The following is a 69,828-nucleotide window of genomic DNA, read 5'->3' as shown; positions in this document are numbered from 1 at the left end:
ATCTCTCATGAACTCTTTTGCAACTCCTAGAGCTCACCTATAATATTTTGTTGAGGTTAACCTGCAATGCTCCATGATCCTGGGCAGATGCAAGTAGATAAACACACATATTTACACAAGAAAGAAAGAAGAAAGCATCTGCAAATTATTTGCTCAGGGCTGGAGAGGAACTTACAGTGGGAAGGGGAGGATGTAGGTACCAACAACATAGGCAGGGCAAGAAAGACGTTCTGCATAGTCAGTATGAAGAGCCAGGCACCAAATTAAGAAGCAGAACCTCAAAGGTAAAGCCACATGCAAATTGGCATACAGCAAATAAGATTAGGGAAATGAATGCATGGCTCAAAGACTGATGTGGGAGAAGTGGGTTCCAGTTCATGGGGCACTGACATCAGTACACGGGTTAGTGAGGGCTGTACCGTTGGGAAGGTCTACACCTGAACCATGCTGGGACCAATGTTCTAGTGAGCTGCACACCTAGGGAAATAGAGAGGGCTTGGGTAGATGTAGCAAATCAAGGGGTAGAGTCAAGGCAGGACAGCAAGATAGTAATATGGGAAATGAGGGTCAGAGAATGGCAGGGAGGGACAGAGAGAAAAAACCTTAGAATACACCAACAGTCAAGGCTAGATGTTACAAAAGATAACACAAAGACAAAACTAAAGGCTCCGTATTTGAATGCATGTAGCGTTCATAACAAAGTAAATGAATTGTTAGCATACATTGAAGTAAATAAATATGATCTGATAGCAATTATGGAAACGTAGCTGCAGGATTGGGTCCTGAATATTTAAGGGTATATGACATTCAAGAAGAATAGGGAGCTAGGTAAAGGTGGAGGGTTAGCACTATTAATCAAGGATGGCATTGGTGCAATAGTTACAGATGACCTTGGTTCAGGAGATTAGGATGTAGAATTGGTTTGGGAGATGAGGAATAGCGGGAGAAATAAGTCACTGGTAGGGGTGGTCTACAGGACCCCTAATAGTAACAACAATGTAGGACAAAGTATACAAGAATAATTAAAAACTCTGCAGAAGAGTCATACAGGCTCTAAATGTTAACTCTATTTCTCTCTCCACAGATGCTGTCAGACCTGGATGAGGAGTTCATAGACTGGTTTCAAAATAGTTTCTTAGAGCAGCACTTTCTGGAGCCAAACTGAGAGAAGGTTATATTAGACTTAGTATAATGTAATGTGACAGGATTAATTAATAATCTCAGAGTGAAGGCACCTCCAGGTAGCAGCGACCACAATATGATTGAATTTTACATCCAGTTGGAAAAGGAGAAGAGTAGGTCTAAGACTAGTATTTTAAACTTAAATAAGGGAGACTACGTGGGCATCAAAACTGAACTAGTGGAAGTGAACTGGAATACCAGACTAGAGGATAGATGAATAGAGAAGCGGTGGCAGACATTTAAGAGGATATTTCAGAATACTCAAAGTATATTCCTACTATTAAAAAAAATTCTAAGTGGAGGTCCCACCATCCATAGTTAACTAAAGAAGATAAGGAAATCATCAAACTTAAGGAAAAAGCATATAACTGCTCAAAGATGAGTAGCAAGTTAGATGATTGGTCAGAATGTAAAGAACAGCAGAGAATGACTAAAAAGTTAATCGGGAGAAAGAAATTAAGCATATGAGAGGAAGTTAGCTAGAAATATAAAAATGGATAGCAAGAGTTTCTACAGGTATTTGAAAAGGAAAAGAGTAAGTCAAGTTGGTCCTCTAGAGAGTGACAATGGGGAGTTAATTTTAGAAAATAAGGAAATGGCAGATTAAATGAACAAATATTTAGCTTCTGACTTCATCATAGAAGAAACTAAAAATATTCTAGTAATAGCTGTAAATCAGGAGGTGGAAGGGAGAGAGGAATTTGATGAAATTACAATCACTAGGGAAGCAGTACTGAGCAAACTTATGGAGCTGCAGGCTGACAAGTTTCTGGATCATGATGGACTTCATCTTAGGATCTTAATAGAGGTGGCTAATGAGGTAGTAGATGTGATGGTGTTAGTTTTCCAAAATTCCTTAGATTCTGGAAAGATTCCATCAGACTGGGAAGTGGCAAATATAACCTCTCTTTTCAAGAAAATAGGCAGAAAACAGGAAACCATAGGTCAGTTATCTTGACATCTGTCTTGGGGAAAGTGTTAGAATCAATCGTTAGAGAGGTTATAGCTGGGCACTCAGAAAAACTCAACGTAATCGGGTCAGCATGGTTTTGTGAAAGGGAAATCATGTTTAGCCAATACATTGGAGTTCTTTAAAGCAGTAATATGCACTGCGGATAAAGGGGAGCCTGTAGATGTACTGTACTTGGATTTACAGAAGGCATTTGAAAAAGTGTCACATCAAAGGTTTTGTGGAAAATGAAAGCTTATGCTATTGGGGCTAATGTACTACCGTGAATAGAAGATTGGCTGGCTGGCAGAAAACAGAGTATGCATAAATGAGTCTTTTTCTGATTGGCAGGATGTGATGAGTGAGTCACACGGTCTGTGCTGGGGTCTCAACTTTTCAGAACATATCTATGACTTAGATGAGAGAAGTGAAGGCATAGTAGCTAAATTTGCAGATGACACAAAGATAGGCAGGAAAGTATGGTGTGAAGAAGACATGAGTTTGCAGATGGATGTGGATAGGTTGTGAGTGGGCAAAAATTTGTATTACTTGGGAAAATCACTTTGGCAGGAAGAAAAAAAAATGCAGAGTATTACTTAAACAGAGAATGACTGCAGAATTCCGAGGTGCAGAGGGATTTAGGTGTTCTAGTGCATGAATCACCTAAAGTTAGTGAAAGTAATTAAGAAGGCTGATGGAATGCTATCCTTTATTACAAGAGGAATTGAATCTAGAAGTAAGGAAGTTATGCAGGGCAGTGGTGAGACCACATCTTGAACAGTGTGTGCAGTTTTCGTCTCCTTATTTAAGGAAGGATGTAAATGCGTTGGAGGCGGTTCAAAGGAGGTTTATTAGACTGATACTTGGAATGAGTGGGCTGTTGTATGAGAAAAGGTTGGACAGACTGGCCTTGTTTCTGTTGGAGTTCAGAAGAGTGAGGAATGACTTGATTGAAGTACATAGGATCCCGAACAGTCTCGACAAGGTGGACGAGGAAAGGATGAGTATTCTCTTGTGGGCGAGTCCAGAACTAGGGTGCTCTTTTAAAATTAGGGGTCACCCTTTTGAGGCAGAGATGAGGAGAAATTTTTTCTCTCACAGGGTTGTGTCGCTCTGGAATACATTGCCTCAGATGGAGGTAGACAACTTCTTGTTAGGCAAGGGAATCAAAGGTTAATCGGGGGTAGATGGGAACGTAGAATTCAAAACACAAACGTATCAGCCATGATCTCATTGAATGACAAAGCAGGCTCAAGGGGCCAAACAGCCCACTTATGCTTCTTTTTCGTATGTTTGTATTATTTGTAGATGTTATTTACATATTATGCAATTGAGTGAAAAATATGCTGAAGAAATTCTGTTGAACTTTATAAATAGGCTCCTGGTTCATTATGCGGTTGTGTGTGTCACATATGACTCAATGGAAATTCATTTGTATAACTGAAAGCACAATGCCTAAAATGGCAAAGGACATAGGCAAAAATATTGAAGTCAGTTTCACTATAATAAATCTTCCAACCATAAAATATTTCACTATAATAAATCTTCCAACCATAAAATAAACGGAAACAGCCTAAAATGGGTAAACACTCAAATAATATTGGTTGTGCAATTTTGCAGATAATTTACCAAAGTTTTTAGAACAGTAAAAACATTTGCCAACTGCATAATTATGATGTTAATCTATGAGTGCTAGAGATAACAGCACTTTCATAGCAAATATGGAATATGATCACTGTCCACGGTTTACAGGAGCCTTATAGACACCAATCACATTGTCAACGTGTCCAAATACTTCCTTATCTGAGGGCATTACACTGCAGCATGGCATGCAACTTCTGGTGGCAGTAGATTCAGAACAAGACTTTGAACCATTCTATGCATGTTCATGATCCACTAGACTTGTGCCTACACCTTTTGCAAAATCAAAGTGTTGCGAAAAAGCAAATGCTGGTTATGACAACTCCCCGTATACATTTGTTCCATTCCTTCTTTGCCTTAATTGTAATCATGCATGCAAAGGTGGCTCATTTACATTGTCAGTCTTTCTAATACCAGCAAACATCATCTCCAGTCACGTCCAGGTGCTACAGACCTCATTGGCAGCACTTTGGTTTTTTTGAACCTCAACCTACATTGGAATATAGCCTTCTGCTACTAAGTGGGTCACATTCCTTTGCCACGTTTGTTCAAGACTTTTTAAACATATAAACCTATTCAGTCTATTTACTTTGGAATGAGCTTACCCCATTAGAAAGTGAACATTCCTGATGTTGTTTATTTTAGTAATAGCATAGCTGGCTCGATCTATATCATACCGGTCTCAAGTTCATTAGGCCAATGTGAATTTGCTGAAGGAAGAAAGGTTACTTTCTCCCTGTATAGTAAGGTAATTTTCTTAAAAAGCTGTTTGCCATAATTCAAACCTAAACTGAAATTTAACTTCAAAACACATATCTGTTGGCAAAAAGGTTTGTGTGTGTGTGTGCATTTTGATTGCATCTTAAGAAAATCTGGACCATGTCTGATGCAAGGCCAAAGGCAAGGAATGTATGTCTGGAAAACTGAGAGGAATTTCCTGCTGGTGAAATAAAGAAGGTGTTCTCTGCAAATGTTTTGAAGGAATTGAAATGATTTGTTGAAGGATTGTTAAATATTTGACAGATTGGGTTTATTAGTTTTGGCTTATTCTGTGTAGCTTAGTTGTGTGCTTTTCAAAGGTTTCTCTTTATTGTCTAGGAGATCTTTTGAAATCTTTAGCTTTGGTAGTTATACTGACTGGTGTCATTGATGTGCTGCACGAGAGATACTTAAGACGGGCTACAGAGCAACAATCCACTGACGAATTCAGGCAAAGCCATAAATTTAGGATAGTCAATTCTGCTTACACATATTCCTGGAAGTTTCATGTCGTGACCTCTTCCCTTCAAATACCTTGCTCAGTCGACAGTCTTTAATCCTATCTCCAATATTTTTATAACTAATTATTAAAAAGATGGATGTTTTCTTTTTCACTTGAGTGACAACAAAGCAGGCAATGCCAAGAGGTTCATTACCTCTTCCTTCAGCGTGAAAAGCAATTTCCAAGTGAATTTAGCAGATAGAGTGCACTAAATGTAGGCATACGTTCTAATATTGCACAGAAAGCTACAGCTCATCATATCAATAAATCATGAATGAAAAGATTCTCCAGCTTTCTCTTTACCCATAGACATGTTGCGGATAACTCTCGCTAAGTATTATTCCTCCCTTGCCCTCCAGTGCCCTAATTCAAATTCTTTATCACTACCTTAATTGCAATCCCTCTGACGGGAAATACCAGTCTGTTTGACTCTATCCTGATTTAATTTGAAAGTCAGTTTTTCTATGGAGTATGGCCAGTGCCTTGGTGATTTTTTTTTTTAATTCTCTCTCTCTCGAGCCACATTAACCATTTAATCATGTAGTGATTGTTGATAACTGGACATGGCTGAGGGCAGTTCGTCAAATGCAAATTCACTCTGCCTTTCCACATGCCAGTTGCTTCACATTAACACTAATAAACAAAAGTGTTCAAAGGAAAAGGAGAAGAAATCCTTTTTCTTTTAAATGCCATGATTTTTCTCCTGGGCTCTTTGCAGCTGTGTCTAGAATATTAATCTTTAATCCTGGAGACTCTCGGACAATCCAGGAAGGTTTACATTATAAATTACTATGTTAGTATTTCCATTTAATGTTACTGTCCCACAGGGTCTGATCACTAGGTTGCTCTGTTAAGCAGGTTTCTGAAATCTCTCATGACTCCATCACTGTCTTCTATATACCATAGATCATGGCATATATGTCGACCCAACGTATAAGGCAACCTAACTTTTCCAGCACCAAAAATTCATGTTTTTGCATATACTCGTGTATAAGTCAAACCCACTTTTCAACCCAGACATGTTGTACTTGCATTAGTAGTCAAGTTGTAGGAGGGGTTTTTCAAGGCTTCAAAGATTGACTTATACCCCAACATCTACAGTAAACAAATACCTTTACTTCTTAACTATCCATGGTCAATGTCACAGGCAAGTTACCTGTGGTAAAACTGTGGGGTGAGGGGCATTTACAAGCATATTTTTGCATTGCCAAATTTTTTATATTATGTTCAAATTAATGATTTTGGTATTAACAGAATTTCTGCCAACGTATTATCAAGGAGATTTATAAGAAACTGGTCAAAGTTTAACCATAATAAATGGTCTATGTGAATCATGATAGTGGTTTTGTGGCTATAAAGAGCTGAGTTACAGTGTTTACTTTCCCACAGTTAACCCTCAGCAGATTGAAAATATACAGATAGTCAGATTTTTGTGTGTGGTTATTTTGAGAATGAGGGTGCTTATTCCTTCCTCTATTTTTTTTTAGGGGTTTTTTTCTTCTACATACTTCTGAGGTTTTCCTGGCTCATTCATCAACTGGTAACCAAGAGGGCTGGTGACCTGAACCTAGGGCACAGGAGAGCAACCCTTGATGACTCTGTCTCCTGCTTCCCCGTCCTATCCTGGAGGCATTGAGCAACTATTGTGTGTCTGTCTTCATAGCAGAGGACACAAGTTCCATACCAGAAATTGACAATAACCTAGGGGCTAAAAAGTGAGGAAATTAGGGAGATTAATATCAACAGAAATAAAGTATTGGAGAAACTTAATGGGCTAAAATCTGACAAATCCCCAGGACCTGATGCCCTACACCCTAGGGTTCTAAAAGAGGTAACTGCAGAGATAGTGGACGTGCTGGCTATGATTTTCCAAAGTTCTTTAGATTCAGGAATGGTCCCACTAGATTGGAAGTTGACAAATGCTACACCACTTTTCAGGAAAGGAGGGAAAGAAAAGCAATGAGCTACAGGCCAGTTAGCCTAACATAAGTAGTTGGAAAAATGCTGGAATCTATTATTAAGGAAGTCTTAATAATGTACTGAGAAAAGCATAGAATGATTGGAACAAGTCAACATGGTTTTACAGAAGGAAAATCCTGTTTGACAAACTTATTAGAGTTTTTTTGAGGATGTAACTAGTAGGGTAGATAAAGGGGAACCAGTGGATGTAGAATACCTGGATTTCCAAATGGCATTCAAAAAGGTGCCGCACAAAAAGCTACTCGGCAAAATAAGGGCTCATGGAGTTGGGGGTAAAATATTAGCATGGACAGAGGATTGGTTTGCAAATAAAAAACAGAGTGGGCATAAACTGGGCTTTCTCAAGTTAGCAGGCAGTAAATAGTGGAATGTCGTAAGGATCAGTGCTGAAGCCTGAGCTATTTACAATCTAAATTAATGTCTTGGATGAGGAGACAGAGTTATGTATCTAAGTTTTCTGATGATACCAATCTAGGTGGAAACATAAGATGTGGGGATGACACAGACGTTGCAAAGAGATATAGACAGGTTAAATGGGTGGGCAACAAGATGGCAGATGGAGTATAATATAGGGAAATGTGAAGTTATTCAGAACAAAATCAAAAATACTTGGAAAAACTCAGCAGGTCTGACAGCATCTGCGGAGAGGGACACACTTGACGTTTCGAGTCCGAATGACCCTTCATCAGAACTAAGAAGTATAGAAATGAGTTGAAAAATAAGCTAGTTGAGGAGGGTGGGACAGGTCGAGCTCAGTAGGGGGCCAGTGATAGGTGGAGGCCAAGAAGAGACTGCCAAAGATGTCATAGTCAAAAGGACAAAGGGGTGGTTGACAGTGGTGATATTATCTAAAGGAATGTGCTAATGGGTACATTAAGGGTAGTGAGCAGGACAAGCTAGTGGCAGATAGCCCGAGTGCGGGTGGGGTGGGGGGAGGGGATCGAAATGGGCTAAAAGGTGGAGATGAAACAATAGATCAAAATAAATTTAAATATAGGTGGGAAAAGAAAAATATATTTTTAAAAAATTATAAATTATTGGAAAAAGGGGGATCGGAAAGGGGGTGGGGATGGAGGAGAGAGTTCATGATCTGAAATTGTTGAACTCAATATTAAGTCTGGAAGACTGTGAAGTGCCTAGTCAGAAGATGAGGTGCTGTTCCTCCAGTTTGCGTTGAGCTTCACTGGAACATTGCAGCAGGGCAAGGATGGACATGTGGTCATGAGAGCAGGGTGGAGTGTTGAAATGGCAAGCGACAGGGAGGTCACCCGGTCTGCGTTTGGTCTCTCCAATGTAGAGGAGACAACATTGGGAGCAGCGAATGTAGTAGACTAAATTGAGGGAAGTGTAAGCGAAGCGCTGCTTCACTTGAAAGGAGTGTTTGGGCCCTTGGACGGTGAGGACGGGGAAGTAAAGGGGCATGTGTTGCACCTTCTGCGGTTGCATGGGAAGGTGCCGTGGGAGGGGGTTGAGGTGTAGGGGGTGATGGAAGAGTGGACCAGGGTGTCCTGGAGGGAATGATCCCTGTAGAAAGCCGCTGGGGGGTGAAGGGAAGATGTGTTTGGTGGTGGCATCATGCTGGAGTTGGCGGCAATGGCAGAGGATGATCCTTTGAATGTGGAGGCTGGTGGGGTGATAAGTGAGGACAAGGGGGACCCTATTGTGGTTCTGGAAGGGAGAGGAAGGTGTGAGAGTGGATGCGCGGGAGATGGACCGGACACGGTTGAGGGCCCTGTCAACCACCGTGGGTGGGAAACTTCGGTTAAGGAAGAAGGACGACACCTGAGAAGCACTGTTTTGGAAAGTGGCATCAACAGAACAGATGCGATGGAGGCGAAGGAACTGAGAGAATGGGATGGAGTCCTTACAGGAAGCGGGGTGTGAGGAGCTGTAGTCGAGGTAGCTGTGGGAGTCGGTAGGCTTGTAATGGATATTGGTGGATGGTCTGTCACCAGAAATTGAGACTGAGAGGTCAAGGAAGGGAAGGGAAGTGTCAGTAATGGACCATGTGGAAATGATGGAGGGGTGGAAATTGGAAGCAAAATTAATAAATTTTTCCAGATCCAGACGAGAGCATGAAGCAGCAACGTAACAATCATTGATGTACCAGAGAAAGAGTTGTGGGAGGGGGCCTGAGTAGGACTGGAACAAGGAATATTCCACATACCCCATAAAAGACAGGCATAGCTGGGGCCCATGCGGGTACCCAAAGCCACACCTTTTACTTGGAGGAAGTGAGACGAGTTTAAGAAGAAATTGTTCAGTGAGAGAACAAGTTCAGCCAGACAGAGGAGAGTACTGGTAGATGGGGATTATTTGGGCTTCTGTTCGAGGAAGAAGCGGAGAGCCATCAGACCATCCCGGTGGGGGATGGAGGTGTAGAGGGATTGGACGTCCATGGTGAAGAAGTGGTGGTTGAGGCCAGAGAACTGGAAATTATTGATATGATGTAGGGCGTGAGAGGAATTGCGGATGTAGGTGGGAAGAGGCTGGACAAGGGAAGAGAGAATGGAGTCAAGATAGCAAGAAATGAGTTCCGTGGGGCAGCAACAGGCTGACATGATCGGTCTGCTAGGACAGTCCTGTTTGTGGATTTTGGGCAGGAGGTAGAAGCGGGCCATCCGAGGTTGGGAGATTATGAGGTTGGAAGATCTCCAGAGGAGATGAGGTCAGTGACAATCCTGGAAACTATGGCTTAATGTTCAGTGGTGGGGTCATGGTCCAGGGAGAGTGTCTGTGAGTTGAAGCTCAGCCTCTGCGAGGTAGAGGTCAGTGCGCCAGATAACAACAGCACCACCCTTGTCAGCGGTTTTGATGACAAAGTCAGGGTTGGACCTGAGAGAATGGAGTGTGGCAAGTTCAGAAAAAGACAGGTTAGAGTGGGTGAGAGGAGCAGAGAAAGAGACGACTGGTGTCACGCCGACAGTTCTCAATGAAAAGATCAAGAGGAGGTAAGAGTCCACAGGGAGGGGTCCAGTGGAGGGAGAACATTGGAGGTGGGTAAAAGGATCCGTTGAATGGGGAGAGGACTCCTGGCCAAAGAAGTGAGCACAGAGACGAAGGTGGCGGATGAAGAGTTCAGCATTGTGCTGAGCCCGAAATTCATTAAGGTGAGGGCATAAGGGTATGAAACTGAGTCCTTTGCTGAGCACAGAACGTTCCACATCAGAGAGGGGAAGGTCAGAGGGTATGGTGAATACACAGCTGGGATTGGAAGACAGGATAGGGACAGAGAGATGGGCAGTGGTGGAGGGTCCTGGATGGGCGTTGGTGTCGATGACTTGTTGGAGCTTGCGTTCCACTGCATCTGAAAGAAAGAGACAAAGTTTCTTGTTGAGGCGTTAGATGAGACGAAGAATAAAATGAAACTATGAAGTTATTCACTTTGGTCATAAGAATAAAATAGTGGAATATTTTTTAAAAGGTGTGAAACTTTTAAGTGTTGATGTTCAAAGAGTCTTTGGTGTGCTGGTTCAAGGACCGCAGATAGTATGCAGGTGCAGAAAGCAATTAGGAAGACAAATGCCATGTTGGCATTCACTGCAAGGGGATTGGAATACAAGAATAAAGAAGTCTGGCTACAGTTGTATAGGGCTTTGGTGAGACTGTATCTGGAGTAGTGTGCAGTTTTGGTCTCCACATTTAAGAAAGGATATACTTGCATTGGAAGTGGCTTAGCGAAGGTTCAATAGATTGGTCCCTGGGAGGAGGGGGTTGTCCGATGATGAGAGGTTGAGTAAATTGGGCTTATATTCTCTGGAGTTTAGAAGAATGAGGCAATCTCACTGAAACCTACAAAATTCTGAAGGGGCTTGATAGGGTGGACTCAGAGATTGCTTCCACGGGTTGGGGAATCTAAATTTGGGGCACAGTCTCAGGATAAGGGGTCGATCATTTAGAACCGAGATTAAGAGAATTTTTTTTAAACTCAGGATGTTATGAAACTTTGGAATTCTCTACCCCAGAGGGTTGCAAATGCTCCATCGTTGAATATATTCAAGGCTGGGATAGATAGATTTTAGGTTTCTCAGGAAATTAAGGTATCTAGGAAGCGGGTGGGAAAATAGAATTGAAACCAAAGATCAGCCATGATCGTATTGAATGGCAGGGCAGGCTTGATGGACCGTGTGGTCTACTCCTGCCCCCATTTCTTATGGAGGACAGTACTTGACCTTAGTTTGGTGCCTCCCCACAAGAGTGAACAGTGGTGCAAACTCTCCATATTACTCGAGGAAAACTCAGTAACCAGGAACCAAAAGCTACATGGATCTCTTCCATTAAAGAAACTGGTAACAGCACTCTCAGAGCTGGCTTCGTTCACAAGGGCCTAAGAAACAGATCCCAAAGTAAATGACTTACTAGCAACATCTCGCTGAAATTCAACTATTTGATCTGGGGCTCTTATCTGTTGAAAAGGATAAACAGAGAGAGTCTTCAAAATTATGAAGGGGCTTGATGGGGTAGGCATAGATGTTTCCACTTAGAGGAGATTTCAAAACAAAACAATAAGATAATCGCTAATAAATCCAATAAAGAATTCAGGAGAAGCTTCTTTAACTAAGACAGCACTAAATATGTGGTATTCACTACCCCACAGGAGTGACCGAGGCAAGTAGCATAGATGCATTTAAAAGGGAAGCTGGATAAATACATGAGGAAAATATAAAATAACGGGGAAAGGCAAGTTTGGGCCAGATTTCAGAGGCTTCCCCATACAAGAGCGATTTAACGGCTATGTGGGTGCTGTGATGGGGCAAGGCAAATCATGGGTCAGTTCTGGATGAAATGGGCTGAATGGTCTTCTTCAACTCTTTCTATCATGCAAACCCAAAAATAATTTAAAACATAAACACTCAATAAAATAAAACTTTAACAGCTCTCCACTTCCGGGGTTTCCTTCCTTCATAGCTGCATGTGTTTCATTAAGTATCTTATCAGAAATCATTATCAATACTTAAAATAACTATCATCAGTTTGCATATTAAATGTGAGTCTTTACTGTCCTCAAAACTAGATTAAATGGCCTTAGATGTTAAAACTCACCACCAGATGGAGCTAGAGCCATCCAGAGAAACTGCTTCACAACCGTCTGACTTTTACTCATTAAAGTTGCAACATTCTGGAGCCATTTTAATCAAAGTTAGCACTGCATTGCCAAACCGTTCCATTTTTATCATAGAATATCCTCGTAAAAAAACATCCTGGCGGGTAGCAGTGTTATTGAAATGGCCCTCTTGGGAGTGTATTGCAAAAAAAAAAAAACACCCCCACACATTATAAAACTCAATTGGGGTGAAATTCCTCTCTTCACTAATTTTAGTGAAAACAATGTTTTGTCCTCACACCAACCTTTCTGCCATTAAAAGCCCAGGAATTTCACTCCCACTTTTCAACTGAAAAAGATGCTTAAATAATTGCAGAGGCATCGCAAACTTACGAGAATATTAATCAGGTACGCAAAATGGGGAACGTCCGTCCAACGGCACAGTTGGTTTCTTGTTTAAAACATGTTTGCAGTGCTGTAGAGTGCAGCTGACAACACTGTGCCTGGTCAAAGGCTTTGCCTCACTGATAGCAATTGTGTTCTGGATGACAGTCCAATATAACGCAGGTAGATTTCTGGAGGGCTCGGGGAGGGTGGTGGTGCTGGGGGGCTTGTTAGCATAGGGCCGTTGAGCTACAAGCAGCAAATGTGTACCCCAAGAATGCCCAGAGGCTCTGTATCATCACAAGGATGGACAAAGCGAAATTGGTCCATGGGAAGGATGGGCGATGGTGTAGCAGGAGGTTGTTTTGTGGGTTCTGAAAGAGCACGTCTGCTCCTCCCCACATCACAAAAATAAATGAAATGTTACATTCTTAGTTTATCTTTAGCTGGACTGCCATCTAAAACTACAGAAAAAGCAGGGCATGCACTCCGCCTGGAACTGTCCTTAAAATGGCAATTGGCATGCTGTGTACATTGCAGAATCTCGATTTACACATCAAAAGTATGTACCACAAGCCCTGGCAAAGATATGGATGGGATTACTGCTGTTTCTACTGGCCAGGTGGTCTCAAAATCTTGCACTTTTTTTAACTAAGCAAAATTAAAAATTTCCGTCACATCATATACTTTGGGCTCCATTCACCTTGTTTCCATATATTGCTTGATTCACCTCAGGTGTTGGATATTTCTCTTTAAGTGGTGTTCTGTAAATAACATGCAAGATGGAACATATGTTTATATTTATAAAGGAGCAAAAAGTTTATGCACATATAAGCAAACTCATTGGATGAAGTGTTTCTTTCTCAGGACATTGTCATGACGGAGATCTCCACTCATCGCTCCCTTACAGATCTGCTGTGGAAGTGTTGCTGCAATAGGTTATACATGAGACGAGGGAGGCCCTTTTTGAAATAGGGGCACATAGGGCTCCAGAGATCTGCCAAGACTCAGTAAAAAAAAAAAAGCAGCCAGGAGGGAAATATTGTCACAGTAATTTGTTTGGTGCAGCAACAGTGTCCAAATCGAATGAGGTTTCAATCAGGCATTTCAGACACCTGGAGCCCACCCACATTAATAAAATCAGCCTGCCCTAATAATTACAGTTAGTTTTCCTTATGCAAGGCGGGCATTAGACACTCTTTGACCAACTTTGAGTGGGCACTGCACCTAATTGGAAAATAAGGCTAACATGTGTCTTTCAGAAGGTATGACATTCTGTTAGAGGATAGTCTTATCTTGCAAGAGATATCCAATTATATCCTTTCAAATAAGATTAGCAGCAGATAGATTGCTGTAAACAAACATTTTGGCAGGTGCCAGGTAAATAAATATTCGTTTGTATGATGCAGAGCTCCTGGTTGCAATTGAGGTGTACACGAGAAGTGTGCAATCCGTTCCTGTTGATATAGGTGGTGACATTGAAACACATTTGGTTATATAGATGCAAGCTTTGACTAATTTTACCTTCAGGAATCCTGCCTGTCAGGTTGCTGAGTTGTTCAATTCTCCAGAAAGGGCCCAATTGTGCAGAATACAGCAGGTCAAGTAAGAAACTGAAAATCCAGGGTTCCTACACCACTGCTAGAAGAGTCATGGATCAGACTTTCAGTGACCTGAAGCTAGACACGGACCTTGTTCGAACTGGGGAGACGCAAACGTGCCTTAAAAAGCCCAGATCTGACTCTCTTTCCGCCAGTATAAAGATAATTGCCAGTACAGCTCCCGCCGTGGCTTAAGTGGTAAGTGCATTGCCTAATGTGGAATTTTCCACATCAAATTCAAGATGAGCTGAATATCCTTTGGACAGAAACAAAATAATGCAGTATATGAAGATGTTTTGATCAATACATCATATAAATATCTATTTCCATATTATAACTGAATCACAACAAGTTGGAAAGGCTCACCTTGCTTAATCCCTGATGTGTGCTAAGTGAACCAATCTCACTTAGGATGGATGAGAGAGCTTGGTGGGGGGGTGGGGGGGGATTGAAATAGGTGCTTATGATCAATCATTCCAAAAGCTAGGGAGAACAATATTAAAATCGACACAAATCAAATGCCCAGCACCCATGAAGGCATGTTAAAATTTTATTTTATTTTTTAAATAAAAGGTACACATTATCTGTAAGGTTATTTAGGAACTGATTTAACAATGTAATAACAATAAATGTTTGTTGCTGAAAACCTCTTGATATTTTGAGGCTATTTTCTCCCCCCCCAACTAAAATTGAATGAATTAGGTAAAAGTCACCTAAATTTCAACACAAAGGGCCATTCAGCCTATTGTGCCCATGTCAGTTCAATGCCAAAGCTATGCACTCTGATCTCATGTCTGTCTGTACCCTTTAATATTTACTTTTTGAATGCCTCCCTTTTAAATGTCACAGTTTAACTTCAATTGGCATTGCATTCCAGTCTAACAATCCATAAAAAAAGTCCTTTAACCTTCCTTTTATTTCTAATATTAATGCCAAATTTATGTTCTCAATGATGCCGATTCACCATTGAAATTGATATTTTCCCCCTTGAATCTTTTAGTAAATTTGAACACTTCTTTAATGCCCCTATTAACTTTCTCTTATTTTTTTCCCTGATGAAGCTACCAAGTGAATCTGCATTGCACTCTTTCCACAGCCCCAAAATCCTTTCTCTAATCAGATACCCAAAATGGCACATTCTAGCTGCAACCTGACTTAAGGTTTGAACAGATTCATCACCATATCCTTGGATTTGTATTCAGTGTGCCCCATTCACAAAACACAATCGCTCTCACTCATTTTAACTAATGTTTTTTAGTGTTTCTAAATGTGCACCAATCTCCTGCAATTAAGGCTTTATTCACCTGCACTCTGACTTGTCCATTCAATTGAGCATTGCTCCACTGAAGGTATATTTCCAATTTTGTTCTTTTTCCCAACTCCATATTTATTCGCCATGACTTAATTTTCCAAATGCTCCCTTAATCTGTTTCCTATATTACAACATTGACAACATTTCTAAAGCACTGGCTGCAAAGCGCTTCGGGGTGTCCTGAGGTTATGAAAAGCATTATATAATCATTAGTTTTTCTTTATGCCCTCTTGCAGCCGCTTACATTTTCTTTTGCAGCTTTTTATGCTCCTAATTCAGAAGTATTCGCAATTCAGAAGTATTCACAAATTTTGATACGCCCATGGTCAAATCTTTTATGTATATGGAGGAGGTCCTAACAAAAATCACGGAGGCATGCTGCCAATCCATTTAGGCTTTACTTTCTGCTTTCTAACTTTCAGCCATCTCTATGTACGCTGCAACTTTACTCTTATCATCAGAGTTCTTAAACTTTGTAACAAGGTTCTAATGTGGCACTTTATTGAAAGTTTCTTGAAGTTAAAACTTACAACCTCATCTGCATTCTCTTCATCTATATGTTTGGTAATTTCCTGGAAGAATTTGATTAAGTTAATCAGACATGATGCTCCATTTACATCCATGTTGACCGTTTCAAATTAGTCCATAGCTTTTGTTATGATCACTGGCGGTTTTTCTCCTATTGACAGGAGGGCAATTGGTCTTAGCCTATCCCTGTCTCCCTTTCCAAATGGGTCCTTTGGCAAAACACCTTGTTCCAAAGAATTGTTTAAAAAATAAATGTTCAGTGCAAATGCTATTTCATTGCTGACACTCCTGAACGATAGTCATTGGGGATCCATCTCCTCCCTGCGTGAATATATAAAATAAGTTTAAAAATGAGTTGCATTTTTGTTGTAAAATTCATTTATGGTGACAGATCTATAGATAGGTCTGAAAACACTGCATGTCAAATGGTGTTAGCTTGCATTCATTTGGACTACTATAATTTCTTTGCTTAATTAACATTTCACAATTCTATGAACAAAATGGATACAACCTAATCAGAAGTTTAGCACAAAATAAATACGCTTCTAGTGATTTAATACATACAGGTAACATCCAAGGAAAACTCTGTGCCATTCTGAAAGCTTCTGTGTCAGCAGAAGATAGCAGCAAAAGGTTTAAACTGGCAAAACATTATAGAGTGTAACGTACGTTCAGCTGCCTCAATAACTCAACAGGTAGAAATACGGTCAGACAGGTTTCTGCAAAAGCAATATTTCTAAATGTATAATGTGCAGATATAGGAGGAAACTATTCATCTAATTATGAAGCAAATGAAATGGGATGCAGAGTTATGAAGTTATTTGTCAGAAAGTAGAATTTTCCTGAATGCCAATCTTCTTTTACAATGTTCTGATTCTTACTGTTAATTGCCATAGGCATCAATTCTTACATTTTTTTTTCTCGGAATACTTAAAATTAGATTATTAGTTTATTTCTTTCACAACAGCAGATTACTTCAAAACCACTTCTGCTTGGACCTCGACAAGTCAAGACCACCCAATCCAAATTTAAATTTCATCAATGGAAAACAGAAAACGTGCATCATCTCTCCAAACAACACAAACCTGAATCAAAGATCAATAGCCAGTATGAAAAAATAAAGGCTCAACATGATGCCAGCTGAACATTAAGTCATGAACATTGTGAACAACTTTTCTGCAAGTGACTGGAATGCTGGTTCATGAAAATGGAATAGTTATATGCTTGTCAGCTAGCATCAACTTCCAAATACAATGCAGCTCTTAATCTGGAACTATTGTAAATCCAGTTCATGTCACTAAAAATATTTCAGGATTTAACCGTTGAAAATTGTAGGTACAAAACTAGATGGCTGCTATTATTTGGCACTGGGATCCATTGTCTAAGATATGTCACATTAACTCAATTCTGTACTCATCTATTAAATACTTTTATAATAATTCTCAGGAGTACTAGCACAGGCACAAGTTGTCACTATCAATTGCACTTTGTTTGATTAGTCCGTGGTTTACAAGTGTTGGATTCAACAGTAGTCATCAAAACTTCAGGGAAACAAATAAGTAGTAACTTGGCTACTCAAGACAATTTGGTTGCAAACTCTACCAGTGAGTTCATTTTACTACATTATCATGAGTAGATAAGTGCCCTGCAGGGGTACCACAAAGAGTTACTGAAAATCAGGAGATGATATGGAAATTCAAACTTCAGTTTAGGGCTTACACTGGGCCTGTACAAGCAATTCCAGTGTCACAGTAAAGGTCTAAAGTGGAATACACATCCCTTCACTGGTACAGGCATGCTATCTGTACCGATCCAAAACCAATGACTTTGAACATCCCAGCCAGTTACTGTGTACTGTTATCATGGATGAAAAAAACATGAAGTTGTAACTTTTTAGTCCATCCCATTCACCCATTTGAAAGTGTTGCAATTTTGGATTGTACTGTAGTTGAGATAGTGCCATTTGGTCTTATTGTTGTGCCAGTCATCAGCGGAGCTGTTGGGTCCACAGCACTATCAGTCTCTTGAATTTTGAAGTACACCACGTAAAATATTGGGACAATAATGCCCACTAAAAGCATGATTACCACAGCATTCCACCACCGAATACCCCAGTCGGCTCCATGATGAACATCCTTTGGAGATAACGGGGCTGAATTAACTCCATTGGGTGTTTGACAATAAACTACTTCTTCTAAGTGATCTTTACATTGATCTGTGGACTGGATGATTTTCTCGATATCCTTGTCAATTTCCTCAAAATATTCGCTTAACTTATTTTCGCCTGTTCCTTGGTCCGCTGCAGCACAGCCCTCTGCAAACGTAGAGGTTCTGTTATTTGCAGAGATAACCTGTCGCCGTTTTGCCTCTTCGTGTGCTTCTGTCAATAAACTGTGCTTTTTCACAGGAATTTTTATTGTTTTTAAGGCAAAGAAGTCTTGCTCTCTGATGAGGTGGTTCACTCTTTTGAGATCTGCAACCTAATGCAAGCAAACAAAAGTTCATTTTAATCCATTGAAGTATTTTCGGAAACCTAGTTACAATTTCTGAACATAAGGTTCAGAATTCACTGAAAGTTTTTAGGACAGTTGTTTTTCCAGCTTGGAAGCTTTGCTCAGAAATGTTAAAAAAAAAATCCTATTTGCTGGATGATTAAGCCTTTAAAATGGGAGAATTTTGTTTTTGCCTTGGAACTTTAATATAAAATGGAAGAATAAAGTTAGCTAGAACAAGAACCATCTAGCACAGGCAGGATATCCCACTATAAGAACAGATTTAAACATGCAAATATGCAATTTCAATGAAGCATTGGTGGACTCGGAGCCCAGGTTACAGAGTTATGGATATGCTGGTTTACAGAGGGTGGAGATTGGGATGCTGGCCAGGAAAGCAGCGGAAAAGTCAAGTCTAGAAATTTCAAATGCACAGAAGAGGGTTTCACCGAATATTTGGATAGTCAATAAAAAAGTTTGAAATTCCACCCATAAGACTCACCAAGGATGTTCCAAAGCTAAATCTTTCACCAGTCGTCATGTTTGACAGCCAGTGATGAACCTGTATTTTAACGACGGAGTCTTAACAAAAAGCATTCAAATCTTGAAGGCTGTCTAGCAATGATCCTGCTAACCTGGAAGGTACAACGTAGGCCTTGTTCAGGGACAAATACCACATGTGCACTGCAAGGATTGCACACTTGAAAGGTTAAAGAGGAACATTGCTGTCTAGATCCTACCTGTAAATAAAATCCATGCCTGAATTTAAAATTAAGAGTCTCAGGATCCAAGTCTCATTTTGGCAGAATCTACAAGGATTCAAGGCACAATATCTAGGTTTTCATTAAAACACTAGGGACACTATCATTTTCAAATTGATGAGTTAAGACAATGTTGCACAATCTAAAAGGACCCTCCCCAAGAGGCTCATATTATAAAAGTTGCAGCTTCACTCTTTCTGAGCTAATTGTAAGTCCAGCACAAAATAAAATTTTCAGTAAGACACTATTTAACTCTATAATTACCATCACAAGTATCAGCTCCTATCCAGCGAACTAAGTGCAAATGTCTGAAATACAATATGTCGCCTCAGCAGGGATGAAAAAAATCCTGACAGGGCTTCCTGATTACTCCACAAGTGCATCAGCACACTTCTTGCACCAGTAGCAGCAAGAGTGGGAAAGCACACAGCAGGACCTCCCTCCCTCACTGAAGATGGCTTGTACAGTACAATCTGTGTCTGTGAGGAGATTATAAACTAAACATGTTTAAAAGTATTAATTGGAGGAAACAGCTTGCACTTATACAGCACTTTACACTACCTCAGGATGTCCAAAGTGTTTTGCAACCAAATAAGCACTTTACAGTCACTGCTGCAATGAAGTCAATGAATGTTTCCAGGGGAGACCTATTATACAGATATCATCTGAGTTTAAAGTAAACTGATAAGAACAATAGAAAAGAAATATTTTGGGGTGGATTTTCCTCAAAATTGCTAACAGGGCTTCTGTTTATCCCTATGAGACCCCCAGAACTTGACCCATTTTCCTGGATCAAGGTTTATTACTCTTGCATTGTGGTCTCTTGGATGATTCCTGCTGTCAAGAGATCCCGCTAGTTACATCAAGGAAACTGTGGTGTTACGGTGAAGGAGCTTAACAGGGACAGAGGGAACTGTAATGTACACAGGTAAATGAGCAAAGGCCTGGCGTTAGCTAGCAAAGGTTATTTGACCCAAGAATAAAACACGTATTATCGTGACTGTGATCTATGAAAAGGAAATTAACTTGGTTGCATGTAGTAAGATTTAACAAGCTTGGCTAACTTACTTACCGAACAGCCATATTGCAAAGCAAAAATATTGAGGTTGTCGCCGTCAACAACCTCTCGAACCAGAAACACTGTACTGTTGGACTTTTCCTCAGTAACACTGGACCACTGACACTCTCGACCTCTGGGCCGCAGTTCAATGCTATCCTTGTCTTCGTCTGACGACTCACCAGATGTTGCTGCGTCACTCCCAAATAGATAAATTTGACCATCTTGTGAAGTGTGAACGTCTACAGGTGCCTGGAAGGATCTTGTCTGCCCATCTTTCAGTCTCATCATACTACTGATTCCTATAAGAGAAAGAATTAAATCTTGGGTTTATTCAAGCAAGTAAATCTTCTTGTAATCCTGAGGTGCAAGGGAGTTTAGTTGTGTGTAATGAAATGAACATATGCAGTTGACTTTGACAACAGTACTGTACATATTACAGAACTTAACAGAGGCATTCTTTGGCTTTTTCTTTTAAACTAGTATAAACAACAGAATCCTAGAGTCAAGGGGTTATCAGGGGCTGGCAAAATGTTTTCAAATTTAACTCATTGCAGTACAGTACAAGCAAGGCAAACACAGACCTCTGAGAATATACAGTCACTGTGGGGGTAATCAAAGTTGCTTTTGAACTTCTGAAACTTTGTTTATATTGTATTTTTGAACTAAATTTATTCCAGCAGTAACATGCAAAATCTGATTCAGTTGTACAATCTACAGGTCGCAGCCTGATCTTTTGGTGGGGCTTTTGTATAAACAATGTGAAGTGTTTAGTCATTCCTTAATAATTAAGGACGCACACATACCCACACACACACGCTTCTGAACCCCCAGCTTCCTGTGTAAAAAACAGAAGGTTCCTTTATTCCTAATTCTACGCCAGAGAGCAACACATCCGGGACTTAGCACACCTTACTGTCAGGTTTTTTATATAACACTTTTTAACTAAAATGTCCTTTCACAAAAAAAGCATAAACATTAAACAAACATCACATGATGTATACGTATTTATTATGAATTATTGTGCTATGTTAACTAAAATTAAACTTCTGTAACAACTGAACTGCATGGGAAGGGTTAAAAGGCCTTGCCAATTAAAATGTATATCCTTGCAAAACAAGGATATGGGTTGTGCTTATCCTAGCTTGGATAAGGATATTGCTGACAGGAAAATGAATGTTTAAGCTTTGACATGAAGCTGTGTATATGATGTGCATGGAAAGGCCAAGCTGGTGTGGCAAACAATGGAAAAATAATGGAGGATATTGGAGAGAAGTGAAGAGGACTGCAAGAAAATGGATGTCTGCACTCAGTGTGCAATTAACTTTTGAAAATAATGGACTGAACAGGAATGAACAAAAGAATCTTGGGGATAACTAAAATAGGGAAAAAGACTACAAAAACAGAGAAGGATGGGTGAAAGCGAAGGGTGATCCTCAAAAGAAAGAAATTTCAATATTGAAACATTAGTACTGTAAGCATGCCAGAATTTATATTGCAGTTGGGCTATGTATCAATATAATAAAAATATAATTAATATATCTCAAAGATTAATAAGTAACTAGTGTCCAAGTTAGTTCAATAATGAGAATTAGTCAAACCAAGTACCCCGTTCTTGGTTCCAAACTGAAATCTGAACTACTCAGTTTGATTCTCTCTTGGCTAACTAATTAGACTACACTAATGAGCTCCTAATACAGGACAGGAGAAAGTATTTATGTTTTGAGGTCGAAACTGAAATAGAGTTATTAGTAGTGGAAATTTAGTAGAATAGTATCACATCACCATTTGTAGTAAAAAGTGTTACTTGTAAACATTTTTTTTGTTTTCACAACAATGTAGTTTCCATGTCACAGAAGAGTATAAGGCACTGATTTTGACAGAAAAGTATTTGTCACTAACGTCACAATCTCACAGGCTTAAAATAACTCATGTTTTGTTATACATGAACTAATGAACAGCTTATATTTTCTAACTGTGAAATGACACCACCTGTACCAGTATAGTTGCTTTTTACTGATATTTTACTTTCAGGTTTACTGGTTACCTAACGTCACCCTCTTGTGTTCTACCTATGACCTGATTCCTTCTACATCGGGAGCAAAATCATCTGCAAATATATGCATCAATTAAAAGCAGGTGGAAGCAATACAATAAATACCAGTGGGATCACGTCAAAATTAAGAATTTATTTCGTGCAAAGGTAATGACATTCAAATAAAAGATAAAACGCTTTGCGCATAAAACATTTCTGAGAGATGACAGTGAATTATTTTGAAGTGCAATGACTGTAGGCAAATGTGGCATCAATCTTGCACACAACAAAGAGGTGAATCACCCAGCTATTTTTGATAGTATTTCTTGAGGGAAAAATGCTGGTTTTTTTTTTTTAAAATGGAATCTTTTAACATCTACTTGAAACACTGGATCATAAGACCATAAGACATAGGAAAAGTAGGCCATTGGCCCATCGAGTTTGCTCCACCATTCAACAAGATCATGGCTGCTCTGATAATCCACAACATCCATTTTCCTGTTTTTTCCCCCATAACCCTTGATTCCCTTATTGATTAAAAATCTGTCTATCTCAGCCTTGACTATACTTAATGACCCAGCCTCTACAGCCCTCTGGATAAAGAATTTCACAGATTGACTACCCTCAGAGAAGAAATTCCTTATCTCTGTTTTAAATGTGCTTCCCCTTACTCTGAGATTATGCCCTCTGGTCCTAGACTCTCCCACAAGGGGAAACAACCTGTCAGCATCTATCTTGTCAAGCCCCCTAAGAATCTTATATGTTTCAATAAGGTCACCTCTCATTCTTCTAAACTCCAATGAGTATAAGCCCACTCTACTCAACCTCTCCTCACAAGAAAATCTCCCATATCTGGGATCAACCTAGTGAACATTCTGTGGACTGCCTCCAAAGCCAGTATATCTTTCCTTAGAAAAGGGGACCAAAATTGTTCACAGTATTCTAGGTGTGGTCTAACTAGTGTGTTGTACAGTTTTAGCAAGACTTCCCTATTTTTATACGCCATTCCCTTTGAAATAAAGGCCAACATTCAATTTGTCTTCCCTATTACCTGTTGAATTTGTATGTTAGCTTTTTGGGATTCACGCACAAAAGCTCGCAAATTCATCTGTGCCGCAGCTTTCTGCAGTCTTTCTCCATTTAAATAATATTCAGCTCCGCTATTCTTTCTGCCAAAGTGTATACCCTTACATTTTCCCCACATTATATTCCATCTGCCAAGTTTTTGCCCACTCACTTAAACTGTCTATATTGCTCTGCAGGCTCCTTGTGTCATCCTCACCATTTGCCTTCACACCTATTTTTTTTTGTGTCATCCACAAACCTTGCGATAGTACATTCACTTCCCTCATCCAAGTCATTAATATATTTTGCAAATAATAGATGCCCTAGCACTGATCCCTGTGGCACTCCACTACTTACAGGTCTCCAACCCGAAAATACCACCCTGATCCCAACTCTGTGTGTTCTATTAGTTAGCCAATCCTATATCCATACTTGCTCCAACACCATGGGCTCTTAACTTATTAAGTAGCCTTATGTGCAGTACTTTATCAAACGCCTCGTGGCAATCCAAATATATTACATCCACAGGTTCCACTTTATTTATCCTGCTTGTTATCTCCTCAAAAGAATTCTAATAAATTTGTCAGGCATGGTTTCCCCTTCATGAAACCATGCTGACTCTGCTTGATTAGATTATGTATTTCTAAATGCTCTATTACATCCTTTATAATAAGTACATTTTCCTAATGACAGATGTTAAGCTAAATGGCCTATAGTTATCTGTCTTTTGTCTCCCGCCCTTTTGAATGAAGGTGTTACATTGGCCGTGCTCCAATCCTCTGGGGCTTTTTCCAGAATCTAAGGATTCTTGGAAGATTACCACCAGTGCATCCACTATCTCTGCACTACTTCCCTTAATACCCTAGGATACAACCCATCAGGTCCAGGGGACTTATTGGCCTTTAGCCCTATTAGTTTCCCTAGTACTTTTTCTCTAGTGATAGTTATTGTATTTATTTCCTCCCCCATCTCTTTTGCCCCTTGATTATTTAGTATTTTTGGAATGCTATTAGTATCTTCTACCATGAAAACTGAAGCAAAGTATTTATTCAACTCTTCTGCCATTTCCTGGTTCCTCATTATTATTTCCCCAGCCTCATTCTCAATTTGGCCTCTCTCTTCCTTTTCATAAAGAAGCTCTTACTGTCTGTTTTCATATTACTTGCTAGTTTACCCTCAACGTTTAAGCTCTCCCTCTCTTATTTTTTGGTCATCTTTTGTTGGTTTTAAAAATTTTCCCAATCCTCTGGCTTACCATTAATCTTTGCCACATTGTATGTTTTTTCTTTCAATTTGATACTGTCCTTAATTTCCTTGGTTGGTTTATCCCCTTCCTTGAATACTTCTTCCTCACTGATATATATCTTTATTGAGAGTCATGAACTATTTTCTTAAACGGCTGCCATTGTTCAACAACCGGCTTTTCTGCTTAACTGCTTCCCCAGTCCACTCCAGCCAACTCTGCCCTCATTCCATTGTAATTACTCTTATTTAAGTTGAGCACATTGTTTGCGACCCAGGTTTCTCACTCTCAAACTGAATGCTAAATTCTACCATATTTTATGGTCATTTTTCCTAGGGGGTCCTTTACTCAGATCATTTATTAAACCTGCCTCATCCCACATTGCCAGATCCAAAATAGCCTGATCCTGGTTGGATTCACAACATATTGTTCTAAGAAACTTATAATTCTTGCTTGTGTTTACCTCTGCCAAATTGATTTTCCCAATCTACATGAAGGTTAAAGTCACCCATGATTAATGTACTGCATTTTTTACATGCCCTCATTATCTCCTGATTTATTCTCTGTCCTACAGTATAGCTACTGTCAGGGGGCCTATAGATTACTCCCAACAGTGTCTTCTTCCCCTTGTTATTTCTTACCTCCACCCATTTGGATTTTACATCTTCCGATCCAAGACCTTTTCTTGCTATTGTACTTATTTCATCTTGTACTAAAGCTATCCCACCACCCTTTCCTTCCTGCCTGTCCTTTCGAAAAGTCACATACCCCTAAATACTTAGTCCCCGGCTTTGATCTCCTTGTAACTAAATCTCCGTAATGGCTATAAGATCATGCTCATTAACCTCTATTTGTGTCGTTAATTTATTTATTTTCTTCTGAATACTACATGCATTTAAGAGCCATTAATTTTGCCTTTTTACCACGTTTTCCCTTTTGACCCTACTTGCTGCTTTTTTTAAATGTTTGTGTGCTCTGTCCCTTCCTCTCACACTTGGGTATTATACTTAAATAGCTGCCCTGCAAGGCTGCCATGTCCTTTTGCTTTGTAAGCCTATGTATCCCCTTTCCAGAACCGCCCGCACCCTATTTAATTTAAAGCCCTCTCGACAGCCCTAGTTATTCGGTTTGTCAGGACACTGGTCTCAGCTCAACTGAAGCCCATCCCACCAGAGCAACTCCCTTCTACCCCAGTACTGGTGCTAGTGCCCCGTGAATGGAAACCCATTCCTCCCACACCAATCTCTGAGCTATGCACTTAACTCCTTGACTTTAGTTACCCTATGGCAATTTGCCCGTGGCACAGGTAGCAATCCCGAGATTACCACCTTGGATGTTCTGCTTTTTAATTTAGCTCCTAGCTGTAAGAATTATTTCAGCAGAACCTCCTTTCTAGTCTATTGGTAGTTGTCGTTGGTGCCAACATGGACGACAGCAACTGGATCCCTACCCTCCCATTCCAAGTTTCTCTCCAGCCCTGAGACGATGTCCTTAACCCTGGGACTGGGCAGGCAACACAACCTTTGGGGCTCATGCATATGGCTGCAGAGAACAGTATCTATCCCCCTAATTATACTATCCCCAACCACTACTACGTTCCCATTTCCTCCCCCACTTGAATGGCTCCCTGCACCATGATGCCATGGTTAGCTCGCTCATCCTCCCTGCAGTCCCCGCTCTGATCCACACTGCTTGCAAGAACCTTGTAACTGTTGGACAGTTGCAGGGGCCGAGGCTCCTCGAATACTACCCCCTGGGTCCCCAAACCTGTTTCACCTGCAATGACACCGTCCTGTCCCTGATCACAGACCAAATTTATATTACCTAATCTGAGGGGTGTGACTGCCTCCTGGAGCAAAGTGTCCAGGTAGCTTTCCCCCTCCCTGATGTCCTTAGTTTAATGTCTCATTCGAAGGAAGGGATAAGCACTTGTTGGGACTTTGCTACTGCAGAATTAGCTTTTAAATCATGTATCCCTCTATGTAAGCATCCAGCTAGGTACAGAGTATTACTTAAAGACTATTATCACACCCATGACTTAGCTAGTTTCTTCTAAAGTGCAAATATGGAAATCTACGCAGCCCATCAGAAAACCCTGGCTAGCAAATAATGTGTAGCTTTTCTTTGTTCTTACATCTCCAGGGAGTCTTTAAATGAAGTTATTGTCCATTCGTAGATTTTAAATGCTTATTTTGTAACACAGAACATTGTACACATTGTACGACAGGCAGTACAATCCACAAGGAATAGTATAGCTGCATTTAGGATTTGACAAATAGATGTTATGTACAGCAATAACTAATATTTCTACTTGCAGGATAAAGTTTTCAATCAGCTTATGTAATTCATTAGGGAAAGGACTACTTCCTTATAGGGCAGTCCACCAGACTTTGCAACTTCTAGTTGCAGTTCTAGAATCTTGTACTAAACAGCGAGAGTTTAGGTAACAACTTATTCAGGCTGCAATAACAGCAACTGGCATTTATAAAATGCCCTTAACACAGAAAAATATCCCACGGCATTTCATGGAGGCCTGGGGAGAAAGGCACCAAGCCAAAGCTGGAGCGGTTAGGGGGGGATTTCTCACGGCTCGATTAGAGGTGGGTTTTAAAGAGAAAGAGGAAGGGGTTTGTGTCTAGAGTGTGTTAGGGAGGAATGATGTCATGGAGGAATTTAAACACAACAAGAATTTTAAATCTGAGGCACTAGGAGACAAGCAGCCAAAATAGGTCAATGAAAATGGGAATGACAGACAAGTGGAACTTGACATTGAATAGGATATATGGGGTAATACTGAAGTCTTCATATATTGGTATATGTAAAATCAGCTCATTGTCCAATATTCTTTGGTGTCGACATTCAGAAAAGTCAAAGCTCACATGATCAAGGAAAAACTTGCAAGCTGATATTTTGGTGCCATTAATTGACATTGCCGAAACCGTCTCATAAGGTATCAGAGCATGACACCAGGATTTATTGTGCTTTTACAGGTTTGAAATCAGGATCTCAATTTGGAAGATCTTTTCATGTGTGAATGCTTCAATATCACACAAGTTATAGATAGGTCACTCAACATTGCATTATTCAGCATGTTGGAGAAGACTGATTGTTATTGTGGTTAATGAAAAACTGAGGATATTAGAAAATATTTTAACCCTCCAAATTAAGTCCTGGAATAGGAAACTAAAAGAGTTTGGTGCAAATGATTAAATTACTATACTTTGAGGACGGAAGCCAAACTAGTAACCCATTTTTAATTCCAATGGTTATTTCGGGAATATTGCAACATCCTTAGTCTAAACAGCTGATGCCATGACTGCAGCATTGACTTGAATGGGAGTCAGGGAGAAATCTCTACCAATGCAATCAACAGCAAATTGCATTCAAATTTATGTTTGCTTCAGGGCTGTCCAGTTAAACAATGACCATGGTTATTTAAATACAAAGATTTCCATACAGTTGTATGTATATCTTTCAGAGAAAGAGGGGGCAGGGGTGGGGATGGGTGTTAAGAGAATCCAACCCTAACATTATCAAACTCACTGGTAAGGGTGATGCTGTTGTGTGGCAAACCAACTGCTATTCTGCAGAGGCTGAATGCCAACTCTCCAACACTTCTTCCTACCTCCCACTGGACCATGACCCCACCACTAAACATCAAGCCATCGCCTCCAGGTCTATCACTGACCTCAACTCCTCTGGAGATCTTCCCTTTATGGCCTCCAACCCCAAATAGTCTGCTTCTATCTCCTTCGCAAAATACACAAACTGTTTGCCCTGATAGGCCTATCATTTCAGCCAGTTTCTGTCCTCACCGAACTGATTTCTTTCTTCTTGACTCTGTTTTATCTTCCCCTTTCCACTCTCTTCCCACCTACATCTGTGACTCCTCCAATGCCCTCAGTCACTTTCACAGTTTCCAATTTCCTGATCATGTGTCCTGTTTACCATGGATGCCTAATCTTTCTACACCTCCATCCCCAAAAGGGCATTGGGAGCTTTTCGCTTCTTCCTTGAACGGAGGCCCAACTAGTCTCCATCCTCCACCACTCTCCTCTGTCTGGCTGACTTGTTCCCACATTGAACAACTTCTTTAACTCCTCTCACTTCCTCTAAATAAATGGCATTGTTATGGGTAGCTGCATTAATACTAGCTATGCCTGTGTCTTTTTCTGGGGTATGTGGAACATTCCTTGTTCTAGTATTGGCCTTCTCCCTGCCCTCTTTTTTTCAGTTCATAGACCACTGCATTGATGCCTTTTCCTGCTTTTGCCCTGAATTAGGAACCTTCATCAGTTTTGTTTCCAATTTCCACCTTTCTCTCACCTTCACAGGGCCCATTTCAGATTCTTCCCTCCCCTTCCAACTTTTCCATCTCCATTTCTGGGAGAAGCTATCAATGAATATTCATTTTAAGCACACAGAATCCCACAGATACCTTAACTACACCCTGCTTCCTGTAAGGACTCAATTCCATTCTCCCCGTTTCTCAGCCTCTGTCACAACTGTTCTGATGATGCAACCTTCCATACCAATACTTCTGGCATAACTTCCTTTTTCTTCAACTGAGGATTCCACCCCATCATGGTTGACAAGGCCCTTGACTGTGCCCAATTTCCCACACTTTTGCTCTCAGCCCTCCCCCACCCTCCCAAAACCATGATAGGGGTCCCCTTGTCCTCACCTTCTAACCCCAACAGCCTTCATATTTAACAGATCATCTTCTGCCATTTCTGCCATCTCCTGCGTGAAGTTACCATCAAACACATCTTCCCCCTCAGCATTCTGAAGGAACCATTCCCCTTCCCATGACACTTCTCCATGCAAGGACAGGAGATGCAGCTTCTGCCTTTTACCTCCTCCCTCCTCAGTCCAAGATTCCAAACACTCCTTCCAGGTGAAAAGCAGTTTACATGCATTAGTGTTTCACTGCTCACAACGTAGCCCACGCTACTTTGGACAAATCAAGGGCCATTGGATGACTGCTACGTGTAACATAGCAGTCCGCAAGCGTTACCTTGAGCTTCTAGTTGCCTATCACTTTAGTTCTCCACCTTGCTCTCACATTGACCTCTCTGTCCTTAGCCTCCTGCAGTGTTCCAGTGAAGTTCAGTGTAAGCTCAAACAACACCATCTCACCTTTTGATTAGAATATGTTACAGCCTTCAGGACTCAGGACTGAGCTCAACAATTTAAGAGCGTAACCTCTGTCCCCATTCTGTTTCCTTTTTCTTTGCAGGTTTCAGTTTTACTCTTGTTTTTGCTTTGGGCAGCAGTTCAGCATTCTGATATTTGCACTTCCTTTAGACAATTCTTTTGTTTCTTTAGTTGTCCCATTACCACTCCCTTTGCTCTTGCGTCACCAACCTTTTTGTCATTTAATTTCTTTCATCTTCCACCCTCCCACAGACCTTTGACTTTTATTCTTTTTCCACTCTTCCCCCTTTCACTTGCTTAAAACCTATTACATAACTAATTTTTCTCAGTTCTGATGAAAGGTCATAAACTTGAAACGTTAGCTCTGTTTCTCTCTTCAGAGATGATGCCAGAACTGCTGAGCGTTTCCAGCATTTTTTGTTTATTTCTTTCAGATTTCTAGCTTGCACTATTTTGCTTTTGTATTATATATTCCTCTTGGTGATTTTTCCCTTCCAATGGTTCTTATTCCATGATGGGCAGATAACAGAAAACGCCAATATCACCTTTAGGCAAGCTTTATGCAAGATCCAGGGTTTTATTAAGAATTCCTTGGGTATTAACAGAAAATTCAGATTGATTTGACTCGAGGTATTGGAGAAGTTGTTGCGATCATAATTGCCTCAGTTTAATTTTTTTTAATGCAGTACAAACACCTGGAACTAGCAGGTAAAGTTATTTTCTGTAACCTAGCAGGAGGCTTAGTTCAGTTTTAGCTACAAATTAGTGACTTAACTCATTTCTTTGATTTGCAACGTCTACACTTAACCAACTCCAAGCATTTTCCTTGATAATACCTGCGAGCTTCTCAAGCATTGTTTACAAAGCTGACCACAAATCTGTATTGAATAGCTAGCTGTTGGCAAATGAAACATCAAAATGTACAGCAGTATAATCAAAGTATTAGGGTGCACCAATAGGGTGCTTTTACACAAATGCTATTGGAAGCCGCTTTGCATCAATGTTGAAGTTATAAATCTGGAGTCAGTGCTTTGCTTGACCTCAGAGAAAAGCAGTACAAGACTCCTGGGAAGAGACAGCTTCACACTGACTGAAAATGCTCAAACATAGAGCAGACCAGTCAGCATCTGTTTAAAAATAAGGGGCTGCACATTTAAAATGGAGATGAAGTGAAATTTTATCTCTCAGAGGGTTGAGAGGCTTTGGAATTTTCTTCCTGAGAAGATGGTGGAAGCAGAGTCTTTTAATGCTTTTAAGGCAGAGGTGGATGGATTCTTGGTAAGCAAGGGGGTGATAGGTTATCAAGGGTAGGCAGGGTGCAGATTTGAGGTTACTGTCAGATCAGCCATGATCTTATTAAATGGCAGAGCAGGCTTGAGGGGCTGAATGGTCTACTCCTGCTCCTTGTTCGTACGTTAAATCAGACAACTTTGTTTTCGGTGCTGGTTCTTCTCTCCACAGATGCTGACATCCCTGTTGGGCATTTTCACCACTTTCTGCTTTCGCTTGAGATTTTCAGCATCTACAGTATTCTGATATTCGCACATAGTTGCATATCGCCTGGATTGAAATGTAAGGAATGTATTTTCAGTGCAGTGTCAAATTAGGTACAAAATGGGCGCAAGGGTCCCCTGAACCTCCCGCATATTTTTTAAACCTCTCTGCAATAGATTGCAATGTATAAGGATGTCTCACTGCATTAACATTTAAAATTTGAGCTGCTGTGACAGGAGCTCTGTACGCATGCACACCATTCTCACCCCCTAAGCAACAGAATTGGAGTTCCATACAGGTAGTGTAATGACAAATAGCAGCTGCCAATCTCATGTCTGTACCTCCAGATTAAATGTGCCCACAAAATGCTGGATGTTGTGAGCGTATGGAAGGATCATCATCTTATCTGTCAGCAACATAACACAAATGTGGCAATGAGATTCTGGCACTCAGGATTGGCACGATTTCCATTTCCTGATCCACACCTGAAATTCCCTTATCCATGATCATGTTTTCTAATGGAAACCAAATCAGTTAACCTGGGTCTATTAAAACAGGTAACAAAGATCAAAAATTGATTAGCATTTTTAAGTCAGAACAATATAGCATGCACTGCAGCAGTGGCATCATTTGCCTGTCTTCCGTTTCACTGTGCCAGACAGAATTAGGATGTGGGTTATATCTAAACTCCCCACATTGTACAAGCTTACTCTTAGCTAGGCCTTAGAAAAAGGAGCTGATTGGAGGTCAGATTCTTCCTGAGAAGAAAAATGAGAGAAATGGAGGAAAAGCAAGGGACAAACAAACTTTAAGCAAAGAAAGGTGAATCACCCCAGCACATTCTCGAACATCTCTCTAAGACAAGCTCAACAGGCAAAATCCTAGAAATAAATCATGCAATCTTTCCTCAACCATTGTAGGAACTGGAGAAAGAAGAGAAAAAAAATAACCTGCAAAATTAACAAATGCATGCATCTTGTGCAAGTGATTTTTGTAGTGAATTTTCTCCTTTCCTCACCAGCCCACCCTTCTTGTTCACCAATTGCAATGGTATCCCAATCTCTGCATAAGTGGAGATGAGGGAACAGGTGGCCTGCCTGTGACCAGACCTCTGCCAATGAGCTAACTACTACAAAGTAATCAGTAGCAAGTTTCCTTGAAATTTGTGCTGTCTTCCTGTGATTTGGTCACTTGACCTCTCCTCATTACTTGGTTGCAACAGTGCAGTTGTAGTTGGCAATTTAGCAGCATAGAATGACACTGAATATGCTTTTCTTTTAGTTAAAAAAACCCTCAAAAGATTTGATACAAAGCTGTAGACTTGTGGGGCCATAAAGGCTGCTAAACAACAGATTCATAAATGTCTTTCATGGATGGGAACTAGCTGTCGTTGAATGGTTGGCCTGTGGGTGACACCAGGCCATTTAATTATACAATTGCCAGAGATAAGCAAATATGAACAAACGAGATAGAAAGTAATCCAGCTTATGTGGTTTCAACAGCACTAACATGCATGCACGCACATGCGCACACCACACACACAAATTCAGTTTTACTGGGTTATGGTGGAGATACCAAAATGGTTTTAGTCACTGAGATCCAACCTGGCTTAGTTATACAGTAGTCCAAACGACCAAAACCAGGGCACAATTTCTCATCTTGTTTGTTTGCAACACAATATAAACAGGACAAATGGAAGCCAATGTTACAAGTAATCCATCCTTGACCATAAAGTTGCTTGGAGTACTTTGTGACTTTATTTCTCAGCCTTGGGCATTGCTCAGTTGCTGAGGAAGGTCCACTTGCTGATCTATGTAGAAAACTGTATTGCTGATCTGCAGCAATCTGCAGATGTCATTGGCAGACTGACAGATCAGCCTACCTAAAAGAGATGCTACCTCTTCCTCTGGGATGCTGATACCTCTAGAGGTCCAGCTGAATGTCACATCTTCAGGTGGGTCCTGGTATCTCTGAAAGCAGTAATATTGCTCAATCCATTTTACCAGCCTGCCAATAGAAATTGGACTGTCTAGAATAGCACTGTAAACAGGGATGGGGAAAATCAGTTGTTCAATACAGGGAACTATAGTTTCACAGTACTATAGGTTAGAAACTCATCGGATGTGTGTTTCATGTCACTGACCATTAGAACCACAATATTTACAAATCAGGATTTTCTTGGCACTTCGTGCTGTTTGCCTACTTGTAAATAATCTTCATAATTAATCATATTGAATGCTGTGAACACAAACCAAAATTCCAAGGATCCAGCTGCTGTTAGTTCTTTTGCCTCTGGGGTCAATTCTACCGAGAGAAAGCTGCACAAAAAATCTCTTCTGGCTCTTGGGAATTAACTTAGATAGTTACAACTAAAATTCCAGTGAGAAAAATTCCACACTAAAACACTGCCTATTACTCAAACACTGCATAAAATTTAGAAGGGGAAGGATAGATGCAACAAAAATTTTTTTAAAAATGCTAATGTAGTCAGGAAGCTCTTCTTAGGCAATGTAAGAGTGTGGTGAACTGAGTCATCTCGTCTCCTTCCATCAGTTGCACTCCAAACCACAGTGTAAGTAAACAGTAGGTTCAGGAAGCAATGGCATCATAGGTCTACTAAAATGTAGGTAAAATGTAGGTGAATATTCAGCTGTCAGATTGAGTAAGCCAGCTTTAATAATCCAAGTGTGGGGAGCTGGGTCTGTGCATTTGCTCTATGTAGGGCTCATGTACACATGAAGCTGAGCACATCAATGGAGACTAGCTCCCAAGTCGAATGTAAAAGTGGGAGTGTGTGGCACGGATGTCACTTCCAACGTTGGGGGAAATACCGTATATAGAATAAACCGGAGAAGATTCTAAAATTGAGGTAGAATCAAGTGAACTTTACCCTAAGATAAAAGCAAAAAACTGCAGATGCTGGAAATCCAAAACAAAAACAAAAATACCTGGAAAAACTCAGCAGGTCTGGCAGTATCTGCGGAGAGGAGCACAATTAATGTTTAGAGTCCGAATGACCCTTCAACAGAACTAAGTAAAAATAGAAGAGAGGTGAAATACTTCCTCTTTCCCTATAATCTCTTTTTCTTTTAAGTGCGTATCTAATTGTCATTTAAGTGTTACCACTGAAGCTGCTTCCATTATCTGGGTGAACATCACATCTTCAGCTAAGTTTTTGTATCTCTGGAAGCAGTAATGTTGCTCAAACTATCTTACACCCAGCCCAATATTCCAGTTGAGGCCTATCCACTGTCACAAACACTATCAACTCACGATTCATAAGGGATGATAAGATTGTGTGAACTGTCTTCCCCATTTAGACCTTTAGGATTCGATACATTCCACAATAGTAGTACGAGGTTTTCTTAAATCAATTCAAACAATCTTGCCTGCTAAATGTCAGCTTTCAAAAAACCTAAAACCACAAAGGCCTAGAGTTCTGCATGAAATAGGCTGTTAGTGCTTGACTGTAAAATTCTTACATTCTTATTTGATAAATTGTTCAACCGCAGTAGTAAATTATTTGTGAAGCTAACTAGATACAACAGCTTGAACCACACTTTAGGCTGTGCAAGTATACAAACAATAAATGAGATTAACACATTGCCACCACAATAAAGAAAAGAGCTATGGCAACTAACGTTACAGAAGTAGGAAACCACAAAAAGTTATATCATAATTACATACAGTAAATAGGAGACAATTCATCTCATCTTTGTTATGGTACTTACACAGTCACTGACTAACCAAATCCAAAGCATATCACTCTGCTGCAGGGTGCAACATTGGGATAGCATCCCTGTACATTCAGATAAGAGTATCACGTAAAATAGAGCAATGGTGGGTAAATAGAATTGAGATACAGATTAGCCATGATTCAAAAGAACAACAGGCTGGGCTTGATGGGGCTGAATGGTCTACGTCTATGTTCCTAGATACAGATGCTTTGCAGCAGTATTGACAAGCAGGCCTTACAATGGCATTTTGGACTGCTAAAACTTTACTCCTCACAATTCAGTCACTTTTTTGTGCTAAACTCCAGTGCTTGACCTGAACTGCACACAGTATTCAAGGTCTGGTCTGACCAGAAAACTATACATTAGTATAAAATAGTGGGACAGTTTTTAAAGATTCTTTCATAAGATGAGGATGTCACTAGCAAGGCCAGCATTTGTTGCCCACCCCTAATTGCCCTTAAACTGAATAGCTTACTAGGCCATTTCAGAGCGCAGTCAAGAGTCAACCACATTGCTGTGGAGTCTGGAGTCACATGTTGGCCAGTCCAGGTAAGGCTGTCAGATTTCCTCCTCTGCAGGGCATTAGTGAACCAAATGGATTTTTATAACAATCAACAATGGTTTCATGATCACCAATTCTGAGACTAGCTTTCAATTCCAGTTTTTTTATTAATTAAATTTGAATTCCACCAGCTGCCAGTGGTATTTGAACCTATGGCCCCAGGGCATTGTTCTGGGTCTCTGGATTACTAGTTCAATGACATTACCCCAATGCCACCATCTCTTTGTGGTTGGCACAAAAGCTTATTGGTGCTACAAAATCTTTTAGAATGTTCATGGACTAAGCAGTCCCTTTTACTGTTCTTAGACACCCTGGGCGATATTCCTACTAAGGTGTGTGACTGTGCAGGCCTTGTTCCGTGATAAATAACACACATATGTGCAAAAGATTTGAAGGACAATGCACTGATAAATTTGGCAGCCCACAACAACTAAACGTTAAAGGGAAAATTGATCTTGGGTGTCTATTAGATGCAAGTAGAGAAACATGCAGTACAGCACTTAGGATCCTCACTGGTAGACCCCAACCTCATAAATTAGTGCTGTAATTGTTCTTCATTGTAAGAGGGCTGGTTTCAAGAGTTTGTTCGGCACAATTCTGGGGTCTTCCAGGCCATGACTTGGGTCTGAAGCCCTTAGTGAGCCCTACTTCTGTCCCTACTGAGATCTGGATGCCAGTTTTGTTGCAAGTTCTGTGAATGCAAAGGAAGTAGGAGCACTTGGAATCCTGGTCTGAGAAACCCCTCCACTGGGCCTGTCTCCTTGTGGTGTTCTAGGCCTCGTATAGAGTGAATGGAAGTTTCACCCAAGGCACGAGCTGAAATTGGTATTGTCTCCAGTTCTGAAGAAACCAAGAGAGTTTGAGTCTTACTTGATTGTCAACCCTGTCTGGTCCCTTGCATCCACTTTACTCCCCCACTGCAGCCCTGCCCATGAGGAAATTCAAGGCAAGCTAACTTCCCTGAATGTTATTTGAATAAGAGTTTCCACCAAATCCAGCCATACACATTTAAATTCTGAAACTCAAATCTCGTGAACATGAAAAAGTGACATAATTCTCTGAATGCAGATACCAACACTACTCTTACAGCAAAAATAATGGGAAGTTAGTCCTGAATAATTATAATGAGTGCTATTCCACTAAACATGATAAGTAAACTGCATCAATGTTTTCCAGCACCATTAAACCACAATTCAAGTTAATTCAACAGTGGTTCTGACAGACACCAACCTGCATGATAACACATGTGTACAAGGAAACACATAATTAAATGTCTACAAAAGTCACAACAGTAAGCATAATGTGTATGTTTTAATTCAATAAATGAATAGAATTTTGTTCTCGAGGCCTACAGCTTCATCAGAACCAGCAGGATCGGGTCGATTAAACTATTCTTTTTTGATTTATTATTCCAAATTACAGTATAAAAAAAGAGCAAGACTAACATGCCATCTGGAAGTGCTATCTTGTTTAAGTTAACTAGTCTCTGCAATTAAATTACCCAGGAGCTTTTCAATCGAGCAGAGTTTATGCTGCTGGACAGCTCCACTGAAAATACAAACTTCCCATTCCCCTGCTTCTCCTATTCCCAGCTGTAAATTTTATCACCTAAAATCATGTTCCCAAATTGTATTAGCCTATTTAATCATTTTTTAACCCAATCGTGTTTCTTTCACAAACTCAGTTGGAGCATGCAAAAGATGTCAGTAATCTAGGGCTCAGAAGCAAAATCTGAGCGAAAGCAGCCGAGGTGGATCTCAAGCTGCTTGAGAAGTATGGATCTTATTTAGCTAAAAATAAACTTACCTAACCTGACTTACATTGGGATTAGTGGAAACAACGCAGGGTTAGGAACAATAGACAAAACCATTTCCTGGTGAAGTTTCTTTACATTCTAAACATGCTGGTTTTGTCAAGAGGAAAGAAAATGGAATCTTAACCTTCTAAAAGTAACTGAGGCAGGATTTATCCAATAGACCAGAAATTCCTCCACTGACGCTCCTAAATATTTACAAGTCATTCGTTTTTTTCTAAATTGTTTTGTAGGTTTGAGGAGTTTCAGTAAGCTCAGAATTACACTGAAACTTGGGAGAGAATAGTTCTACTGTACTTGAATGTTACTATTCTTCTTATTGTAAAACAGGGCTGAAAAGAGGGCTTCTTTTTATTTAAACCCTGCATGTATTGACACTAATTGTTATCATTGTGACTGACATTCTATGCATTTCCCCGTGACATAACAAGAGAAGGATTTTACTGATATTAAATGAACAAGACACTTCTGCACAGATATTACAACTGGTTTATTGTATTTAAAGATGCGTAGAGTAATCTTTACTTATACTCAGAGTATTTGACATTATTTGGATTAGGGCTGAAAAAATCCATTTATTGCACTAATGTAAAATACAGGTTAATTTATTTATTTTCACATTTGTACAACTGAAATTTTTTCTCTGATCTTTCCCTCTCCTAAACATACCAACTACAAATCTCATCTCTCAAAACCCAATACAACTCGATTTTTAAAGACTGAGATCAATATATTTTTGGATATTGAGAGAATCAAGGGTTATTGAGATAAGGATGAAAAGTGGAGTTAAGGTAGAAGATCAGACATGATCTTATGGAATAGCACAGGAGACTCAAAGCCTTTTCCTGCTCCTATTTATGTTCTTATGATTTCTTTCACTTTAAAAATGGTGCATACTTAAGCTCAACATTTGCTTTTAAATATATGGCCCAGAATTTGCTGTATATAATAATGAGGTTATCAGTGGTCGCCATCATAACAGAGGAAATTGGATAGCAACTTCCCACATCTGCACAAGTGCAATTAAATGCAGGAATCTGGAAGTCACTGTCACAGATACCCTGCTCCTCTGCAGAATGCACTATAATAAATCAATGCTATGGTTTGAAAGGTGGAGTACTTGCCGACTCGATTCCATTAAAGATACCAGGAAAAGTTAGTGATTCAGGAGTGAAAGGATTTTTAACGGTGTGATAAATGATAATTACTGCCACACAACTTCTCTGGTCCTGAAAATATAATTTTAGGAACGTGGAGTTTCATTCCTTCAGAAGTTAATTAATATTGGAGGTTTTGTTTTTACTTTTTCTAACATTTTAATCCCTCTCTCTCTTTCTCTTCCATCTGTCTTCCCCAATTTTTATTTCACTTTCTGTACTTGATTTAAATCTAATTTATTCTTCCTGCTTGTCTCAGTGAGGACTCTTCAATCTGATTGATTGAAGAGCTTTGTTGTTTCTTTGTTCACAAAGGCCATAGATGCCCTCTAGAGGGCACTGTGTTGGATTAGACCCTGGAGTAGATCAAATATCTGCTCAAAAGCCTGCAAATACCTAGTGGGTAATTATCAGCAAGGTAAACAATGAGTACTGTTCCTTTGCCACTGACCACAATATTAGCCCAAGTCTTTGTATGTAAAGAAATTTCTGAATGTGCAAATTTTTCTCACCTTACGTTGAAGCAGATGTGGCTACTGCTCTCATGAGAGCAAATTAAAATGGAGCTTGTGTACAGGGTCTGCTGCTTTTAATACAGATCATGAAGAAATTGTTCTGAATTCTTCCTTCTGCCCCAAACTCAATTAGGTATTTCCAATGTTTTCCATTCATACCTTAATTGTATTGGGTGAGAATGCTTAATGCATGTTTTCACTATTAACAGCAGAAATCATTACCCATGTCTCTGATCTCCCTCATGCAAAAACATTTGAGGTTTGCATGCTATACTGAAACATGCAACTGAGCAGATTATATGTAGCATTAAATACTTAATTTCATATCTATTCCCTGATTTCACCAAGTTTAAATTCTAATTAGTGTCTCATAATACTTTATTATGAAATCTAACATCTAGCCATTAAAAGGTCTGTTTGAAACAATAAAAGATTATTATACAAAAGGGAATCACAATTACCAACAAGAAACTACAGTAATAACAGGTACAGGTGTGAAAATGCTTGAAAGTAACCAATCAGTAAGTAATGCAACACTTCTCCAATACATCCAGCAACTCAAATTATACCAAACACTTGTATTAAAACATGAAACAAATGATAAGTCTACTTATTGAAAACATGCGACTAATATTATTAACTTTCTGGGGAACAATGTGAAAAACAATCATCCTGAAGCACATAGAAGTAACCCAGTTGTGCACAGTAAAACTTGATTTTCTTTTTGCTCAACTTTCTTCCCTTCTCTCCTTCTCTGGGTTTAAGAATGTGACTACTCCTCTTGATACCTCACCCAAGTGCCAGCTTCGCTTGTGAGTTAACATGATGTGGGGTGTCATGACTGAGCTTGATCTCCTTCTTCTCACCTATGATCCCCACGCCCACACTCTTTCACCAGGAGATACTAAACAACAAATCAGGAGCAGTAAATCCATTGATTTGTCCATCATTATCTCAAAGACACAGAGATCCCAATTGAACAACTTGAGCCCAAACTGAGATCACTTAACTGAGCACACACAAGACATTGAGAACTTGTCACATAATGTGGTAGTTACACACTGACACATAAATCTCAAGAGGCTAATAAATCTGCGAAAATCTTCCTATTTCATTAGAGGAGCTGAAAAACTAGGGTGCCTTGTATTTCACCAGAGCATCCCATTATCAAACACAATGCATTCTTCCATGGCACCACATATGGTAAAAGGGATACACAACATCAAGCTAGCATTTGAAAATGAATTGTACTGTCAGATATTCGCACATGTATACGATTTAAAAAAAATAGACAACTTAATGAAAGCTGATAAACTTTTTCCCCTAAGGAAGTTTAAGCTTAGTAGCACTTCTTTTGGAACACCAGCCTTTCATTATAACAACTTCTGCACAACTGCGAATGTCAGCCTTAGCTCAGCGATCTCACTTATACCTAAGTCAAACAACATGGGTTCAAGCCCTCTTACTGAAGGAATGCTGTGGTGCAGTGCTTCAGATGAGACGATAAACCTCAAGTGTACATAAAGCTTCCCATCAAAGGAGAGGTGGGAATTCACTCAGTGTCCTTGTCAAGCATTGTTCCTCATCCACCATTGCGTCATGACTTTTGAACCCTTGCTGCGTGCAACCGTCTGCCACATTTCCCCACATTACAACAGTGTTTACACTTCAGGGTAACTTTATTAGCTCTAACATCTTGAAGTTATGAAAGGCGCTATGTAAGTACAAACTCTTTATCACAAACATTGTGGCATTGAGAGACAGAACGTTTATACGTATGAGAAAAACAAATAAAACCCACTTTCCTCAAACTACAGGTATAACTTTTAATCAAACAAATCAATTTACTAGGTATTTTGACAAAGGGTGCACACCAGCAACTTTAATTTCTCTATTCTCTCCTTATATAAAGCCTGGCCAGCAGAGTCTTTGAAATGGTGTGTTGGTTACATGTCTCCAGGGCCACTACAGGAGCCAATTAAAATATTAACCTATTATTTGATACTCCTGGCCTCAGCACCTCTGTCTTAAACACTTTCCCCGACCCAGGCTCAATGTTATTAGGCTTCAGTGGTAAAATGACAATTAGCCTTTATAAAGCATCTCTAACAGTAAAACATCCCAGGGGCGTAATCATACAAAAACTGACACCGAGCCAGGGGAGGTAGGAGATATTAGGGCAGGTTAACAAAGATTTGGTCAGGGAGGGTACTTTATGAAGGGAATTCCCTTCAATCAACCTTTGACCTGGAAGATTGATGCAAAAACTGCCAATGGTGGGGTGAAGGGAATCTGCGGATTCCAGACATTTCACCTTAAATGACATAACTGAGATGAGGAACAATCCTTGCAGCGAAAATGCAGTGCCATCCTCCTAACAGTGCTCCAGCACAAAGCTCTATTATTCGGGCCATGACCGCCACCCCCTACCTCCCCCCCACCCCCCCCCACCCTCTGCCTTCCCTCTCCCCACCGCCCCCCCCGCCTCCCCACTTCCCTCTCCCCACCGCCCCCCCGCCTCCCCTCTCCCCACCACCCCCCGCCTCCCCACTTCCCCCCCCCCCGCTTCCCCCATCCCCACCCGCTTCCCTCACCCCCCCCCCCCCCCCCCCCCCCCCCCACCCTCTCTCTGTCTGTGGAAGGTGCTGAGCGGTGCATTTTCCAGATTCTGCTTTACCGGTGAGGCTTGTCCAGCTTCAGGTGTCCCGGCCAAAACTCTTTGAGGTAAACTCACCCAAAACATCCAGCTGCCCCCCCACCCGGGGAAAGGGGGCTGACAGCGGAGCTGAAGGCCCGGACAGCACCAACTGCACCCCCCGCCCCACCCCCCCGGGTCAGTCAGAGTGGGGGGAGGGGGAGCAGGAATCTACTCACCACAGTCAAACCCTCCATCCAAGCTCAGGCAGGGTGGGCGATCCGAGGTCCCGTTCACTTTGAGGAAACGGTTCGCGCGTTCAGGCTCTCGGGCCTTGTCTTCCCCGCCCAGCCACAATACACGCCGTCCCCTCCCGGTTCCCTCCTCACCCCGAGCGGCCGCACTCTCCCCGCCGGCACGCCGATTTTCTTTTCCCCTTTCCCTCTCCTCCGCCGGCCTCTCAGCCTCCCCTGCTGATCAGACCCAGACGCCAGCCGTGATTGGCGGAAGCGCCGGCCTATGAGTGGCTGGGGGGGGGGGGGGGGGGGGGGGGGGGGGGAGGTGGGAGTGGGTCAGCGGACGGTCGCTGGGCCGAGCGGCCAATGGGAGGCGAAGGCGGGGCTTCGGCAGCAAGTTAGGGTGAGGAGGCGGCAGCGGCCACGCATGCGCTGCCAACGTGTCGGCGCGAGACTGCGCTCTGGCTCCTGGAGGGGAGAGGAGTGGCGTCTCTGCAAGTTTCCCCTGGGGCAGTTCTACAGCCTGGCAGCAAAGCCAATTGCAAGATGCAGAGGCTGCAGCTGCTCTGGGGTGCATGCCACCCCAAGCTTGCCCAAGACAGGAGGTCACCGAAGTAACCTCAAGCCTTAGATACATGGACTTTTCAGTGAACCCAAACTCCAATTCTACCCTTCTTGCCTTACCCCAAATTTCACCACCTCCCCTCCTCTCCCCTTATCCCACCCCTTCTCACTTGTTGGTCCAAGCCAGAGGAATTGCAAAAATGCAGCAAAGGGGGCTTGAAGCCAGGGAGCTGGGGAGTGTAAAACAAAAACAGAATTACCTGGAAAAACTCAGCAGGTCTGGCAGCATCGGCGGAGAAGAAAAGAGTTGACGTTTCGAGTCCTCATGACCCTTCGACAGAACTTGAGTTCGAGTCCAGGAAAGAGCTGAAATATAAGCTGGTTTAAGGTGTGTGTGTGGGGGGCGGAGAGATAGAGAGACAGAGAGGTGGAGGGGGTTGGTGTGGTTGTAGCGACAAACAAGCAGTGATAGAAGCAGATCATCAAAAGATGTCAACAACAATAGTACAATAGAACACATAGGTGTTAAAGTTAAAGTTGGTGATATTATCTAAACGAATGTGCTAATTAAGAATGGATGGTAGGGCACTCAAGGTATAGCTCTAGTGGGTTTTTTTTTATATATAATGGAAATAGGTGGGAAAAGGAAAATCTTTATAATTTATTGGGAAAAAAAAAGAAGGGGGAAACAGAAAGGGGGTGGGGATGGGGGAGGGGACTCACGACCTAAAGTTGTTGAATTCAATATTCAGTCCGGAAGGCTGTAAAGTCCCTAGTCGGAAGATGAGGTGTTGTTCCTCCAGTTTGCGTTGGGCTTCACTGGAACAATGCAGCAAGCCAAGGACAGACATGTGGGCAAGAGAGCAGGGTGGAGTGTTAAAATGGCAAGCGACAGGGAGGTTTGGGTCATTCTTGCGGACAGACCGCAGGTGTTCTGCAAAGCGGTCGCCCAGTTTATGTTTGGTCTCTCCAATGTAGAGGAGCTGGGGAGTGTCCTGATAATATAAAAGCCAAAATACTGCGGATGCTGGAAATCTAGAACAAAAACAAAAATAAAAATACCTGGAAAAACTCAGCAGGTCTGACAGCATCTACAGAGAGGAATACAGTTAACGTTTCGAGTCTGTATGACCCTTCATTAGAACCAAGAACTTAGTTAAATATTATTATATTAGAAAATATCAGTAATGCTGAGAGACCGGCTGAAAGCAGCGTTGGACAGAATGGAGAAACTTCACATCATCAAGAAAATTGAAGAACCGACAAAATGGGCGAACCCAAATGTAATTGTAGAAAAATCAGATGAGAATCTGTGAGTCTGTCTGGATCCCAGAGACCTAAACCAGGCAGTACAGAGAGAGCATTACCAGTTGCCCACAGTAGGAGAGATCAGGTGGAAGCTAGCCGATGTTAAATACTGTTAGTCTTGGATGCAAGTTCAGGCTCCTGGCAGGTCAAGCTAGATGAACGCAGCTCCTATCTCTATACCTTCAACAAACCATATGGGCAATACAGGTTTTTATGCTTACCTTTTGGGTATTAATTCAGCTCCGTTGGTGTTCCACAGAACAGTGAAGCAGCTGTTTGAAGGGTCAGTGGTTGTGGAAATCTATATAGATGATGGGGAGCCTCACGAGAAGAACACAACCACAGACTGAGGCAGGTGCTGTCCAGAGCCAGAGAAAGGAACCTCAAGTTGAAGAAGGAAAAGTGCAAAATAGGTTTTCATGAAATCAAGCACTTGGAACATGTGCTAACAAGTGAGGGACTGAAGCCAGACCCGAGTAAAATCGAAGCAGTCATGACCAAGCCGCCCCCAGAATGTAAGAAAGACTTGGAGAGGCTTTTGGGAATGGTGACCTATCTTGGGAAATTCATTACAAACGTATCAGACCTGACCACACCTCTCAGAGAACTTCTACAAAATGATGTGGAATGACACTGGGAATAAAGTCACCAGGAAACTTTGACCAGTCGGAAGAGAACACTAACCCAGGCATCAGTGTTAAGGTATTACAATGTCAGTCAGCCGGTCAGGATCTCAGTGGACGCTTCAAAGACTGGCCTGGGAGCTGTCCTCTTGCAAAATAAGTCACCGGTCACCTCTTCAAAGGCAATGACTGAAAGACAGCGGTGGTATGTCCAAATAGAGAAAGAAATGCTAGCAATTGTGTTTGGCCCAGAACGCTTCCACCAGTTTGTCTATGGCAAAGACGTGGAGGTAGAGTCTGACCATAAGCCTTTGGAAGCTACACTTAAAACACTCCTGAACTGTGAGCCACCAATACAAAGATTACTAATGCGCCTGCAGAAATCAGAGTTAAATACAAACCAGGCAAGGAAATGTACATTGCAGACTCTCTGTCATGTGCATACCTACCCATCATGGAGGAAGAGGATAAAGGAACAGAAGCACAGGTTCACATGCTGACAAAGAACTTACCTGTGGTTGTAACCAAACTGGATGAGATCAGGGAAATGACCAAGAATGACCCCACCCTGAGAAAACTGCAGCAGATCGTGCAAACTGGCTGGCCCACACATCGGAGCGGAGCCCCTTCTGCTGTACAAGAGCACGGGAACTTCATGTAGCAGAAGGAATACTTTCCAAGGGAGAAAAGATCATAATTCCTGCAACACTGAGGAAAGAAATACTGCAGTGCATACATGAAAGTCACCTCGGCATAGAAACATGCAGAAGAAGAGTTTGAGTTGTGATGTATTGGCTTGGGATGGGAGGACAAATCGGAGAAATGGTGAATGCGTGTGCGGTGTGCCAAAAGCACAGTAAATTGCAACAAAAAGAACCACTTAACTACATAGTGTTCCAGAGAAGCCCTGTCAGAAAATTGGAGTGAACTTGTTCACGTGATAACAGTGAGTACCTACTACCAGTAGATTATTACTGAAAGTTTTTTGAGCCTGTGCTGCTAAGGAATGATAGTAAGAGCATCACTGTAATAAATCATTTAAAATCAATTTTTGCTCACCATGGCATACCTAAAATGCTCATCTCAGATAACGGTCCACAATTCTTAGGCACCGAGTTTCGCAAATTTTCACAGGACTGGGAGTTTTGCCACACTACCTCAAGCCCTAAATATCCACAATCCAACAAAATAGTGGAACATACCTGCTGAAGAAGGCAAAGGTGGACAGAAGAGACCCCTACCTGGCTCTGTTGGATTTCAGGGATATTTCATTAGAGGGCATTGGATCATCTCCAGCACAGCTCCTGATGGGGAGAAGACTAAGAACTAAGCTTCAAACTGATATTTCCAGTGAGCTACAGCATGCAGGACAGCAGAAGCAGAAACAGCACTTTGATTGAGGCGCTCGACCTCTGCCTGACCTGAACATGGGAGAGACAGTGAGGATTCAGCATGAAGGGATCTGGAATCCTGCTGTTGTCACAGGAATCACTGGTGAACCAAGATCTTTCATAGTGCGGACTCCAAATGGACAAAGCATAGGTGAAAGCGGAAATTCATATGGAAAGCAAACAAAACACAACCCTGCTTTGTACCAGGAAGTGTTGCTGAAGATCAAAAACCAGAATGCATCAGCTAGGCAACAGATAACCAGACAACGCCTGAGAGTCCTGGAAACTATCCAGTGGGTCATAGTGATACAGAGCTGAAGAAGGCTCCTTGTCCTTCAAAATCACCTCTGTCACCATTCAGAACATACAGTGGAAGAATTGTGAAAAAACCACAGAGATACAGAGATGAGTAAAAGACAAAAAAGACTAATCAAACAGAATGAGCAAGAATAGATAAGAGACTTTGTGTGCTTGAGTTGTATAAAAGTTTTTTTTAACAAAGGAAATGTCAAGATAATAACTGATTATGGTTGTGGACCTCAGTATTAGATACTATACGGTACTCTGTACTATATACGGGGTCACCTGACCTGGGGCTTGAAGGTCAGATAACACATGTTGGAGCCTGTCTTGATACAGTTCAGACACTGCAGATATGGGTTCATGTTAAGCAAATGTGTTATCAATAAAGTTAGCTCAGCTACAATGTCAATGGCCTGTGTGCATCATTAAAAAAAGAAACACGAAACAAGACAGAGAGGAGAAAGGAAGGGAGAGCAGTCCATGTGCAAATGCAGCAAGACCTAGACAATATCCAGGCTTAGGCTGACAAGTGGCAAGTATCATTCGTGCCACATAAGTGCTAGGCAATGACCATCTCCAACCAGAGAGAATCTAACCATCGCCCCTTGACAATTAATGGCATTCCCATTGCTGAATCCCCCACCAACAACATCGTGGGAATTACCACTGATCAGAAACTGATCTGGACTAGCCATATAAATGCTATGGCTACAAGAGCAGGTCAGAGTCTAGGACCCCTGCAGTGACCATCATCTACAAGGCACAAGTCAGAAGTGTGATAGAATACTCTCCGCTTGACTGGATGAGTGCAGTCCCAACAACAATCAAGAAGCTCAATACCATCTGCTTGATTGGCATCACACCCACAAACATTCACTCCCTCCACCACCGATGCACAGTGGCAGCAGTGTGTCCCATCTACAGGATGCACTGCAGGAACTCACCAAGCCTCCTTAGACAGCACCTTCCAAACCCATGACTGCTACCATCTGGAAGGACAAGGGCTGTAGACATGTAGCAACACCACCAACTGGAAGTTCCCCTCCAAGTCACTTACCATCCTAACTTGGAAATATATCACCGTTCCTTCACTGTCGCTGGGTCAAAATCCTGGAACTCCCTCCCTAAAGAACTATGGGTGTATTTACACCACATGGACGGTTCAAGAAGGCAGCTCACCACCACCTTCTCCAGGGCAACTAGGGATGGGCAATAAGTGCTGGCCTAATCAGTGACGCCTACATCCCATGAATGAATTTTTAAAATGAGTAGCGTGCACTTGCTCTTCAGTGGCCTTTTTCTGGATGATAGTGCAGAGGCTGTAATGCTTATGTCGGATGGATAGTCTACTGGTCCTGTCTCAGCCCGCTATCTTGCTGGATAGCAAGGAGGCATTGAACAAAAGCACAGTCAAAAAGAAGGGCTGTCAGAACTCTTGAAAGATGGGAGCAAGACGAGGAAAAAGATGCTGAGATCCTTTGGGTTAATGGACGTAATGGCTAAAGCAGCAGCCAACCTGAAGGAAGAATGATAATTAGGTCTATATGTTCTTTCTGTTGCTGTACGTTACACTGGATAACTTCCCAGTGCAGCAATGAATCCTCAGTGGATGGAAATCTTAAACCTTTATTGCAATGGAAACAATTGTTGGATTTGAATGAAAAAAAGCTAAGGGGGATTGTTGGAGTAGTGGTAATGTCACTGAGCTAGTAATATTAGGCTAATGATCTGGGAGCATGTGTTCAAATCCCACCATGGCAGCTGGTGGAATTTAAATTTAATCAATAATCTGGAATTGTAAAGCTAGCCTCAGTAATGGTGAATATGAAACTATCATTGGATTGTTGTAAAAACTCATCTGATTCACTCATGCCCTTGAGGGAAGGAAATCTGCTGTTTGTTCTACGTGTGATTCTAGGCTCCCAGCAATGTGGTTGAGTCTTAGCTGCCCTCTGAAATGGCCTAGCAATAAGGGGTTGGCAACAAGTGCTGGCCTTACCAGTAACACCTACATCCTATGAAATTTAACAAAGAATTGTTTCAATAAACATGAGTTCCCATTTATGTGACTTAACATCATCAATGCACGATCAATTGTGCATTAGCACAACTCATTTTCAGTGCATTCTGGAATTAGAGTAAAAGGATTAAAAACTTGCATTTATAAATACCTTTCACACCTAAGGACAATCCAAAGTACTTTGTCAACAAAAGTTATGAAAAGTTTTTAAAAATTAATTCATAGGATGTAGGCTTTGCTAGCTAGGCCAGCAATTATTACCCATCCCTAGTTGCCCTTGAGAAGGTGGTGGTGAGCTGCTTTCTTGAACCGCTGCAATCCATGTGTTGTCGGTACACCCACAGTGCTGTTAGGAAGGGTGTTCCAGGATTTTGACCCAGCAACAGTGAAGAAACAGCGATACATTTCCAAGTCCAGATGGTGAGTGACTTGGAGGGGAACTTCCAGGTGGTGGTGTTCCCATCTATCTGCTACTCCTGTCCTTCTAGTCGGTAGTGGGTTTGGAAGGTGCTCTAAGGAGCCTTAGTGAATTCCTGCAGTGCATCTTGCATCTTGTAGATGGTGCACACTGCTGCTACTGTGCGTTGGTGGTGGGAGGAGTGAATGTTTGCGGATGTGGTGCCAATCAAGCGGGCTGCTTTGTCCTGGACGGGGTCCAGCTTCTTCAATGTTGTGGGAGCTGCACTTATCCAGGCAAGTGGGGAGTTTTCCATCACACTCCTAACTTGGTGCCTTGTAGATGGTGGACAGGCTTTGGGGAGTCAGGAGATGAGGTACTCGCCACAGGATTCCTAGCCTCTGATCTGCTCTTGTAGCCACAGTATTTATCTGGCTAGTCCAGTTCAGTTTCTGGTCAATGGTAACCCCCAGGATGTTGATAATGGGGGATTCAGTAATGGTAATGCCATTGAACGTTAAGGGACGATGGTTAGATTCTCTCTTATTGGAGATGGTCATTGGCTGGCACTCGTGTGACGCGAATGTTACTTGCCACTTGTCAGCCCAAGCCTGGATATTGTCTAGGTCTTATTGAATTTGGACATGGACTGCTTCAGTATCTGAGGAGTCACGGAATGGTGCTGAACATTGTGCAATCATCAGTGAACTTCCCCACTTCTGACCTTATGATGGAAGGAAGGTGATTGATGAAGCAGCTAAAGATGGTTGGGCCAAGGAAGTAGTCTATGACATTTCATTTTAAGGGCATCGAAGTGAAATACCAGATGGATATTATTGTACCACTCCAATGAGTCCAATAATTAAGTATGGGGCAGAATTTTGTAGAACACATGACCAGTTTTGGTTTCCATTTAAATCTGGGGCTAGCCAACATAGCAGAGTTGCAATCCCTACAAATTATCAAGTAATCTTTTGTGAGATATTGTACTCTCATGCATATTGTAAACCAATCAGGGAAATTATACTGTTAAGTGATGGACTATGGCCTAATGCTGGCTCAGCAGCACACTCTAATTTAGGAACATAAAACTAAGGAGCTGGAGTAGGCCATTTGGCCCTTCAAGCCTGCTCTGTCATTCAATAAGATCACGGTTGATTTGATTGTGGTCTCAGCTCCACTTTCCTGTCTGCCCCTCGTAACCCTTGACTCTACTGTCTATCAAAAATCTATCGAACTCAGCCTTGAATAAGTTCAATGAGCCAGCCTCCACTGCTTTCTGGGGAAGAGAATTCCACAGACAAACAATCCTCTGAGGGAAAAAAATGTTCCCCTCACCTCCGTCTTGGCCTGGTTTAGGTTTCTGTCTGTTTGTTAGAATGATTGCTGCTGCTAGAAGCTGCATCTTAAAAAAACCATATTTACACATTTACACATACTTTGTGCTCTCTACAGTCCCATTTTTTTTTAACTTTAAAACTTTGTTCTGTGCATTAGCTTGTCTCTTAAAATGGGAATGCAGCCAGTCTGATATCTTTGGAAGGAAGCAGTGGAATAATGCCAGCTGACTGCAACTGGGGAAAAATGCTGTCAGAAAATCGGTGCAGTCATCCTAACTACCTGGGCATAAGGACATTAGTTGTAGGGGGTTAGGATTTTGTTCCCAGGAGGACCTCAACTGTTAACAGTCATGTCTGTACTGGGCGCCATTTTTGGTCGTTCACCATTCATTTGCAATGGTGAAATGTTCACTGCCACAGCTCAGATAGCTCAAGTCCGGCAGTTTAAACTGCTGAATCCACTTGTTGCAGGGGTAACCCGATTGAAAAGTTTCCTGTCAGCAAAAGTTTCCCATAAGCTTTACCCGACGGAGAGGGTGGGGGAGAGTTTCGTGTTCGAAAAGCTGCTCAGAGAGCCTCCTCATTTCATTTCACGGCATACTCTTGCAGTGGTCAGGCAAAACCCGTGAAGATTTTGGAAGAGATGGCGGCATTTCCAAGCGTTCCCGCACAGTTCTAAACCCTGGTGAATGATTGTGAAATCTTTCTGGGCAGGATTTTCAGTTCGGTGGGCGGGCACAATTGGCAGGCCCGGGAGTGGCTGGGGAACTGGCCGCCGACTACCATTTCACGCTGACTGGCCAATGAGCCAGTGCTAAAGGCTCACTGAAGAGTTCAGCGCTGCCGGAGCGAGGGCGGGAGGAGGGCTGGCACTGACGTAAGCGCGGGCGCGGGGGGAGGGCTGAATGAAAGCTCCCTGAAGGCAGAGGGCTGTCTTCAGGGAGCTGAAGAATTTAAAAGCATTGAATAAAGATTTTAAAATGCAGCAAAAAATGCCCACGCATCAGAATCAGTCTCCTGAACATACAGAGGATGAAAATTCTGTCGAAACATTTTTATTATTTTTTTAAAATTAATAACGGAAACCTCATCCTACCCTTGGATGAGGTTTCATCGAAAGTGCAAAATCCACCTGGCAGATTCGTCCATCTGCCAACCCTAAGGTTGGATGGACCTCAGAAAAGTCAGAGTCAACTGGAGCTTAAATGGGCTTAATCGCCCTCTTAATTGTCGGCGGGTGCACTTCCGACTTTCGCGTGCACCCACCGACCGAAATATTCCGTGAGCGGGAGATGACGTCGGGATGCTCATCGTGCGCTATTTACGCTCGAGCGGGTCAGGCACAAGCCCGCATGCCCAGCTAAAAATTCTGCCCTATGTCTTATTCAGATGTTTCCAACTTGTTTCCTTGCAAAAGCAATGGCTCAACAGCTTTCAACAGGCTGATGTAACATTAAAAATGTTAACTCAAATAAATAGCCTTGAGCCTAGGTTAGCTTGTAGAAGGAAATAGTTAATCAGAAAATGAAATGGACCACATGTCATAACAAGCTACATTCCTCTTACTGATTCTGCTGATACCGAGTTTGTATGATCCCAATGTTTTAACATGAATATGAAACAAAATCTTAACATATTTACAGCAAGCCAACATACTTTCCTTGCTTTTTGTTCACTCTGGTTTTTATTCAATAGCAGATCATTTATTTCAAGTTTTTGGGAGTATGGACATCCTTATTGTTTACAATAGCATTTTCATCATTGCAATGAAATATGTAGGGAGGGGTCAACCAGGGGTGAGAATGACAAATCGTTTATCTAAATTTGTTTTCAGTCTTATTTTCTCCAAGTCCACTGCTTTCAATGTCTATCAAGCACCCTTGTTTTACACCAACGTCAGCATTAGGCTTGTTGACTACATTTAAGCTTCAAAAATCAGTGCAGAGCTAGGTCTGTTCTGCCTCAAATTCTAGGTTCCCTGTTTATGCATTCTGCAGGCTAACCCTGTCAGCCACCACAGCTCAGCCTGGACATGTGTGCACACTGTTCCTTGAGATAGGTCCAGCCCTTGGTGATAATAAGTTTGAGTGATTTTATTCATACCTCTCACACTGCACTACTAAAGCACAAATTGGACCTATTGGGCCTATAATAATTGGAGTTTAGAAGAATGAGAGGTGATCTTAGTGAAATATATACGATTTGGAAGGGGACTTGACATGATGTTTCCCCTTGTGGAGGAATCTAGAACTAGAGAGAGTAGACAGGAAAGACCTGTTTCCCCTATCTGAGGGGTCAATTACCAGGGGGCATAGGCTTAAGGTTATTGGTAGCAGGATTAGAGGAGAAATGTGGAAAAACTTCTTCACCCAGAGGGGTGAAGCATCTGGAATTTGCCTAAATTGGTGGTTGAGGTTGAAATGCTCAACTCATTTTAAAGGTACCTGGATCTGCATCTGAAGTGCTGAAACCTGCAAGGCTACCCACCAGGTGCTGGAAAGTGGGATTAAAAATGAGCGGCTAGTTTCTTCTTGTCTCTTCTTTTGGCTGGTGCAGACCTGATGGGCTGAATGGTGGGCTGAATGGCCTCTTTCTGCACCATAACATTTCTATAGTTCTATGGTTCTAACTAGGTGGGTATGGTTTCAAAGTAAGGAGTCCCCCAATTAAGATGGGGATGAGGAGGAATTTCTTCTCTCAGAGGGTTGTTAGTCTTTAAAATTGTCTTCCACAGAGAGCAGTGGAGGTTGGGTTTTTGAATATATTCAAGGCTGAGTTGGACAGATTTTCGATCTACAAGGGAGTCCAGGATATTTTGTGTAGGGGTTGGGTGTGGGGTTAGGCAGGAATTAAGGCCACAATCAGACCAGCCATGATCTTATTGAATGGCAGAGCAGGCTTGATGGGCCAAATGGCCTCCTCCTGCTCCTATTTCTTATGACCTTAATCCTGTTTGGCGCAGTTATCAGCTCTTATAAAAGGGATTTAGGGCTGGAATGATCTCCTGGCCTAGTTTTGACCACCACATGGATCTGAGTGGAACTCCTCAGGATTTTCTGCCCCGTTTTGGCCTGTGTTTTTATCTGTTTTTCATCTCTCCCAGTGCATTATATGGTTTTTGGTAGAGGGCAGAATGCATAGATATATTTTTTAAAAGACTTGCATTTAAATAGCACATTTATACCTTAGGATGTCCCAAAATACTTTATAGTCAATAAAATACTATTGAAATGTAGCATAAAGCAGGACTGGATAGTTTGGAGAAGTATATTCTCCTTTGAGAAGATAAGGCTGAGAGGGTATTTGATTCAAAATCACGACGAGTCTGGACAGAGTAGAAAGAGAGTAACTGCTCTCATTGATGGAAGGACTGAGAACCAGAGGGCACAGGATTAAAGCGATTGGCAAAGAAGGCAAAGGCGACATGATTTTTTTTAATACAGTGAGTGGTTACATTCTGGAATGCACCACCTGAGAGAATTCAAAAGGGAATCTGGTAAGCACCTTGAAGGGAAAACAAATTCTTGTGCTACTGGAAAAGGGTGGGGGGGGGGGCGGGTGGGGGAATGAGATCAGATAAATTGCTCTTGTACAGAGCTGGCAGGAACTCTACAGGCCGAATAGCCTCCTTTTGTGCTGTATCTACTCTATGATTCCATATGGTATCACAATTGTGTGGGACAACTAGATTGACTTTACCTGTCCACCATTGTTCATAAATAGATCTCCATGTCTGCATTGTGGGTGTTTGTGGAAAGCAGTTGAGAAACTGCATTCATTCCTGGGGAAGACTGTAATTATATTACCCCCACTGCTTTACCTGGAAGATGACTTGGCATTTGTTACAGGGTCACATGATACAGTGGCTATCTTTACTCCCTATTAAAAACATAGCAAACTGCTACAAAAGACAGAACTCCAGGGCGGATCTTCATCACACAGGGAGAGAGGAACCAACAAGCAGAGCCATCGAGCTGCTGTGTAACTAGGCTAAGAGAGGGGGACATCACATTCCTTAGAAGAGAAATAAAGGACCCGCTCTGTGCCCCGCAGCCGGTTCCACCTTCAAGCTGACCTGAGAAAACCAACCTCCTGCTTATCAACTACAGGAGCCATCGCAACTGCTGAGTCATCTCTGCAATTTCAAAGCCTTCACTTCAGACAATGTAACAACAAGACCATGCACCAACAGACCTGCATTGAAACAGAGACTGAGATCCATTCCATTTATATCAGTATTGTTTTTACCATCATCTGCACTTAGTTTTTTGTGTGAGTGAGAGTGTGAGTGAGAGAGTGAGTAACCTCCAGGGCAAGGTGGTGAGAAATAAACAAAACTTTTCTAAATATGAAAAAGGTCTTCCTGCCGAGCTTTTTAAAATTGACTCACTCGCTCCAAAGGGCAAGAAACACACAGTCACAAGTAAATAAAAATGATCGTGGTTAATAAAAGGTAACACCATAAAACTGTGCGGGACAATATGTATTTTAAATTGCTAAACACTTGTGCAAATAGCATCCCAGAGATCAGACCAATGTGGTGAGTTGGCACCAAGTCTTCATCATCAGGATCTGGATTTGAATTGGCTCAGACCTAAAGGATGAAAGCCTCTGGCTGCTGTTTATGAAGTTGTTATGCATAAAAAAACTTTTCTCAATGCAGTTCCAAGTGCTAACCTGGTCACCCTGAGACACATTTGCATTTGCTTGTGAAATTGTACTTAAAATGCAAATCTCAGTTTATTGAAAATACAACTAGTTAATATCAGAATGTCTGCCTCAGGCACCAAGTTAGTTTTGAAAATGATGCTGTGTCACAGGAGTCTTGAGTCTGGTTGGTAGTACTCTCTGAGTCAGAAGATTGTGCACTTCAGGTTCCACTCCAGAGACCAGAGTGCAAAGATCTAGACTGACATTCCAGAGCAGGACTGAAGTAGTGCTGCACTGTCAGAGGTGCCTCCTTTTGGATGAGATGTTAGGCCTTGTCTGCCCTCTCAGGTGGATGTAAAAGACCCCATAGCACTGTCTCAAAGAGCAGGGGAGCTACGCCTAGTGGCCTGGTCAACGTTTATCCTTCAAACCAACATGAGAAAAGCAGATTTTCTGGCCATTAACACATTGTTGTTTGTGGGATCTTGCTGTGTGCAGATTGGCTGCTACGGCTCCTGCATCACAATGGTGATCACACTTCAATAAGTACTCTATTGTAAAGCATTTGGAACATCCTGCTGTCATGAAAGGTGCTTCATAAATGCAAGTCTTGTTTTCTTTAAAAAGTTTCACTCAATCTCCTTACTGTGCTCTGTGCTAAGATTTTAAAACAATGAAGAATAGAACCCAACAGGCAAATACTTGTCTGCATCCTGTATTGAAGAATGTGTTGCTATTGAGTTGTGGGAGTTAGAACTATACACAAGAAAGACTTAATAACAGGGGAGCAGTTTTACCGCAAGCTGAGAGTGATGGAATGTCCAACAGTGAAACTTGCTTGACAGAAGGAAAAACCAGTCAAAATTTTCAAATCCCAGTAAAAATCAGTAATACTGGCACCAGTAACACTGGATTTGGTGTACAAGACCAGTTTGGACAAGTTTTACTGGTCCCCTTCATTTACAAGTTTTACTGGCTTTTCCTTCTCACCTGTCACCAGGCAATAGATCGCTATACGTAAACTGTTAACTGCACAAACAAAATACTCCTACCCCCTCCTAACAAGACAGTGGAAGCAGAATCAGTAGTAACCTTCAAAAAGGGAATCGCATAAATCGCTGAAGGAGAAAAGTTGCAGGGATATGGGGAAGGAGCAGGGCCGTTGGAGCTAACTGGATTGGTCTCCGAAAGAGCTGAAGCAGACTGGATGGGCTGAATGGCCTTCCTCTGTGCTGTACGCTTTGATTCTATTGGCGGAATTTTGCATTGTGGAGGCTCAGTCCAATGGAGGGCAGGAAAGTCGGCGTGACTCCCACTGGGTAGCAGGGCAGGTGAACACGTGCCATCTTACACTTCTGAGCTCATCAATTATGCATCAGCGAGGAGCTCAGCGAATCTCGTGGCAGGGCTGGCAGGGCCTTGCCCATCTCGCCATTACCTCATGGGGTCGAATTTGCTGCCAGAGGAGGTGGTGGAAGCAGGTGTGATAGTGGTGTTTAAGAGGCAGCTTGACAAATACATGAAAAGGATGGGAATAGAGGGATACGGACCCCGGAAGTGCAAAATGTTTTAGTATGACGGGCAATATGATCGGCGCAGGCTTGGAGGGCCGAAGGGCCTGTTCCTGTGCTGTACTTTTCTTTGTTCTTTGTTCTTTGTCCTGGCACCATTTGTAAAGGGCACTAGGGCACATATTCACTCACTGCAGGCCAGGAGCTCCACACTACTCCTCCAGAGTCCTCGCAACCACAGCTCGTCCTGGAGAAGCTCGCGTATGTGAGTAACCATATCCTGGGACATCCGAGCGTGCCTCCGGCATTGCCTTTCACTCGTTTCTAGATAAGAGCACCGCCAGTGATACACCCATGGTCAGGCCAATGCTCGCTGTTGCAGTGGTTCATGTTCGCCAGGATCTTGACCTTATAGAGGCCCCACTGCCTCTTTCTGCTCAGGCCCTTGATCCTCATGGCCCTGTGCCAAACGGTGATGGGCCCTCCTTCTCCTCATCTGGATGAGAGCCAGTACCAAGGCAGTTTTTCCTGCAGCCTTCATCATCGACACCTTAGTGGATGTGTGAATGAATTGAAGTAATACATTTAGTGAGCATATCCTTTACAGGTTTCCCTCCATCTCAAGGACAGCAGCCCAGTGTTGAGCCCTTCACCTGGGCTCCATCTAGACATGGCACCCCCGCCCATTCATATATGAAGGCATATGGAGACATTGCTCTTTGACCAGGGAGACAAGAGCCATGTGCAAGAAGCCTCACTCAGACACTTATCCATTTATCTCCACCACCCTTGAAACTCTATAGAGAGACCATTGCCTTGGCAGGATATATAGACTAACCACATGATCCCTTGTTAGCCATGACCATCCACCCAGGAGGACGGAGGTTTGGAGTCCTGAGTTGGCTGCCCTCCACCAGCTGTGCCCCATGGAGGCATCGACCTCCCTCAATCCCTTCATCCTTGCCTCTGACTGCAGCCGATGACAAATGGCACAGAATGAATGGCAGCTCCGCACCTTGCTGGGATCTCGATGTTCTGATACCCAGGAGTGAGGAAGAAACCTGCTGCAATATGGGCTTCACCCTAGAGAGGAGAACACAAGTGAGCATCTTTGACATCCAGTTGCACATAATTATTAGGCTGTCACTTTAGTCATCCACTTGCGCTGACCTTGAACTCCACCCACCCGTAAAGATCCTCTGCGAGGGATCTCACTGACTAACTGCACAGTCAAGGTCTGTTTGGAAAAATGGTGCACGTTGCCTTTCAAACTCACTCCACCACCTTCCTTTCTCCCCCTGTCACCCACCAACTCCTCCCCATCACTACAGACCCACCCAATATCACCCATTCCTCTACCCTCTGTCAGCCTTGAACCTCCCCCCATTACCCTATCACAATCCACCTCCACATGCATTTCTTCCCCTCAGAGCTGACACCCATTACCCCCATCCCCATGCCCATCCTGACCCTACCCCCTTCCGTTATCCGAGCCACTTGACTTGTCCCCTTCCATTACCAATCCGATGAGACCTTCACCTCCCAGTGTCTCACCCTGGACCTGTCACCCTACTGCATCATACTACTTCTTCTGAGTGTGACTGTTCCCTCCTATCACCAGTACCCGAGGATCCCACGGTCGACAACATTGCTCTGGCCCTCTAAGACACTTTTGCCCCCACTTCCCCCAACTCTTCCCCACCCCTTTCCCCTGACATTCCCTCTCCTTTCCCGGATATTCCCCACCCCGCTGTCCCCAGAAACTCTCCCCATCCTTCCCCCGTAAGCCTGCCTCCCCTGTCCAGTCGTCACTCCAACCTTCCGGCTTTCAGCTGCCTCTTGTGTCCAGCCTTAGCGCAGCATTTGTTAGCGATACTTGAGTGAAGTAATGTGAGGTCTCTAAGAAGGAGAAAGCAGCATCGACGGACCTCAAAGCTGTGGAAGGGGTGAAGCTCGCCACATGCGCACCACTTGTATGGAGTCATAAAACTGGATGTTCTAAATCCTCAGGGAACTTAATTTGGAGGGTGGACTTAACTCTGGTGAGGTGGCCCTTTAATTAACATGCATGAAATGCTAATGCGTGCAAATAGCATTCTTGTCCTTGTTCGTCAGGAAGCTCGACCCACCTATTACCTGCCTTTAAAGTCGAGACAACAGGATTCCAAAGGTGATCCTGCTGTCAGGAAACAGATTTTTTTGCCTCCTGCCATATTAAGTGCCCCTGCCCGCCATGATTCCCCCTGTTGGTGGGAGTGGAAAACTCCACCCTCTGTTCTACCTGTTAAGATCATAGGAACAGGAGGAGGCTATTTAGCCCCTCGAGCCTGTTCCATCATTCAGTGAGATCATGGCTGATCTGCGTCCTAACTCCTGAGGCCTTTGCCTCATAGTCCTGAATACTTTAGGGGAACAAAAATCTATCAACCTCAGTTTTAAAATTAACAAGTGGTCGAGCATCAATTACCATTTGTAGAAGAGATTTCCAAACTTCAGTCACCCTTTGCATGAATGAGTGTTTTCTAATTTCACTCCAGAAAGGTTTTTAGACTAAGCCCCCTAGTCCTAGACTCCCCACCCAGGAGAAATTAATTGCCTACCTTATCCACCCTATCTGCTCCCCTTAATATCTTGAAAACTTGGGTCGAACCCCCTCTTACCCTTCTAAATTCCAGGGATTACAGCACTAGTTTGTGTAATCTCACCTTGTAATTTAACCTTTGGAGACCGGGTATCGTTCTGGTAAATCTACCCTATGCTCGCTCCAAGGCCGGTACACCTTCCCTGAGATGTGTTGCCCAGAGCTATTCAACATACACTGATTGATGCAGAATCCTGACCACGTGTGGCTAAGATCACTGTAGTTCCATTGAGGGCATGATGTTAACTCTGCGCAAGATATAATGAGTTATAGTCTCATCCAACATCTCCCATATGGGAAGTTTTCCATTTCCCAACACCAACACAGGCATTCTGATGAGCATTAAACTTATTTGAATAAAGTTAAGTTTTATCGGAGCAAATCTAATTTGTTAGAACAGCAGAGGACTGATTTTCCTCTCTGAATCAGAACCTGCTCCTGGCAGGTCTAATGTACTGACAAACGTTTTGGGATCAGGCTGCTGTCTAGGAACTTCCTGTTCTGTGCAGCCACCAGGCTTATTGCTGGAGACAGGTTTATTGCTCCAGTTCCCTGAATAAATATTATTATTTAAGATTAACGATCAATTATGAGTATTGTACTTTCCCTGGGTGTCTCACATTTCCTCTGCAAGTGTAAAGGTCACTGATCAACTACCCATGGGCAGGATTTTACGTGTCAGTGAGTGGGGGGCAGGGCCCACTCGCCGACGTGTAAAATGACGCGTGGTGAAGTCAGGCGGAACTCCCGACATTACCACGCCCCGTTTAAATTTTCAGGTAGACGGCAGCGAAATCAGCTGTGTGCCCGTCAACCTGTCAATGGCCTCAATTGGCCATTGATAGAGTCAATTAAGTAATTAAAGGAACTGCCCATCCAACCTTAAGGTTGGTGGACAGGCCAGGAGCCCCAGCCCGTATTAGAAAAAGCATGAAACCTCGTCCACGGGCGGGATGAGGTTTCACGTAGGTTTTAAAAAGTGTTAATAAAGTTTTTGTAAAAATTATGGACATGTCCCAACTCATGTGACATTGGCACATGAGGTGACATGTTAGGGGAGTTTTACTCTTCTATTTTTAGCTTTCTTACATTTAGAGCCAATCTCCCTGAGGCTGCACTTAGCCTCAGGGAGATGAGTAAGATCTTGCGTGCGCATGCATAAAAGAGCGCACTCTCGATTTTGGGATTACCCCCCCCCCCCCCCCCGCCCACACAGGGAGTGCACAGCGCTTTTTTATGGACGTCACGCTGAGTGGGCCTAAATTGGCCCACCCATGTAAAATGGCACCGCGTTCCCGATTGGGGAGTGCCGATCAGAAGTGCACCTGTGCGTGCCCGCCCTTCAACTTCAACCCCGATGGGGGAGGAGGGGGGGCGAATTCAGCCCCATATGTGTGTGGGAAACCCTGTATCCATAAAATATTTGACTGTGGTAGGTGACAATGGGGCCTGTCTTCTTACCTTGATGCAGAGTGGTGCTCCTCAGGCTATATAACCTATCGTCTCTTTCTCCAGCAGAGAGAGAGAGAGAGAGATGCCTATGGTCCCTTGTGGCCTTTGACTCTGGCTAATTACTGGGGCAGCAAGCTCCCCATTGATTTTTTTTAACTAGGGAACATTGATTGTCATCCAGAAGCCCTGATAGTTGGAATACTGGCATTTCTGATGGAATTCACATTATCACAAATTTGCCTCATTCAATGATTATTGGAAGATAAGAAATAGTAACAGGACTTGGCCATTCGGCCCCTCAAGCTCACCCTGCCATTCAACTAGATCTTGGCTGATCTTCAGTGCCATTTTCCTGCAGTATCCTCATAATCCTTGATAACTTTAATGTCTAGAAACCTATTAACCTCTGTCTTGAATATACTCAATGACACAGCCCTCTGGGGTAGAGAATTCCAAAGATTCGCCACCTTCTGAGTGAAGAAATTCCTCCTCATCTCAATCCTATATGTCCTACTTCTTATTCTGGCAACATTAGTTCATTGGTAGCATTGGTAGGTAATTGATGGACAACTATCTTTCACCTTGTGAGATGAGGGGTTTTATTGCATAATAATTAATACCAATTAAAATGGTCTTCATCATTGTTCATCATTGTTAGAATTAACCAGTGATGTTTTATTATCAAACTGTGCAATTAAATTCATTGTAATTGGCAATAACGGCCATTGGAAATATTTATATGAATGAAGATGCTGCCACGTACATCATGGGTTAGGTTACAGGAATGACAGAAGGCTTACGTTTAATTTTATAATAGATTTACTTTTAATTGCATTAAAAAATGTGTAAATATTGTAAATCCTCAAATTGCTGCTTGCTTGATAAACAAATGTTTACTTTATTATGCACATATGCTACTTATTATCAAAGTGAGGCATGAGCTGTACCTTACACCAGAGCTCTGCTGGAATTACTCCTCTCGGTTGCCGTAAAGGGCAGATGGTGGTGCTTCGTGCTGACCTGACATGGTATGTTCCACGTTGTCGCATGGGTTATCCAGTTATTAAATTCATCTTCCAATCTCAAAAAGCAATACCTATAGAAAGCTAATCTTCTGGAAAGGATGTATTACAATTTAGGCTTCATCAGGATTGCATTCATAGCAAATTGCGGTTTCTATTAGTGGAGCTGCAAACCCCAGGATCAGAACCTGACAAACTTTGATGTGCCATGAATAGGATTCTCGGGACTGCCAATTACCCTCTTCCCATGATAGTTCACATTGGAAATTACACAGATTATTCAACTTGCACTCCTGTTCTATGCAGCAGTGCACATGGTTCGGACATAATGTTCAGGCTAAAACTACAAATACATTTTATCACAAAAAAGAAAAGTATACAGAAGCAGAAAAGTACAGTGCTTAAATTATATTAATCCTTAAACAATCAATAGTGAAATAGACACTATGGAAGAATTTAAAAGTAACTCCTACAGAGCATGTTTCTGAATACAGTTTAATAACTTATAATAATTCTTATATAGAGCAGCAACAGTTCTGCCTTTCCTCTGGTATCCATTGCTGTTTTTAACACAGCCAGAAAACTAGCCTGAAGTTAGCTGTGGTTCAGCTGGTGGCACAGTGACCTCAGAATCACTTAAGGTTCTAGATTCAGGTCTCACTCAGGAACCTGCAACAACTTATGCACAAGAACCCCCAAGTCCTTCTGTTCCTGTACTCTCTTTATTGCCTCTCCTCATTCTTCCCTCCAAAATGTACCGCTTCACACATCCCTGTGTTAAATTTCATCTGCCAGAAGGCAACAGACGAGGATGAATGGCATAATAAGATTGTCCACCACTTGATGACTCAAATTAAGCCTAGGTCCATAGCATGAAGCCTACATTATATTATATGGTGCAGCATCAGCAATATAGAATGGAATGCACTGGAATAACCCTTCATTCCTTTAAGACTAAAGCAAAGCAAAATGTGCCTTTTCCACACAATATTCAGGTTTTATGAGGCTAAATGAAAACTAATACTCCAGCTTATTTGAATTATACCACATTCCACTACATACATGTTCACAAATTTGGTAAAGCCCAGACTTGGGCTATAAACCAACAGACACATTTATTTAACATTAAATGAACAGTAACTAACACAAGCAGTAATTACAACCAATATTATTCACAAAATGTCAAAATAACAAAGCTTCTCCTGTGCAAATGTTTAGCATAAAATTGACCCTTGAAACACAGCTGCTTTCTTATTAAAAGTATCAAGTTGAATAGAATGACAATTATACAAAAGTTTGTTAAAATGTTCAAGAACATGGCATTTAAAATTGCATTTCTGATTGTAGCATATACAATGGAAATGCTTTTTATGCATATTATCCTGAACTCAGAGGCGTTATAGGTCTCAGCCCTATGTGCCCCCCAAAAAAAGGTGCCAGCATCTAGGGGCGGGATTTTCCACACCCGCCCTCTGCCTGGATCTTCTGGCTGGGGTGCTTCCTTGCCCGTGATGGGTCCCACCCGTGACAGGGCCGAAAAATCCCGGCCTAGGTGTCCAGATACCCATTTCTTGCATGTCCTTGAGTGTTAGGAAGGTAAAGGTGCAGTAAACATAGCCAACCACAGGAGGGCAGCATTAAACCACATTAGTTACCAGCTTGTTTCCAATATTCATTGCAAAACTGAAAGTATCTCCTATACAACATATAGGGAATTAAAAGACTAGATAATAAATCTATCAGGTAAACAATCTACCAAGTATTAGCTTTACGTAAAAGTGAATGCTTTATGCTGTGATAAGTTAAATTCTGGTTTCCTACATTACAACAGTAACTACACTTGAAAAGCACTTCATTAGCTGTAAACTACTTTGGGACATTCTGAATTTGTGAAAGGCACTATATAAATGCAAGTCTTTATCTTTTTATTTTTTTTTCACCCTGCTGGTAAATCCCAGGGACCGGCTGCCTCTCTGCATCAGCTGTTTCGTTCTTAATTCATGCACCAGGAAGCTGAAACAAGCGTTAATATTGCGATAAAGAGTCACTTAAACACCAGGAGTATCTTTACTATAATCATGTTGCCCCATAATGGAGTGGGTGGGTTTACTTGTATCTCCTCAATGATATTTATTTCTAGCATGGGAACAGTCCCATGGTTCCACCTTGCCTAAATGCCCACTGTTCACATCTGAGCTTCGAGATTGTGGACCGAAGAGCGAGTAGCAGCGGGAGCACTGGCTGATTTACCCTATACCTGACCCCAGAGCCCTGAGGCCTATCGCTGCTGTCCCAAGACCAGCGAACAGCATAGGCCAGGAATCAAACTTGGTAGCTCCTCTACGCTGTATGGCTCAGTTCTCTAGATAGACTCATCAAGCCTTTGAAAGAATGCAAAGTTACCATTAAAGAATTAATATGATAGATAAAGGATAGGAAAGAAAAGCATTGGTTTAAAAAATGGGATTACAAATTGGACTGCACCTTGTTTTTTCCTATTATTAAATGCTTTAAGTGATTATTTCCATAGTTTAGAATTAGTAATACAGTAATTGACACTCCTGGCACTAGCCCCTCTATTACCATAGCACAGTGAAAATGAGTGTCAATGGAACTAGGAGACTGCAACTTCCCTGCAGCAAAACATTCGACCACAGTTACAGGACTGTGTGCATGTATCATAAACAGTTATATAAAGGTCATAAAGGCAGCAGAGAACCTACAGCATATATCCAACAGGATGAGGTTAGGGATTTTATTTCACTTTTTTTTATTCCTTCTGTCGCTGGCTGGATCAGCATTTATTGCTCATCCCTAACTGCCCTTGAGAAGATGGTGGTGACCCACCTTCTTGAACCACTGTAGTCCAGGCTGTGTAGGTACACCTGCAGTGCCATTAGGGAGGGAGTTCCAGGATTTTGACCCAGGATTTTGAGGAGAGATTTGAGCTACTGATCTATTGATTCCAAGGCAGAGAAGGCTAAGAGGAGATTTAATAGAATGTTTTATTGAGAAAAGGCTATTAGCTTTCCTTGGGAGTCAGTGATGGGGTATCAGAGATTTAAAATGGTCACTGAGTGAGCAGAGGGTTTGGGAATCATTCCTTGGAGTGTTGTTGAAACGTGGAATGCTTTGCTACAGGGATTTGTTGATAGAAAAACCATGGCATCCTTTGAGTGAGAAGAGGATACAGAATTGAAGCAAAGGGATATTCAGGACTATGGGGAAAGAGTGGGGCAGTAGATTGTTTTGGATTGCTGTGGGAAAGGCACAAGGGGCTGAGTGGCCTCCTTTAGTGCGGTGAACACCAGTGGATCTAAGGACTTGTTAGCATTCAAAGGGTTAGGCCACAATGAGAAACACAAGCACTTGCCAGTTCCATACATTTTTAGAAACTTTTCTTTTGCTGGTCCAAAACCTCTTTCTCCCTCTCTCATGTTTACTTTTCCTTATTTCTAACTGACACATCCTCTTCCAAGTTATTTTTATTAATACCAACTGTTGAACTTTGTTTCCTGTGTTCCCATTCTAAGGTCCAAATTGTAAGACTGGCTCCAACGACCAGTTGATTGAGGTTAGGACTTTAAAGATTAGCCAGGTCTGGCTATAACATAATTGTTGACATCTTTTGAAGTGGTACTGACCCGAGTTTGGAGCAATACTCATTTATTGGTTGTCCTTAGGCACTATGTTTCAGGCAAAATGAATTAAAAGTTGGAGCAGCTTGGTTAGCTGCAGAACTGGAATGTGTAATCTAGGCTGGCAGTCTCATGCTGTGCACATGTGGCAGGAAATCAAGCCTCTATCTGTCCCTTCCATTAGCTTGGGTGCATGTTAAACATCCCAAAGGACAATTCAAAGGAGGACAGAGAGTTTACCTGGTGCCCTGGACCAACAATGCCACCTCCCCCACCCCGACAGACCCTCTATCAGCTCAATGAACTATAGGCTCACTGCTCTTCTTGTTCCTTATTCTTTCATGGGATGTGGCATCACTGGTAAGGCCAGCATTTTTTGCCCATCCCTAATTGCCCTGTGAGACTTGCTAGGCCATTTCAGAGGGCAGTAGAGTGTCAACCACATTGGTGTGGGTCGGCAGTCAAACGTGGGCCACCCTTTCACTCTCAGTCCTGCCATGGTACAGGCAGCTGCCGATGGCTATTCATTACAGGTGCACAACTACAGTGCTAACAAATTGGGGTATCATTGCTAGATTTAGGGTCCTAAAGCACTCCATTCTTCAGAAGCATTGCAAATGAGATATATTCAAGACCTTCATTCTTATTTACTTCTTTTTAAATGAAATTTTATTACATTAAAATGGCAGGACATTTCTTCCAATGAACTGTCTGTCAAGAACAAGTCAATTTTATATGTTGCTTTCAGCCTACTTGACTTGAATAAATGCAGGATTTATTGAAAAATTGATTACCTTAATGATATTTAAAGCATGCCTAATTAAGTCTAAGTAACTTATAAAAGCTAGACTATGACCTGCTCCCTGGTTTAGTGGGTAAATGTGTTGTGCAGTTCAAGGCCTATACAGCCAGAGAGATTCAAGGTTCAATCCCTGGTCAATTCTCAGTTAGCTGATCTCAGGCAGAGTGGTAAAGCAGTTGATCTATGGATCACTGAGTTGAAGGGATGAGGGAGGATGTGAGAGAGATTAGACAAAGTTGTGATAGTTTAACTGTCAATCTCACTGTCAGGTGAAAGGTCATTTGAGTGATGTAAGGGGAACTATTGCCTGTGGGTTTATATTCTTCATGATAGAAAGGAAAAATGAGAAAACTGGTCCACAAAGTTGCATTAGCAGTGAATTACATTTCACATTTAAATAGCTTATGAGCCGATTCTTGTGGCCTTCCTCCCAACTACAACTTTGTCAATTTAGTGTCCTGTAATCATTAATGGTTTAAAGTTTCAAAAAAATATATATTTTAGACTTTCAAGCCGTATTAAATTGGATCAATTGGAAATAGTTTTCATTTTTGAGGAGTTTTATCTGTAGATTTTTCTAGGCAGTTCTTTTGTCAGTATTGTACTCATTTTAGGTGGCAAGTTCCTGTTTCCTTTGCTTCTAGAATGTTATAAGTATTTAAGGGGAGGTGGTGGCACACTGGTAATGTCACTGTGCTTGTTATCCAGAAGGCCCAGACTAATGTTCTGGGGAAATGGGTTCAAATCCCATCATAGCAGCTGGTGGGAATTTAAATTCAGGGAAGCTAGTCCTGTTATGTTCACCATGAAACAATCATTGATTTTTCTAAAACACTATCTGGTTCACTAAGGAAATCTGGCCTGGTCTACATGTGATTCCAGACCCACAGCAATGAACAGACTCTTAACTGCTCTCAAGGGCAATTATGGATGGTATCAAATGTGATGTCCACATCCTATGAAAGAATTAAAAAAATGCTAATGATCAATGTTACTGGGGCTCAGTTAGTAACACTCATGCCTCTGGGTCAGAATGTTGTTGATTTAAGCCCCACAATGAACTTGAGTGAATAATCTTGGCTAACATTCACACAGAGAGAGTGCTATTTTGTCTTTAGATGCAACACAAACTGGCCAACATTACAACAGTGACTACATTTCAAAATATGCTGAGTGATAAGTGGTGTATTTTTCATATATCACTACTACTCATGTAATCTGTTCAGACCGTGCAGGTTTCAACTCTTTTAAAATAAGTTTTCTTAGGTTGGCTTTTTAAGTTGAGATCTTCCAAAACTCTGCTGCCTGTATCCTAACTCTCACCAAATTCCGTTCATCTACCATCCCTGTGCTTGCTGACTTACATTGGCTCCTGGTTAAGCGACCTCTTGATTTTAAAATTCTCATCCTTGTTTTCAGATTTCTTTCTGGCCTTGCCCCTCTTGATCTCTGTAATCTCCTCCAGCTCCACAAACTTTGCGATCTCTGCACTCTGCTAAGACTGGCCTCTTCAGAACCCCCGATTTTCTTCACTTGGCATCTGTGCCTTCGGCTGCCAAGACCCTAATCTCTGGGGTTTCCTCCCTGGTCCTCTCTGTCCACCTCTGTCTCCTTTCTTAAGATGCTACCCAAAAGCCATCTGATTGACCAAGTCATCTGCCCTAATATCTCTTTGTGGCTCAGTGTCTAATCTTGTTTGATAATGCTCCTGTGAAACGCCTTGGGATGTTTTATTACACACGAGGCCCTATTTAAATATAAGTTATTATTGTTTATTTGGATCACACTGGTGTGCACTGAAGACCTGATTGTTTTTAAATTTAGTGTTCTGTCACCACAGGTATCCTGCAGCTTGCACTTCCTTGCATAAGTATGGTGTGTCGTTAATAGGATTCTAATCCAAATCATAGGCATCAAGCAGCACAGGTAGGTCTGTGAGGAATCATAGTTTATTTGCCTGTTTAAGTTTAATTACAAAGTAGCCCTATCCCTGATAATCCGTCACTAGTCAGGAAATAACTGATGGCACATACAAGCTTGAAGATAGTTCAATCTGGACTTTGTTCATACGCTATTAATAATGCATCACTGCTGCTAGACTCCATGCACATGATGTAGGAACAGACAGAGACAAAACAGTACTGGGCACTAGTGCACAGTGTTTGAAAAATGCAGCATCACCTAACACCTGGCCCAACATCTCATTAGTTGCCCAGCAGGAATAATGTAGAAATATAACCTTTTAGTTTTTAACAATGATAGATTTAGAACCTATTGGAAGGGTGAACACTGTTTCCACCTAGTGGTTGATGCACAGTGACTTCCCATATTTGATATCATAGAATGGGGTTCAATTTGACGTGGACGTACAACAGATAGAATGCACCTGTACTGTTAGAGGCACATACACTTAAAACATACAGATGAGAGATTTGCTAATTGTATTTTATACCTTGTACTAAATATGTATATGAAACTCCGTATGTAGTGTCAACCTCAAAAATTAAGGTTACAACAGCCTAATCATGAGATTGCATATCACATCAGTCAGGATGTCACATACACTGGCAACTAATCATCTCCTAAGGTACCTCAAGCCAGATTGCTTATTCCTCTGGCTCCCTATACTGTGCTCAAGGCATCCTTTCAGCTAAGATCCTACACCAACATAGCCCAGTAATATTAATACATAAAAACACTTCAGTAAGTACTACGTATAATATCTACAAAACAAAATAAAACCATATAAGTGTATGTTTCAAAGATTTAAATTGATACGCAGAAACTATTGTTGCAATTTTGCCAATTTATCTTGTGCTATTTTGACTGAGCTGAAGCATGTGCAGACCCTAGGGTTTGTTTATACTGATAGATGTACCAAATCACTTCTTCTGCCAGGAGGTGCTGAATTAACCAGCCTGCTGACTATTGGCTTTCAAACTTTAACCTGTATAAGGTTGGATAAGTCATTATATTGATTAGATGTGAATCTCTCATTTCGCATTGGGTGTTGTGCTAGACAGATGCAGATCTGCTTCAGAAACACAAATAGATAGGAGAGGAAAGTGTAGGAGTTTGTAAGAGTTTCCATTGTTTATACTCAACTAATATTTAAAAGTGAGCTGTAACCTCTGGAAAATTGGGAATAGGAGATTAATTTTCTCAAAATATCACAAACCATCAGAGTGACTAATCTTCTTTAATGATTAAATTGTTAAAATAACTGAGAAAACTTTAGGTCTTAAATGATATCAACAATATGAAACGGTTTGCTTTTTTAATTGAGAAGAACTTGCGTTTATATAGCCCGTTAGAACACCCTGATGTTCTTCACAACCTTCTTTTGAAGTTTGGTCACTGTTGTTATGTAGGCAAATGCATCAATTTGCTCAGAGCAAGGTCCCACGAATAGGAAATTAACAAATTAACAGGTCACCTAATGGCGAGAACCCAGGAGACCTCCATGTTCTCCAAATAGTATCATGGGATTGTTAACATTCACCTGAGCAGGCATATAGGGCCTTGGTTTAAAGGCTCAACCAAGAGATGGCACCTTGACAATGAAGCATTCCTCCAGTGCTGCACTGAAAGAGTCAGCCAAGATGTTGTGCTCAAATCCCGAGCAGGACATTATTCTGCAACATCTTCCTCAGAGGTGAGAATGTAACCATGGAGCCAAGCTGTCATTCAAAGGACTGTGCATTCTCAGTGTGTTCCTCCTCAGAGTATACAAATGGGTCTCACCCCATAAGTTTGTTGGCTGTGTGCTATTCAGTCAGGAGTAAAATCTGCACTGCAGCATTCCCCATCATTTGTAATTATTGCAGAGAATTAATGCCCATGTCTTCAATTCAAATCCTTTTTTTTAGGAAGTGTGATCCAAATGTACGTAATTGTGCTCTTGTATGCAATTTCTTTAGCATATCTTTGAGGTTCACTATCTAACATTCCATCTTCCAGCTGCCAGTAAATCTCAGGGTTAATTTGGAACTAAGTCCCTGAGCTGAGAGGTATTTGGGATCTCTTGATGTTAGTCTGCTCCCTTTATATCATCTTTGACCAAGGTTTGCAAAGTTCATTGGACTTGACAGAATTACTTTATTCTTTGTGTGAAAAACTAACATTGCTGACCTTGATTGTCATAGGTCAGCAATATATTTAACCATGCAGCTGACCCATGGTTAAATGCATTAAAGCTGCAAGTTCTCTTCTAAATGTTGATGGACTTAGTCATCCAAAACTGACTGCATGATAATTGATCTCTGATGAAGAGGATATTGTGACCTTGTGACCTTTCACATTGAACTTTGTTAATTGAGCCATTA

At 41.7% G+C, this 69,828-nt stretch overlaps 1 protein-coding gene and 1 long non-coding RNA gene across 3 annotated transcripts; both read right to left on the bottom strand.

Moving 5' to 3' along the window:
- Positions 1 to 10,266: 10,266 nt before the first annotated feature.
- Positions 10,267 to 14,219, bottom strand: LOC121269818. The gene is made up of 3 exons (XR_005941422.1): positions 13,966 to 14,219; positions 13,145 to 13,205; positions 10,267 to 10,320 (listed from the first exon to the last, which is right to left on the bottom strand). It is a non-coding gene; the product is annotated as an uncharacterized LOC121269818 (long non-coding RNA).
- A 362-nt stretch (positions 14,220 to 14,581) lies between these two features.
- Positions 14,582 to 42,127, bottom strand: lysmd4 (LysM, putative peptidoglycan-binding, domain containing 4). 2 transcript variants are annotated; one of them, XM_041175323.1, is made up of 4 exons: positions 41,845 to 42,127; positions 31,107 to 31,252; positions 20,208 to 20,494; positions 14,582 to 18,362 (listed from the first exon to the last, which is right to left on the bottom strand). In XM_041175323.1, the coding sequence occupies exons 3-4, from the start codon at positions 20,481 to 20,483 to the stop codon at positions 17,790 to 17,792; spliced, it is 849 nt and encodes a 282-aa protein (XP_041031257.1). In that variant the 5' UTR covers positions 20,484 to 20,494; positions 31,107 to 31,252; positions 41,845 to 42,127; the 3' UTR covers positions 14,582 to 17,789. The 2 variants fall into 2 exon arrangements, with proteins under 2 accessions (XP_041031257.1, XP_041031256.1); XM_041175322.1 differs by lacking the exon at positions 31,107 to 31,252.
- Between the last annotated feature and the right edge of the window lie 27,701 nt (positions 42,128 to 69,828).

Source organism: Carcharodon carcharias, chromosome 26 (genome assembly GCF_017639515.1).
Source record: "Carcharodon carcharias isolate sCarCar2 chromosome 26, sCarCar2.pri, whole genome shotgun sequence".
In the NCBI taxonomy this organism is placed as follows: Eukaryota; Metazoa; Chordata; class Chondrichthyes; order Lamniformes; family Lamnidae; genus Carcharodon; species Carcharodon carcharias.
This window is presented reverse-complemented; position numbering and strand designations above follow the sequence as displayed.

Bases quoted from the DNA above. Each gene is read 5' to 3' on its own strand.
- lysmd4 (XM_041175323.1), bottom strand. From the start codon at position 20,483: ATGATGAGACTGAAAGATGGGCAGACAAGATCCTTCCAGGCACCTGTA. The intron at 18,363-20,207 runs GTAAGTAAGTTA...TGCTTGCATTAG, and splicing joins CTTTGCAATATGGCTGTTCG to GTTGCAGATCTCAAAAGAGT.